Raw genomic sequence first — 72,089 nt, forward strand, 5'->3', positions numbered from 1 at the left:
AGCAAATGGAAATATCTCCACATGGCGAGCATCGTTGAGATGACCATATAGTATCCTTCCCATGGCCTGTACACAGAGTAGGGCTAATCAAGTGATGCCCATTACCGTAATAATGTCATTTAAATAGAGGGCTGCCGGCTGGTTTCTGTAAGGGAATCCTGGCTAAGTGTTTAGAACAGAGCCTGGGGACTTCCCTGGCGGTCCAATGGTTAACATTTCACCTTCCGATGCAGGGAATGCAAGTCTGATCCCTGATCGGGGAGCTAAGATCCTATCTGCCTTGTGGCCAAAACACCAAAAGGTAAAACAAAAACAATATTGTAACAAATTCAATAAAATGACTTTAAAATTGGCCCATATCAAAAAAAAAAAAAAGAAAGAAAGAACAGAGATTGCATATAGTAAGCCCACAGAGTAAATGTTGGTATTATTTTTACTGACATCATCACTGTTAGAACAAAAATTCCCAAATTGCATGGCTAACAGAGAAGTCATTCCTGGACTTCCCTGGTGGTCCAGGGGTTAAGAATCCACCTGCCAATGCAGGGGACGTGAATTCAGTCCCTGGTCCGGGAAAATCCCTTATGCCGGGGGGAGGCTAAGTCCATGCACCACAACTACTGAGCCCGAACTCTGGAGCCCTTGAGCTGCAACTGCTGAGTCCGCGTGCCCTGGAGCCTGTGCTCCACAGCAAGAGAAACTGCAACAATGAGAAGTCCACACACCGCAACTAGAGAAAGCCCGCAGGCAGCAACAAAGACCCAGCGTAGCCAAAAATAAGTAAATAAATGTCATTTCTGAGTGCATGTACTGTTCTTCCTAGTTGTAGAATGACTCTTATACCTCACATCTAGGTAAAGGCAAAAATCTGTGGATACCATAATAAATGGCTCTTGTTTTCCATGAGCATACACCACAAACCCAGACCTGGGTCCTGGGAGTAGGACATGGCAATAGGAGATGACAGCCTTGAATGTTACCCTTTCCTGGGCACACATTGCTCACTGCTGTTTGATGTACAGGCCTTGGGAAATGGTCCCAAATGCAACAAACGTGAGCCTTCTCCTGGTGGCAGGTGGCTTCACTGACCACGTCCACTGAGGCTGTGAGATGATGGGACTGTAATTAACACTTCAGGGGGTGAAGGTGGGGGTCTGGTGGGGCTGGTGAGCTGATGTGATCTGCAACGCAAGTCCCTTCTTTCCTTGAGCAGCAAAGTCATCTCTCCAATTTGAAAACATGTCAGAATAATCCTGCCCATCACAACACATATGGTTTCTGACCGCACATGAAAGATGGTCAGAGACATTTAGAGCTGGACTTCCTCCCACCAGACCTTAAAGTCTCTTCTCACCCACCCAACAGAAAACCATCTGTGTCTTAATTTCACATATTACCTTGATGGGTTTCTATTACTGACATAAATTAAAGCAAGCACAAGAACACTAATGGCCATTCCTCTTTATAGGTGCCTTTGCCTGCCTGCATGCCTGGCATCGTACCTGAGTTAGCTCCTCTGATGTTCTTCAATAACCTTTAAGGTGGTTACTGCTACTAAACCCCATAAACAGAAGAGTCGGGTACCAGGTCCAAGGTCACAAGGCTAGCATTTGACAGAGCTAGGATTTGAAACCAGATTTGTGTAAGTCCAGATCCCCAAGTGTTCTGACAGGCATAAACATCCTTGACTTGGAGAGGTGGAGACTCAAGGCGTGAAACTGGGGCTCAGAGATCCCCTCTCCATAACTATTCAACCAAGGATGCAGCCTCAGGTTTGATGCCCCAACATCTAAAGCTTGGGGGGACCATGACGAGCGGGGGAGGGGAAGAGCATCCCCACACCCCGGTGCTCCCAGCCCTCTCCAAGCCCCCCTCTGTAGCCACAACAGCCAATCAATACTGGCTTACATTTTATGAGACAAGGAGTTAACTTGTTCAATTACGGGGGAGACAGCTCTATTCTTTCGTAACAAGTAATCTGAGTAGGGAAATCGATCCTAAGAGGCCCCATGCACGCTGGCTAATTTTATATTATCCTTGGCCAATGGGCAAGCACAGAGTAATGGAGTTGTTGTTACAGTTCATTACGGGAGGGGGGGATCAATAGCGGGACCCTCGGAGGCTCAGCATCACAGCTGTGGCAGTCGGGGGAGGTGGGGTGGGGGACTCCACTTCCTTTTTGTGTTCCCAGTCCAGACGCTGCTGATTCCTGCCTCAACCTCTAAGAAAGAAATATGTCTCAGAATTGAAACTCAGAGACTCCTCACTCCCCAGGCCTCAAAGTCTTCCAATGCCAGACCACCACAGACATCCCAGATTGATGGCAAATGAAGAAGGCAAACCCCCATCATCACAAGGCCTGGCTGGTGACCACCACATCTTCCCTTTTGTCTATGCAAGTGGCTTTTGGACAGAACCCAGGTTTGGCCTGGCAATGAATTCTCCTTGGCATGTTGATGGCCCCAAACATTGATTCCTATTTTTTTCATCCTAAATGCACAGCCGACAGACAGATTGCTCTGTCCTCTGTGTGCTCAACAATCAGGAGATGCTGTCCCAACTCCCTTGGTTCCCTGGAGTAGGGGGAGTGGGGTGCAGTTTTAATTTCCCTGGGGGCAGTGACTTCAGTTCCAGGCTTACATCTGACATTTGGGTTGTTCCAATTTCCTCCCCTGCAACAGAAGTGGCTTGTACCAATTCAGCGTTTCATGAGCCTCGTCTTGTGTATGCTCCCAACAGTATTTCAGAAGCTGTGCTTACTGTGTGCGCAGCAGGCACTGTAGCAGCCTCTTCAGCTACACGATCAGGTGTATCATTAGACCTTTGGACTTAACTATGCTGCTGCTACTGCTAAGTCCATCAGTCATGTTCGACTCTGTGTAACCCCATAGACGGCAGCCCACCAGGCTCCGCCATCCCTGGGATTCTCCAGGCAAGAGTACTAGAGTGGGTTGCCATTGTTTGTCTCCACTTAACTATAGTATTAATTAATACCTATTCTGCTTGAACCCATTTTATATACACTGTCTTACGCCTCTTGCATTATCCCAATATACAGATAAGTAAACTGAGGCTCAGAGAGGAAACGCAATGTGCTCAGGTCACGTAGATAGTGAAGATCAGATCCTGGATTTGAGCTTGGTCTCTCTGATATGCCTGCAGCACTGAAAAATGCTCTGCATAGTGTTCTATGAGGGAGAAACCGTGTCGTTTTGTTCAAAGTCTCTCTCTTCTTATATGACTAGCCGAGTGCCTGGCATACTCATATAATGTGGCTGAATTTTTTAGATATTAAATCAACATGTTTTTATATGCTTCCCCATCACAACCACTAAACATGCTCCACCACACCATTACAGCCCCAAGGGAGTAGGGAAAACAAATGGGAAAAGACAGATATGAGAGACGAGGAATCCCTGACACGCAGGAAAGGGAATAGCAGTAGCCCTTCTGGCCCTGGGCAAGGTGAGCAGGAGCGGAGGACAGAAGTCGGGATACCAATGGTGACATATATTTAGGGCTATTTGTGCACTTGACCGGAGAAGGCAATGGCACCCCACTCCAGTGCTCTTGCCTGGCAAATGCCATGGACGAAGGAGCCTGGTAGGCTGCAGTCCATGGGATCGCTAAGAGTCGGACACGACTGAGCAACTTCACTTTCACTTTTCACTTTCATGCATTGGAGAAGGAAATGGCAACCCACTCCAGTGTTCTTGCCTGGAGAATCTCAGGGATGGCGGAGCCTAGTGGGCTGCCGTCTCTGGGGTCGCACAGAGTCAGACACGACTAAAGCGACTTAGCAGCAGCAGCAGTGTACTAGACACTTTACAGGTATTATAAGTGTTTATGTGTATGGGTGGGTGTTAGTTGCTCAGTCATGTCTGACTCTTTGTGACCCCATGGACTGTAGCCTACCAGGCTGCTCTGTCCGTGGGATTCTCTCAGCAAGAACAGTGAAGTGAGTAGCCATTCCCTTCTCCAGGGTATCTTCCCCACCCAGGGACTGAACCCGGGTATCCTGCCTTGCAGGCAGATTCTTTACTGTGAACCACCAAGGAAGCCCCATATAACTGTATGCATGTGTATTAATTAAGATATGTTAAAGTTCTATAAAAACATGTTGACAGAATGTGGTCCACTGGAGAAGGGTATGGCAAACCACTTCAGTATTCTTGCCTTGAAAACCCCATGAACAGTATGAAAAGGCAAAATGATAGGATACCAAAACAGGAACTCCCCGGGTCAGTAGGTGCCCAATATGCTACTGGAGATCAGTGGAGAAATAACTCCAGAAAGAATGAAGGGATGGAGCCAAAGCAAAAACAATATGCAGTTGTGGATGTGACTGGCGATAGAAGCAAGATCCGATGTTGTAAAACGCCATATTGCATAGGAACCTGGAATGTCAGGTCCTTGAATCAAGGCAAATTGGAAGTGGTCAAACAAGAGATGGCAAGGGTGAACATTGACATTCTAGGAATCAGCACACTAAAATGGACTGGAATGGGTAAGCTTAACTCAGATGACCATTATATCTACTACTGCGGGCAGGAATCCCTCAGAAGAAATGGAGTAGCCATCATGGTCTACAAAAGAGTCTGAAATGCAGTACTTGGAACAATCTCAAAAATGACAGAATGATCTCTGTTCATCTCCAAGGCAAACCATTCCATATCACAGTTATCCAAAACTATGCCCCAACCAGTAACGCTGACGAAGCTGAAGTTGAACGGTTTTATGAAGACCTACAAGACCTTTTAGAACTAATACCCAAAAAAGATGTCCTTTTCATTCTAGGGGACTGGAATGCAAAAGTAGGAAGTCAAGAAACACCTGGAGTAACAGGTAAATTTGGCCTTGGAATGCGGAATGAAGCAGGGCAAAGACTAATAGAGTTTTGCCAAGAAAATGCACTGGTCATAGCAAACACCCTCTTCCAACAACACAAGAAAAGACTCTACACATGGACATCACCAGATGGTCAACACCGAAATCAGATTGATTATATTCTTTGCAGCCCAAGATGGAGAAGCTCTGTACAGTCAACAAAAACAAGACCAGGAGCTGACTGTGGCTCAGATCATGAACTCCTTATTGCCAAATTCAGACTTAAATTGAAGAAAGTAGGGAAAACCGCTAGACCATTCAGGTATGACTTAAATCAAATCCCTTATGATTCTACAGTGGAAGTGAGAAATAGATTTAAGGGCCTAGATCTGATAGATAGAGTGCCTGATGAACTATGGAATGAGGTTTGTGACATTGTACAGGAGACAGGGATCAAGACCATCCCCATGGAAAAGAAATGCAAGAAAGCAAAATGGCTGTCTGGGGAGGCCTTACAAATAGCTGTGAAAAGAAGAGAGGCGAAAAGTCAAGGAGAAAAGGAAAGATATGAGTGTCTGAATGCAGAGTTCCAAAGAATAGCAAGAAGAGATAAGAAAGCCTTCTTCAGCGATCAATGCAAAGAAATAGAGGAAATCAACAGAATGGGAAAGACTAGAGATCTCTTCAAGAAAATCAGAGATACCAAGAGAACATTTCATGCAAAGATGGGCTTGATAAAGGACAGAAATGGTATGGACCTAACAGAAGCAGAAGATGGACCTAACAGAAGCAGAAGATGTGAAGAAGAGGTGGCAAGAATACACAGAAGAACTGTACAAAAAAGATCTTCACGACCCAGATAATCATGATGATGTGATCACTCATCTACAGCCAGACATCCTGGAATGTGAAGTCAAGTGGGCCTTGGAAATCATCGCTACGTACGAAGCTAGTGGAGGTGATGGAATTCCAGTTGAGCTGTTTCAAATCCTGAAAGATGATGCTGTGAAAGTGCTGCACTCAAGATGCCAGCAAATTTGGAAAACTCAGCAATGGCCACAGGACTGGAAAAAGTCAGTTTTCATTCCAATCCCAAAGAAAGGCAATGCCAAAGAATCCTCAAAGTACCGCACAATTGCACTCATCTCACATGCTAGCAAAGTAATGCTCAAAATTCTCCAAGCCAGACTTCAGCAATACATGAACTGTGAACTCCCTGGTATTCAAGCTGGTTTTAGAAAAGGCAGAGGAACTAGAGATCAAATTGCCAACATCCGCTGGATCATGGAAAAAGCAAGAGAGTTCCAGAAAAACATCTATTTCTGCTTATTGACTATGCCAAAGCCTTGACTCTGTGGATCACAATAAACTGTGGACAATTCTGAAAGAGATGGGAATACCAGACCACCTGACCTGCCTCTTGAGAAATCTGTATGCAGGTCAGGAAGCAACAGTTAGAACTGGACATGGAACAACAGACTGGTTCCAAATAGGAAAAGAAGTACGTCAAGGCTGTATATTGTCACCCTGCTTATTTAACTTCTATGCAGAGTACATCATGAGAAATGCTGGACTGGAAGAAACACAAGCTGGAATCAAGATTGCTGGGAGAAATATCAATCACCTCAGATATGCAGATGACACCACCCTTATGGCAGAAAGTGAAGAGGAACTAAAAAGCCTCTAGATGAAAGTGAAAGAGGAGAGTGAAAAAGCTGGCTTAAAGCTCAACATTCAGAAAACAAAGATCATGGAATCCGGTCCCATCACTTCATGGCAAATAGATGGGGAAACAGTGTCAGACTTTCTTTTGGGGGGCTCCAAAATCACTGCAGATAGTGACTGCAGCCATGAAATTAAAAGATGCTTACTCCTTGGAAGAAAAGTTATGAGCAACCTAGATAGTATATTGAAAAGTAGAGACATTACTTTGCCGACTAAGGTCCATCTAGTCAAGGCTATGGTTTTTCCAGTGGTCGTGTATGGATGTGAGAGTTGGACTGTGAAGAAGGCTGAGCACCGAAGAATTGATGTGTTTGAACTGTGGTGTTGGAGAAGACTCTTGAGAGTCCCTTGGACTGCAAGGAGATCCAACCAGTCCATTCTGAAGGAGATCAACCCTGGGATTTGGAAGGAATGATGCTAAAGCTGAAACTCCAGTACTTTGACCACCTCATGCGAAGAGTTGACTCATTGGAAAAGACTCTGATGCTGGGAGGGATTGAGGGCAGGAGGAGAAGGGGACAACAGAGGATGAGATGGCTGGATAGCATCACTGACTTGATGGACGTGAGTCTGAGTGAACTCCGGGAGTTGGTGATGGATAGGGAGGCCTGGCATGCTGCAATTCATGGGGTCGCAAAGAGTCAGACATGACTGAGTGACTGAACTGAACTGAAAGTTCTATGTACTTTATAGCTATTAACTAATTTAATCCTCACAACAAACTTTGAGATAATTACAGTTGTTATCCCATTTTGCAGATGAGGAAACTAAAGTACTAAAAGGTTAACGATCTTGTTGGATTAGGAGCCAGGCTCACTACTTCCAAATAGTGTTATCCACAATGTTATTCTGAAATTAAGAAAATAAAACAATAGGATATTCCCAGATTCCTCCCTCTAGGCTCAAATTCCAGAGATGAGGGTGTTGGGCTGAGGAGAAAGGTGAAACTGGGAGGGTTGGTGTTCCAATTCCCACTTGGAAATCAGAGGCCACTAAATAGGGGTGGCCCTGTTCCAATGCAAAGTAATGCAGTAGAATTATAATGAAAGCATGATGCTGTTAGAAAGAGACCTGAGTTAAATACTGAGTTCACTTATTTCCATTGGGCAGCATACGGATCCAGAATTTTCAGTGGGGGATGTGGAAACTGGCCAACACACCTTGCCACAGACTGAGTTGTATCTCCCAAAATGTATATGTTGAAGTCTTAACCCTGTACCTCAGAATGTGACTATATCTGGAGATAGGGTCTTTAAAGAGGTGATTCAATTAAAATGAGGTCATATGGTGGGTCCTTATCCAACATGACTGATGTCCTTACAAGAGGAGGAAATTTGAACACACCCAGAGACGCCAGGGATTCCCACACAAACAGAAAGGCCATGTGGGGACAGAGTGAGAAGGCGGCCAAGGAGAGAGGTCTCTGGAGAAACCAACCCCTCAGTGTTTTGCTAAGACTTCCAGCTTCCATAACTATGAGAAAATAAATCTCAGCCGTTTAAGCTGCCCAGTTTGTGGTGTTTGTTATGCAGCCTGAGCTGACTAATACAAATCCACAGGGAGGGGGCCAAGTTAGGAGCCCTCTCCTAACTGGGATGGTCTCCAAATGAATAACACAGGGACAGGGTAAGATGGACGGTGCGACGTGAAGCTCCACAGAGCAGCGCAGCCAAGACAGGGCTGACTGGGGCCACAAGAGTGGACCCAGGCCCTGACCAAGGTCAGGAAACAGGCCATGAGAACAGCTGCAGAAGCCAACAGGGCAGCCAGTCACCAGATATGGGGAGAGGGACAGAGTCAAGACCTAAGGCCCTGGGGTGATCTGCTCTCACTCTTCAGAAGAGTCCCATGGACACGGAGCGTGGGGGAAGGTGAGGCTCCTGACTGGGGTGGAGGTGGCTTCTCAAAAGGAAGACAAGTGTTCCCCACAAGAACTGAACACAATACTTTTAAATGACACCCCACATGAAACAGTTCACATCTTTGTCCTAGACTAGAGATCAGCAGGTGCTTCCCAGGTGGCTCAGAGGCAAAGAATCCACCTGCCAATGCAGGAGACGCAGGTTTGATCCCTGGGTCAGGAAGATCCTCTGGATCAGGAAATGGCAGCCCACTCCAGTATTCTTTCCTGGAGAATCCCATGGACAGAGGAGCCTGGCAGGCTACAGCCCATGGGGTCACAAAGAGTCAGACACAACTGAACACACACTCAGAGATCAGCAAACTGCGGCCCTCAGGCCCAATTAACCTATCTGTTTTTGTAAATAAAGTTTTATTGGACCACAGGCATGTTCATTTGTTAACACATTACCCATGACTGTTTCATGCCATGACAGCAGTACTGAGAAGTTACAACAGCAGCTGAGAATGTATGGCACCAAGGCCTGAAATATTTACTATCTGGTCCTTTGTAGAAAGCCTCTGCCAGCCTTGACCTAGAAACAATGTTTCTGCAATAAAGGTGGCATGCGGTGTGAAAGAGTCCGTCTCTTCAATCATTTGCTTATTCAGTCAGTCAACAAACATTTCACAAGGGACAGCCATGTGCCAAGACCCGTGCTCAGTACTTACGATTCAAGAATGAGCAGAGTCTAGGTTCCCTCACCAAAGTACTTATAGCCTTGTGGGGACACAGATCTTAAAGAAATCATCACACAAACGTGCCATGTTAAACTGAGCTGCATCCTGTACTGGAGAACTGGAAAAGCTATTAAACTGTACCTCCTGGCTCCCCCAGAAGCAGACCCTGAGATAAGGGTTCAAATGGAAAATGTTTATTTGAGGAATGTCCCAGAAAGTACCAGCAGGAGAGTGGGGAAGTGAGGCAAAGAAGGAAACGTTAGTCGCTCTGTCGTGTATGACTCTGTGTGACCCCGTGGACTGTAGCCTCTGTCCATGGGATTCTCCAGGCAAGAATACTGGGATGGGTAGCCAATTCCCTTCTCCAGGGGATCTACCCAGCCCGGGGATCAAACCCAGGTTTCCCATATTGCAAGCAGACTCTTTACTGTCTGAGACACCAGGGAAGCCTCAGAAAGGGAGGGACCCCACAAAAAGTCTGTAATTGAGTAGGTGACCCTGAGGTTCCTAGAGGGCCTCAGGGTCACTATAGGGGCTGCTCCTCAGAGTTATCCCATCCCAGGGGGAAAGGACTGAGGGATCAGGTCCCCAATCTGTCATTGGTGGAGGGCTGCTCCCTGGAGAACTGAGTCTCCTGTCCTTCCCACTCGCCCTCATCTGGTGGACTTGGAATCACAGTGATGCTTAAGCAGCTTGCCCTGTGCAGAGGTGAGTGTAGAGGGGATGAAGGTTTCCAGAGCTGACGGGGATGTTGAGGTAGGCCTGAAGTTAAAAGGGGCCTTGGGGAAGAGTATTTCTGCAGAGAGAGCCTGTGTCCCTTCCCAGGCACAACAAGCCCCTCCCTCCTTGTAGTCCCCAGCAACCCTTGTTGAATTGCAGCACCTAACTGGGGAGGTGTGATCAGCTTGGAGTAGATGGACCAATGCCACATCCATTTTCCTGTCACCAGAGCCAGTTCTGTGCCCAGAACTGGCACAGTAGGGCCTCAATGAATAAAGAACAAGCTTCCTCACAGCATTAATGAGATACCAAGGGATCAGGAAAATCCCCCTCTTGTCCAGTGCTTTCTACAGACAACTCCTCAGGGTATCAGGGTGACGTACTATAAAAGCCATGCCCACGTTTAGGGCAGAGAGAGGGGGCGGAGTTCAGCCTCAGGAAGGTCATAATTGCAGGGGACATGACCTAAGTATTGACTTTTCTCTGATCACTGGAGTTGCTCTGTGTATTAGGGCAGTGTTTCTCAAACAGAGGTCAGGGAACCCCGGGGGTGGGGGTGGTTCCTGAAACCCAGCCACTGTTTTCACTGTAATGCTAAAACATTTTAAAATTACTTTCTCATAGGTATACAAGGGAAGTTTCCCACAGATTACACAAGGTTGGGATGTTACAACACATTGAAGCAAAAGCAAATGAGAGTCTGTTTAGCCAGATAGTTAGGAGGTGCAAAAATGTAAAATTACATGACATGTCTCACTAAATTTGCTTTTCCATATGAGTATACAGTGAGTTCATTATTGTTACATTTAAATAGATCAATGAATAAATATCTCATTTTTAATTTCTTCATTGTAAAAATCAATAGATATATTTTACCTAAACAAAAGATCTTTGAGCTCCTCAATAATAACAATGTTTTCAAATGCAAAGGGGTCCCAAGATCAAAAGGTTTGAGAACAGCCATGTTCAGGAATTCCACACCCTGAGCATGGGGCAGAGCCCACATCACACTGAAGAAGCTGGACACCCACATTTCTAGCCAAACACAAATGTCTAGCCATATCCCTGGAGGGGTGCTCCTGATCCCAAATAGGGCACCGAGTAGACAGCTCTTCTGGTAGTGGAAGATCAAAGGTCATCTTACATCTAATTGTATGGACCAATATTATTACATTATTATTAGCTAAAGAACATACATGCTAAAGATTTCCTTAGTTTTGACCTTTTGACTCAGTTTTTACCTAGATGAATTTGCACGGAAAATGTTTGATGTGCTAAGGCCCATTTTCTTCCTAATGCCCACTGAAGTCACCCATAACTATTCTGTAAAAAACCTTTGGCGGACACCCAGTGAAGTCCTTTCCTGGTACATGAGACCCACAGTCTGGAGAAACGTGCCCCAGCATTCCTGGCTCCTCGGGGAGGCAGGCAGGGCAGGTGGGCATCATGGTTTCTGTCCGTGAGCCCTGATTGCCTCACCAGAAAAGCAAGGACGCTGAGTTTTCCCAAAGTGATGGAGACAATTCAGTGAAACAGTAAAAGCAGAGCGTCTGACCTGAATCCCGGTACCAGGTAGGGTCTAGAGATGAGTTTCTTTCCTCACAGGCGCCATGTTTCCAAGCAAGAGCAACTCTGGCTAAGCCCTGTCTCTCTCAGCACAATCCTAGCCTCAGGTCTCTGACACTCTAAGATCCCAGACTCACTTGGGAAGAAAAGGGAGATCCAAAGGGCAGCAAGAGGAGGAACTGAGGAAACTGAGTAGGGGGAGGAGGGAAACAGAGGAAGGAGGGAAAAGGAGAAAGGGGAGGAGATAAGGGGAGGAGGGGGAGGGGGGGAAGGCGGAGGACCAGGATCCTCAGCCAGCTGCCATCACTCCTCCCGGTCCCTCTCCACCCAACATCCCCTCAGACCTTGGCTCCCTCTCCAGAAATGTCCCACAGTTCACATTTAATTACTTCATAAAAAACTGGAAAGTAGAAGAGGAAGAGTTAAATGTTCTCCTAAAAGGAGGAAGCTGCAGCTAATCCCAATTAGGAGGAAGTCCCGGGCTATTGAAACGCTACAATCCAATTACATCAGGTAAAATGAATTACTCCGTTAATGCTGACTTATTATGAAGACACCTTCTTATTGCTCTCATTAATAATCTTTAGACATCATTTTAGCACATATTGGCTGCAATAACATTTCTATTAGCATCATGGTGGAGCAGGGCTGACAATTAAAATAAAAAATAAATCAACCCAAGGAGCGAACAAACGTAATTATAGTTCAGAAAGAGCTTTTATGTGTATTTGATTACTCGATGGAACAGCGCCTCCCTTCTTGCCTTGAATGTGTGTTAACCCCATCTATGCAGACTCCTGGGGTGGGGGAACAGGATAAGGGGGTGTTTCTGTGTGTGTGTGTGTGTGTGTGTGTAAAAGTGAGACAGAGACAGGTAAACGAGGAGATGGGGGAGATTATCAACCAGACAAAGGTTCACATCCCAACCCTGATTCTACGTCCCCCTGTGTAAGCTCCTTCCCCTCTCTGGGTCTCTGTTTCTCCATTCCTGAAATTGGAATTTTTGAAATCACGTGATTTGGGGGTAATATCTGCTGTAGTCTAAAGTTCAACAAAAATTTCCTGCTTGAAAGAACTAAAGATTCCTAAGCACTAAGAGCCAGACGTTGTTGTTGTTGCTTAGTCACTCAGTTGTATCTGATTTATTGCAACCACACGGACTGTAGCAAGCCAGGCTCCTCTGTCCATGGAATTTTCCAGGCAAGAATACAGGAGTGGATTGCCATTTCCTTCTCCAGAGGATCTTCCCGACCCAGGGATCAAACCTGTGTCTCCTGCATTGGCGGGCGTGTTCTTTACTGCTGAGGCAGCAGGGAAGCCCAAGAGCCGGGAGACAGAGGAAGAAAAGAAGAAATTGTTCTTTCTAGAACAGTTGCTATAAGCTGGAAGCTTGGTTTCTTCTAAAGCAGAAGCTCTCATCTTGGGGTGGGTTTGATGGTCATGACTAGGAAGTGGGGCAGGGTGGGGTGGGTAGTGCTACTGGAATCTTTTGGGTAGAGATCAGGGAGGCTGCCAAACATCCTACAATGCACAGGGCAGCCCCTTAGGACAAAGGATTATCTCACCCCGAGTGTCAAAAATCCTGAGGTTGAAAGACCCTGTTCTAGACTCCTCCTCAGACTGTGTATCTTTGCACACCCAGAATCAGATTTCCAGGGCAGCTGTAACAAATCAAATCTCTTTGGCCTCCCTGATGAGATGACCTTCTTCACCAAACATAAAATGAAAATTCAGCTGAGGATTAAAGTTTAACTTGAATATATTAACAATTAAATTCTCAAATAATTATATATATACACAGACACATGTTAACCTGTGTTCCTCAGTGCCCTTAGCTCCACCTCCTACTCAGACCTTTTCTCTCCTTCTAGAATGGACACACACTTGTAGTACCATACATATATGATATATACATGCTTTTGAGAGTCCCTTGAGAGTCCCTTGGACTGCAAGATCAAACCAGTCAGTTCTAAAGAAAATCAACCCTGAATATTTTCAGAACGACTGATGCTGAAGCTGAAGGTCCAATACTTGGGCCATCTGTTTCAAAGAGCTGACTCATTGGAAAAGACCCTGATGCTGGGAAAGATTGAGGGCAAAAGGAGAAGAGGTGGCAGAGGATGAGATGGTTGGATGGCAGCACTGACTCAATGGACATGAGTTTGAGCAAACGCCAGGAGACAGTGGAGGACAGGGAAGCCTGGCGTGCTGCCAACCATGGGGTCACAAAGAGTTAGATACAACTTAGTTACTGAACAGCAACAATACATACATACGTATACACACATGTGTAATGCCTCATATATTTACATGTGTGTGTATGTTAGTTGCTCAGTCATGTCCAATTTTGTGAGCCCTTGGACTGTAGTCCCCAGGCTCCTCTGTTCATGGAATTCTCCAGGCAACAATACTGGAGTGGGTAGCCATTCCCTTCTCCAGGGGAAGAACCCAACCCTGGGATCAAACCCAGGTTCTCCTGCATTGCAGGTGGATTCTTTACCATCTGAGCCACCAGGGAAACCCATATTTACATATACACATATATACCATATGTATGTGTATGTGTGTGTATAAATACTAATAACCCAGTGACTTTCTAAGGTAGTGTGAAAAAAGGGCTGCTGCTGCTGCTGCTAAGTCACTTCAGTCGTGTCTGACTCTGTGCTACCCCATAGACAGCAGCCCACCAGGCTCCGCCATCCCTGGTATTCTCCAGGCAGGAACACTGGAGTGGGTTGCCATTTCCTTCTCCAATGCATGAAAGTGAAAAGTGAAAGTGAAGTCACTCAGTCGTGTCCGACTCTTAGGACCCCATGGACTGCAGCCCACCAGGCTCCTCCGTCCATGGGATTTCCCAGGCAAGAGTACTGGAGTGAGTTGCCATTGCCTTTTGGGAATAAAGGGCTAAAGCACTCTAAAATAATTTCAGAGCAATTAAAAATGTTCAGCTGGAAGATCCTTGGGTAATTTGCCAATTTGGGATTCTGCCTGTGTCTTCTGGAGCCCTGGATTTGACAGAAGACCTTCAAGATTTCCTAAACATTTCTGTTAAAATTCTTTTTAAAGCATAGTTTTAGCTATTTTTAAGACTATAATTTTAGACATCCCTACAACTCTCAAGATATTGGACCAGATTTAATAGATCCAGGACCACCAAATCATTAACTAGTGCTGCCAGGCAAAAATCACTCTGGGATAGACCCTGAATTTCAGCTTCTCTTTCCAGCTCTGTACAATTGAAAAACACCAATAATTTGCAAATTGACCTATTAATAACTATTTTATCTGAGGGAATCTGGATATTCTAGAGACTCAAGAGTTGTGATTTTCAGCCATCATCCCTGATTTCAAATGGGGAAAGGAATTCATCAAAAGAAACATTATATTTTTTGACTGATTTTTAAAAATCAAGTGGCACGTTTTAACTTTGTATTAAGGCTTAGTTGTTATATAGCACTAACCACAAACATAATGGTTTCAATTATCATATTTACCACCTCAGAGTTACCATGGCTTCAAAGTCTGGATACAACATAGCTGGGTTCTATGCTCGTCCAAGTTGTTTTTAGGATTCAGTTCCTTGCAGTCATAGGACTGAAGGTTCTGTTTTCATCCTGGCTTTAAGCCAGGAGTTTCTCTCATGAGACCTAAGGTTGTCCAAAAAGAAAAAGTCCGATGCATTAAGGAACAAGGATGAGGAAGTCCCCAACCTCTGGCAGGTGAGCATTCCCTCCCTTCTTCCCGTAATTCAGCCCTTAAAAACAACAAAATCTTGTTTTGAAATCTACATTTTTCAGTTTAAATGCTCAGACTGTAGTTTTTTTATTTTTCCACAATAGTTTGCCTGATTTTCCCAAGTTAATCTGACTCAGCCACATACTATCTGTGTGAACTTTTTAAAACCTCTCTGGATTAGTGATCCACCACTGCATAACAAATCACCCCCAAACTTAGCAGTTGAGGGCCACAAACATGGATGATCTCACCCAGTTTCTGAGCAGCAGTGACTTAGCTAGGCGCTTCTACCTCAGTCTCTTCTGAGGTTGTAATCATGATACTGGCTGGGGTTGCCGTCATCTGAAGGCTTGACTGGGGCTGGGGTGGGTACTTCCAAGCTCATCCCCTTGGTTGAGAGCCGGAGACTTCAATCAGTTCCTTGTCAGGTGAGACTCATTGAAAGAGGACTACCTGTGACATGGCAGATGGCTTCTCTAAGGCAAAGGACCCAAGAGAGAAAGCAAGTGACATGTGAGAAATGGAGTGTGTCAGCTGCAAGCAAGCAAGACAGAAGCCACAGGGTCTTTTATAACCTAATCTCTGCAGTGACATACCATCACTTCTGCCCTCCTTTATTGGTCATACAGATCAAGCCCGGTGCAATGCGCAAGAAGCTTATAGAGCAGTGTGGCAGCCGCCAGGAGACAGGCAGTATTTGGGGCCTTCTTGGAGGCTGGCTACCACACAATCTGTGCCTCAATTTCCATCTTTGAAATGGGCTTAATGATGATGATCCAGTAAGTTAACATCGGCAAAGCATTTTAAATGGTTTCTGGTATATAATAAACACTGAATAAAATTAGCTAGTGGGGCTTCCCTGGTGGTTCAGTGGTAAAGAATCTGCCTTTCAATGCAGGAGATGCAAGTTTGATCCTTGATCCGGGAAGATCGCACACACCACGGAGCAACTAAGCTCTTGTACAGCAAGTATCAAGCCTGTGCTCTAGAGCCCAGGAGCTGCAACTACTGAGCCCACCTGCCTAGAGCTTGTGTTCTGCAGCAAAAGAAGCCATCACAATGAGAAGCCTGCATACCACAACTAGAGAGAGTAGTCCCCACTCACCACAACTAGAAAAAGTCTGTGCGGCAACAAAGACCCACAAAAGCCAAAAATAAATAAATAAATATAATTTCAAGACCGTTATTTTTATTATCATTATTAGTCTTATTCAGTTGGTAAGTTGCAGAGTACAGGCCCTAGAAGCTTGTAAAGAGCCTATGAAAATCAGTTTAGACAATAAAAATGACATGTACCCCCAAAATTAAAAAAAAACCTGCAAAATCATAACATATGTTAGACTTCTACTTCTGGCTTTGAGTTTGTAGCAGATGACCCTTCCATGAGAAGAGCTTTAAAAAATGGATAAACATTAAGTTCTGTTTGAAGGGTTCAAAGAAACAGCACGCAGCCAAGACATGAGGAACCATAATCCCAAAGAGAAGAGAAACACATTGAGGCAGAGCTCCGTCACATCGTCAGGCTCTACCGCTTTTCTGAGGCAGGGGATGGAGAAGCAGAGCCCCAGCCTCAAGTCATCTCAGCACCTGATTGGCCTAAGGTGATCTGCTTCTACTCTAACTGACTGCCAGAAGCTAAACTCCTTAAAGAAGAAACCAGCAGTCAGAACATCTACAATGTTTGATACACAATATCTGATTGTTCATCAGAAATTTGCCAGACATACCAGGAAGCTGGACCAAAACAATAAGGAAAACAATAAAACAGATTCCCAGGTAATCTAGATACTGGAGTTATCAGATATGGACTTGAAAAGGACTTTGATTCCTATGCTAAAGAAAATAAAATTGGAAATAGAGAATTTGACCAAAGAACTAGAATCTATATTTGAAAAATCATATAAGAACTCTACAGGGAGAAAATGCAATAGCAAAAATTAGGAACTTAATAAATGGATTTAACAGAAGATTAGATACTGCCAAAAAGAGGATTAATGGTCTGGAATGTATATGGGTAGAAAATACCCAATCTGAAAAGATCCAAAAATGGAGAGGAATAGAAAATAGAGAGAAAGAGGTATTTGGAAAGATAATGGCTGAAAATTTTGCAAGAATGCAGAAGATATCAAGAGATACATTGAAGATGTGCAGCAAATTGCAAACAGGTTAAATTCAAAGAAAAACACATATCATAAAATAAGTGTTGAAAACCAAAAATGAAGAGAAAAAAATCTTAAAACCAACTGGGATACACACACACACATAATGTTACCCAGTTAACTGCATCTCAACCAAACTCTTAGCCAAATATATTTAACTTATATTAAATGGAAAAATGAGCAGGTCATTTAAAATGTGTAACTTTATATGGCCAAGGGCATCACCAACTAGTACAAAGTCTGCACGCTGACAAGACTCACATCCAGGTCAGTGGACTCTGCGTCCAGTGCTCTCTCTGGTATTCCGTGCTGCCTTCTACAGGTCTCCTTGCCTCTCTGTTCCCCATCTCCTCATCTATCAGTTGTCTACCCCACAAGACTGTTGTGAAGATTAAATAAGATACTATACAAAAAAAAAATGCTGTGTGTGCTGTAATTCATGCTTTGAAGGTAAGGTTCTTCTCCTCCAGGAAACCCTCCCTGGTACAGCACCTCCGAGACCACTCTGAGGGTTCAGGACTCCTCCACGTGTTCCCATCATACTTGTTCTTACTGTCCCGGACTCTGCAGCTCTGTATTGAAATTGTCTTTACGCCACTACCTTCTCCCCTAACAGAGAGGGCCCGGTGACTGGTAGAGCCTTCAGTCTACATTCATAGTATCTAGAACATAATTAATTCTCAAATTAAATGTGGGCTGATCTAGTTACGGGGCTTCCCTGGAGGCTCAGATGGCAAAGAATCTGCCTGCAAGCAGGAGACCTGGGTTCAACCCCTGGATGTAGTGACTCTGATTGTTTTATAATTTTCTATCATTTCTGGGTGGTTAGTATGTGACACACTACACTAAGAGTTTGCAAACATTTTTCCATATAATTTCCTAGCAGCCTAAGGAAGACATCATTATGGTTATAACACCTATTTTATGGATGGAGGAACTGAGGCTTAGAGACGTAAGACTTCCAGAATCAGCTGGCCAGGAAAGTGAAGGAGCTGGGACTGGAGTCCATGACAGTTTGGACAGCCCTGTTCTTCCACCTGTCATGGACTAGCCCCCATGACCTTCCAGCAAAAGTAGGTATTGTTACTTCTTTACCTGGGGATGGGTCTCAAAAGCTGCTGAGGGCTATGCACAACTAGGGTGCCCCAGAGACGGACTGACTAGGCCTCTCCAGCAGCCGGCAGCTCTGACTACAGAGCTGCAAAGCAACTCAGAGCCCCAGGCACTCTGAACGAAGTTCCCTTTAACCATCCAAAGAAAGAGAAATCAAAAGCCTGTCTCTTGCTCCAAAGCTTGAGGTTAAAGAAAAAATTCTCCAGCCACAGGTAGTTAAGTGATTATAAACTGTAAAAATAAATCAGCCTGATATAATTGCTCCAAGGAAAAAGATGACCAACATATTTAAAATGTCCATGGTGCCCCCTTTCCCATCTCCATTTGGCATCGTCTAATTACCTTCACATTTCATTTCCATCAGCAAGATGACCTGTATTTCCTTCGAGAAGTGCCAGGGAGGGGCCTGGCTGAGGAGCAGGGGCCCTGGTGATAAATCAGGTTCGCCATTAGGAGAGAAGCGCTCATCTCGGCAGCTCTAAATGCAGGATTTATAAAGATGTCTCCGCCATCCAGCCCGATTGTGGACACCATAATAAATTCATGAGCGGGTGCCAGGGTAGCACACTTCATTATGTGCGAGGCTCCTGGCCATTAATCTAGCTGGTCGGCGGGCAGGATTCCTGAGAAAGGGAGACAAATTTATGCGGCCCAAACTTACTCATTCCATTATGGATTTAATCGGCCCAGGCTCCGGGCTGCACAGGGGTGAGGGGACCATTTTCTACACTTTGGATCAAGTGTCTGTAACTCCCCGTTGTGTCTTATTTCTTTCCACAAAGATGCCCTAATTTTATCCTTCACACTGCTCTCAGGGAAAAGTCTTAGAAAGACCTTCCTGGCTGCCACTTACTCCAGATAAAATATTTATACAATCAATTGACAGAGAGCATTTTCTCTTAAATGTTCTATTAACATGGAAATGTTCGTATGCAAAAAGGGGCCCCCAGAGCCTCTCCTGAGACACTTAACCCTTTATTTCACCACACAGAGAGCTGGCAAAGGGTGCAGAGGGTAAGAAAACATGGGTCACAAATTAAAGGCGCTGCCTTCCTCCCATTGTGTGTGGCACACATGAGGTGTGTGAATATGTACACTCATTCGTTTCTCCTCTGAGGGATTAAGAAATTCTTTGACTTCTCCTTGGAACCAAACTCTGGAAATTGTTTAGAAGCTGCCAGATCTACACTGCATTCCCCTAGTACCTAGTAACATAAAACTTTTCCATTTTCTAGTGCCTATGGTCTCCGGTGGCCTCAGCCTGCAGCGGGGTTTCAGTTCCCCACCAGAGAATGAGGTCGGGTCGTGGCGGTGAGAGCTGAATCCTAGTCGCTAGACCAGTGGTCAGTGATGAGGCTCTGGCTCTTTGGCTTTGCAGAAAAGAATTCCCCCAAAGACGCGAAATAATGAAGCATGTACAATGCTTGTTAGGAGGAAAAAGAGTATGGATAGACACACTGGTAGACTCAGAGAGAGTCACACCCTCATGGTAGTTTAAATCATTTCTATGGGGCATTTCTTTGGGGTTTTTTCTGGCCAATCGTTTTGATTTGCCCGGTTCTGAGTCCATATTTGGTCTATCTCAGGCTTCTCCCCTGTGTGTGAGCATCTCTCAGTCAAGATGGATTCCACTGAAGAGGCCTGCTCGTGCCTGCAATCACTCCTCTTTTGACCTCCAAGGAGTTTTCTTGTCTGCAAGGTCTCCTTGTCTTTGAGAATGAGAAATATGTGGTCTCTCATCTCCTGTCTGGGCAGGGTCCAGCTCCTCTCTCGATCATCCTGCTATTGATATTCTGGAGTTTCTGTCCACAGGGAATGAATTCCAGTGCTCACCCTGGGGAGGGCCCATCTACCTCCTGCCTCAGCTATAGCAAGGCCAGCAAGCACTTGCCATATGGGCCACCTCTTCTTCTTGCACACTGGACAGCATGTTTTTTTCTAGCTGAATCAAGACAAGACCTCAGAATCTTTCTTAACACAGGTAGAAAATGTCAATCAATCTTCACTCATAAGGATAACATTAACTGCATTCCTAATACAGTGATTGGGCTTCCCTCATGGTCTGCCTGCAATGCAGGAGATGCAGGTTCAGTCCCTGGGTTGGGAAGATCCCTGGAGGAGGGCACAGCAACCCGCTCCAGCATTCTTGCCTGGAGAATCCTATGGACAGAGGAGTCTGAAGGGCTACAGTCCAGAGGGTCGCAAAGAGTCAGACGCGACTGAAGCGAATGAGCACCCACAAAATACAGTGATCACATGAGCTGGCGCTGCACTTGGTGCTTTCCGTGTAGTGACTCGTTTAATCCCAACAACAACCCTACAAGGTTGGTACTATTAATATTATCCCCATGTTATGGACGAGGAGACTAGGGAACAGTGAGATAAACAAACAGGAACAGAAGCACACAGCCAGTTAGTGGGGCCTTCTTATCCTATGCAAACTCTGGAGTGCTACACTCAAGGCCTCCTGGGATTCACAGGACTCTCCCCAGAAACACACCGCTGATATTGCTGAACAGACTACATGAAAAGAGCCATCTAAAAGAAGAGGTAGAAGCCTCGTGGCCTGAGCCTGCTGGCACCAGCCCTCACATCAGCAGACCACAAAGGGGTGCACCAAGGCCCGGTCTTATGACATTTGGGATCCTTGGACCTGAGCTGTGCTTCTGATACCAAGGTGATAAGAGAAGTTGGGTCAAGTGCAAGATGCAATCAGAGCCCATCAACAAGATCACCAGCCCCTTCAACAAATCTGTACGTGGTCCTAGTCTGTGTCAGGCACTGTGTCAAGCTTGCACTTTGCCAGGGATGGGGACACAAGCATGAACAAGGCCCACTCTGCCAGGGATGGGGACACAAGCATGAACAAGGCCCACTCTTTGTCTTTGAGGAACTTACCATCTTCCAGACAGATGGCTGGCAACTAAGTGATAATTAAAACAGACAATGTAATAAGCTCTGTGAAACCTGGACAAGTGCTATGAGTACACAGAACAGGAATGAAAACATAGGAGCATAGCTTAAAGAGAGAAATGAGGGCATTTAAGAGGGCCTGCAAAGGTGAGCAGGACTTTGACCAGTATACTACACGATGTGTGCATGTGTGCCAAGTTGCTTCAGTCGTGTCCAACTCTTTGTGACCCCATGGACTGCAGCCACCAGGCTCCTCTGTCCATGGGATTCTCCAGGCAAGAATGCTGGAGTGGGTTGCCACGCCCTCCTCCAGGCGATCTTCCTGACCCAGGGATTGAATCTGTGTCTCCTGCTTGGCAGGTGGATTCTTTACCATTGCACCACCTGGGAAGACTTAGGGTAAGCCAGGGTAAAAATGGGTACATTAATGGGCCTTTCAGCTTGGATTAGGAATCCAAGTATCCTGGACCAGTATGCTGGTGAACAGTGAACTGGACAGAAATTTAATACTTCCTTGTGTGGGGAGAACTTTCCTGAGAAACAGGGGTGGGAGGAAGCCTATGTTGTGGAGAAGGGAAAGAGAATAAATGAATCCTGAAGATATGGAAGAAGAGCCAGACTTTGAAAACCCAGTGCACAAGAAGCAGATAATCATTACAGAGCACTCTTTGATACTCTCAAGAGCATATGATTTCCATGAAACTAGAACACCACACTCTAAGAAGACGATAAGACCAACAGAATGAGATGCAATAAATATAAAGGAGATCAAGGAGAACTATAAGGAAACTAAAAGTGCAATCACAAAATTAAAATCCAAATTTCAAACAGAAAAAAACGTGCAGAATTGATACATGACTATCAAGTCATGGACAGGCTAGAACTGAGCTAGAGAAATTCTCCAAGATGTAGAAGAGAAGAAAAATAGATGAAAATGATGAAAGGAAGATGATAAATGTGGAGAAAATACATTTTTCTTTCCTAAGAAACTCCTCAGCCCCACACGAAAATAGATTCCTGGCAGAAGCCTCCCTGAAGCTCGCCAGACTTGCCCAAACCCTGGGGGAGCCTTTGGTTCAAACTCAGGCTAGAGCACTTTCTTGGAAATTGAATAGTAAAACCTTAAGTATTTTTTCAAAAAAATGAAAAAAGTTAACTTTCCAAATCATAAAAGAAGAAAATAGGAAGAAGTAAAAAAAAGATAAAAACAAAAACTTTGGGGGCTTGCAGCTGAAGATCAATGATAGCATGTTTTAAAACGGAAGACAAGATAAAATGAAAGAAATGAGAACACGTTATGCTAGTTCTGAAGATAAATTCACACCTCCCCACCCTCAGCATTGCCTATCTAGGAGGGCTACAAATAGGGTGCTGATTATAATAATTACTCACGTGTTTGCATTTGTCTTGACATGCAGGCTCCTAGGTTCCAGAACTGTACCCTTCAGGTTGTCAAATGTTCTTGAACCCTCTAGGGGAGTCCCTCATGGACTCATTACCAAGTCCAACCAGCTGCCAGATTATATCCCCTGGTCTCCAAAGCTCCCTACCCGGGCACCCATAATATCCAGTTGACATTACTGCTAGGATTCACACAGGCGCTAGGGCACTCGAGTTGCCTGAGCTACATAGTGGGCGTGGCAATGATGGAAGAAGTTGTCTTCTCTCTTTTGAGCCACAAAGTGTTACACGGGCTCTGAGACCATGCTGTCTGAGGGGTTACACCCCCACAGAGCTGGTAATGATGTTAGTGCTCTCTTGCTCTTCCCATCTCTCTGTCTTCTAACCCTATCCCATTCCCTCCCTGTCCCTATCACACGAGACCCACAGTGGGCCAAGATGGAGAAATACATGAGTAAGAGGTCAATACCAAAATCAGATTATTTCTTTGCAGCCAAAGATGGAGAAGCTCTATACAATCAGCAAAAACAAGACCAGGAGCTGACTGTGGCACAGATCAGGAACTCCTTATTGCAAAATTCAAACTTAAACTGAAGAAAGAAGGGAAAACCACTAGACCATCCAGGCATGACCTAACTCAAATCCTTTACGATTTTACAGTGGAAGTGACAAATAGATTCAAGGGATTAGATCTGATAGACAGAGTGCCTGAAGAACTATGGATGAAGGTTCGTGACATTGTACAAGAGGCAGGGATCAAGACTATCCCCAAGAAAAAGAAGTGCAAAAAGACAAAATGGTTGTCTGAGGAGGCCTTACAAATAGCTGAGAAAGGAAAAGAAGCGAAAGGCAAAGGAGAACAGGAAAGAGATACCCATTTGAATGCGTAGTTCCAAAGAATAGCAAGGAGAGATAAGAAAGGCTTCCTCAGTGATCAATGCAAAGAAATAGAGGAAAACAATAGAATGAGAAAGACTAGATATCTCTTCAAGAAAATTAGAGATACCAAGGGAACATTTCATGCAAAGATGAGCACAATAAAGGACAGAAATGGTACGGACCTAACAGAAGCAGAAGATGTTAAGAAGAGGTGGCAAGAATACACAGAAGAACTATACAAAAAAGATCTTCATGACCCACATAACCACAATAGTGTGATCACTAACCTAGAGCCAGACATCCTGGAATGCAAAGGCAAGTGGTTCTTAGGAAGCATCACTACGAACAAGGCTAGTGAAGGTGATAGAATTCCAATTGAGCTATTTCAAATCCTAAAAGATTATGCTGTGAATATGGTACACTCAATATGCCAGCAGTGGCCATAGGACTGGAAAAGGTCAGTTTTTACTCCAATCCCAAAGAAAGGCAATGTCAAAGAATGCTCAAACTGCTGCACAATTGCACTCATCTCACATGCCAGCAAATTAATGCTCAAAATTCTCCAATCCAGTCTTCAACAGTACATGAATCGTGAACTTCCAGATGTTCAAGCTGGATTTAGAAAAGGCAGAGGAACCAGAGATCAAATTGCAAACATCTGTTGGATCATTGAAAAAGCAAGAGAGTTCAAAAAGCATCTACTTCTGCTTAATTGACTATGCCAAAGCTTTTAACTGTGTGGATCACAACAGACTTTGGAAAAATTTGAAAGAGATGGGAATACCAGACCACCTTACCTGCCTCCTAAGAAATCTGTATGCAGATCAAGAAGCAACAGTTAGAACCGGACATGGAAAAATAGATTGGTTCCAAATCGGGAAAGGAGTACGTCAAGGCTGTATATTGTCACCCTGCTTATTTAATTTACATGCAGATTACATCATACAAAATACCAAGCTGGATGAAGCACAAGATGGAATCAAGATTGCCAAGAGAAATATCAATAACCTCAGATATGCAGATGACACCACCCTTATGGCAGAAAGTGAAGAGGAACTAAAAAGCCTCTGGATGAAAGTGAAAGAGGAGAGTGAAAAAGCTGATTTAAAACTCAACATTCAGAAAGCTAAGATCATGGCATACAGTCCCATCACTTCATGGCAAATAGATGGGAAACAATGGAAACAGTAAAAGACTTTATTTTCTTGAGCTACAAAATCACTGCAGATGGTGACTGCAGCCTTAAAATTAAAAGACACTTGCTCTTTGGAAGAAAAGCTATGACCAACCTAGACAGCATATTAAAAAGCAGGGACATCACTTTGTCAACAAAGTCTGTCTAGTCAAAGCTATGGTTTTTCCAGTGGTCATGTATGGATGTGAAAGTTGGACTATAAAGAAAGCTGAGCACTGAAGAATTGGTGCTTTTGAACTGTGGTGTTGGAGAAGACTCTTGAGAGTGCCTTGGATTACAAGGAGATCCAGCCAGTCAATCCGAAAGGAAATCAGTCCTGAATATTCAACGGGACTGATGCTGAAGCTGCAGCTTCAATACTTTGGCCACCTGATGCAAAGAACTGACTCACTGGAAAAGACCCTGATGCTGGGGAAGATTGAAGGCAAGAGGAGAAGGGGATGACAGACGGATGACATGGCTGGATGGCATCACCAGCTCGATGGACGTGAGTTTGAGCAAGCTCTGAGAACTGGTGATGGACAGGGAAGCCTGGCATGCTGCAGTCCATGGGGTCGCAAAGAGTCAAACACAACTGAGCAACTGAACTGAGTATTCTTTTAAAGATGTTTTTATAAGGATCATTTTTAAAGTTTTTATTGAACTATTACTTCTGTTTACATTTTGGTTCTTTGGCTGTGAGGCATGTGGGATCTTAAATCCTCAAGCAGGGACTGAACCCACACTCCCCACATAGGAAGGTGAAATCTTAACTGCTGGGCCACCAGGGAAGCCCCGCCTGTAGGTAGTTTTCCATGAGTGATTCTCTTTTCCAGAAGGAACTGTGTCCCCAAGGCATCCCTCAGTCCCCTGAACGCACAACCTAGGGTTCAGGTGGGACCTGACCCAGTTAGAGCTAACCATGCTCCCACTGTATTTATGACTTTAAATCTCCTATTGAAAGATTCACAGATGGGAGAGATACCAAAATTTGACCACAGTCCACCTCCATGGATCATGACTAACAAGGTGATACTGACTTTAGAAAAGATGTTATAGAGAAAACAAGACGGATTCATATAAAAAAAAGAAAGCACATGATAACTTGTCTTTTACTTTGAATGAATGTCATTTTAATTTATCATGATAAAAATAAAATCTCCAATGATGATATAATAGACCTTTATGAAACCTCCAAAATAGTTTACTTGTTTCAGAAACACCAGGAGAAACTGACAGAGAAACAGTTGTGAGAGGCTTAACAAGGCTTCCCTGATAGCTCAGTTGGTAAAGAATCCACTTGCAATGCGGGAGATCCCGGTTAGATTCCTGGATCTGGAAGACCTGCTGGGGAAGGGATAGGCTACACACTCCAGTATTCTTGGGCTTCCCTGGTAGCTCAGCTGGTAAAGAATCCACCCGCAATGAGGGATACCTGAGTTTGCTCCCTGGGTTGGGAAGATTCCCTGGAGAAGGGAAAGGCTACCCACTCCAGTATTCTAGCCTGGAGAATTCCATGGACTGTATAGTCCATGGGGTCACAAAGAGTCGGACACAACTGGGCAACTTTCACTTTAACAAACTTCAGATGCCTTCAACACATCAAGAAAACCGAGAAAAAGTGAATAATAGAGTTAATAAGACTGGAAGTATATAGCCTAACCAATTGTGTTCCCTGTAAATACTTTTTCAAGTGTTAGTTGAACGTTTTCAAAAGCTCTCCACCTACTGCACTGTCAAGAGAACCTCAATCCAAAAAAAAAAAAAAAATGAAGTTAGTTTACAGGCCAAATTCCCTGATAGAAGTAAAATAAATGGAAACATTTCTAACAACCACAAAGAAAATAATAGAAACCTGGATAATAAATAAGTTGAAAAATTCTCATAAATAGTTATTGAGTCAAAAGGGAAATAAAAACTTTCGTTATGGACTATTTAGAAAATAGTAAAATGAGAACAAAACAACGCTTTGTTGAAGATTATGGAAGGCTGCCAATGCTACACTTAAAGAAAAGAAATGTAAAGCCATAAATTGTTTTATTATTAAACAAGAAAGAATGAAAATAAATGAATAATTCTTTGCTTTAAGAACATAGCAAATGAACAGCACAATAAACCTAAGGAAAGCTGGAGAAAAATTAAATAGATAAAAGACGAAAAATGATTGATTTGAGAAAGAGAAGCAGAGTCTAAATGTATAAGATGACTCATTAAAGCTGTAGAAAAACAGGCTTTACTCTGGCAAATTTAATAATACAATGGAAAGCAGGAAAAAAAAACAAAACGAGAAATGATGAAGGGAATGTAACAAGAGATAAGAGCTTTATAAAATGAAATAATGAAGTCCTTTCTAAGTATAAAAGCAAAGGGAAAAGCATAAAGGGAAAGAATTAATAGACTACATAAACAAGAAAAGTTCCTGTACCCTCAAGAAATTAACAAGCACAAGCATATGACAATCTAGGTAAAGCTATTTTAGAAGTATATAGTTAACAAATCACCTAAAATAATAAGAATATTATGAACACCTATTAGAAAATAGGAAAAGAATATGAATAGGAAACTCAGAATGGGCGTAAGAATTGAAAATGCCCAATACATATTTGAAAAAAAAATGCTTAATCTGAATAGTAATGAAAAGAATGAAAAAGAGAAACAGGACAGGTATTTGAAATATCATAGCCACAGCTGGTTAAAGTGTATTCATAAGCTTTGACTGTATTTCCAAAAATATATGCTGAGGAAAAAATTACAGAGTACAAATATGTGTATTTACAAAGCAATATATCCCAGTATTATTCATAGGAAAAAATAGAAGTAATTTAAATGTTTAACTAGAGGAAATTGGATAAATATGTTACATCTGTAGCATAGGATATTATACAGTGCTTAAAATTACATTTTTGAAAGCTTACGACATACAAAATCTTTCATGTTTTATTAAGCAAAATGGGGAACTCGCCTGACAAATAGATATGAAGTTTATAGACTGAAATGTTAAAAGAAACTTGAAATGCATGTGACTTTTATTTTTTATTTTGCTTTCTGGTTTCTCAAATCAATGTTCCAAAATTAACACATATTTATCTTTGAAATCAAGTTTAAAAGTAGTGACTATCTTTTACAAGTGTAAATGTTAAGTAAATTTCCCTGAAAAATTTCAATGAAATAAATGGTTTCTAGGAAAATATAATTGATCAAAATTGATTTAAGACATTTCAAAACTATCAAAAAATTGCCTGTCTTACTATGAATACTTTCACATTTCCAGGAGGGGTCAAATTAGTTCCACTAGTAATCATTCCAAAGTTAGAAAAAGAAAGTTTCCTGATAGATAGTATAACAAAATATAATGAAAATAGAACAGATATCTACATAGATACAAATATTTTTTAAATTTAAAAAAATGAACAAATAGGATGTTAAAATATAACAAACAAAATAAGATTCCAAAGTTTAGTTATCTCAGAAATTAAACAGAGTGTAACATGCTGAAGTTGAAGCTCCAATCGTTTGGCCACCTGATGTGAAGAGCTAACCGGTTGGAAAAGGCTCTGATGATGGGAAAGGTTGAGGGCAAGAGGAGAAGAGGGCAACAGAGGATGAGGTGGTTGAATGGTATCACTGACTCAATGGACATGAGTCTGAATGAACTCAGGGAGATGGTGAAGGACAGGGAGGCCTGGCATTTTGCAGTTCATGGGGTCACAAAGAGTCAGACACAACTTAGTAACTGAATGACAACAACAATAACAAGATGAAATTTTACATCAATAAATCAAAGGACACAATTGTCCAATCATTTCAATAGATAACAAAAGGGAATTTGATCAAATTCAGTATCCAGTTCTTAATAACCTGGAAGGAGTAGAGTATTTCTTTACTGTATTAAAGTCTGGGGTAGTAGATAAAAGCAAATGTCAGTACCAAATTTCATGGATATGAATCCTGGCTTCCTTTACTCACCAGAAACAAAGAGCATAATCCTGACTGTGCTGGAAGTTCTAGCCTCAGACTTTTTTTTTTTCAGTTGGCACGATGTCTATCTGGAATATTCAAAAGAAAACTATAAAAGACACTTTTGATGAAAAGGTACTTGGGACATGAGGAAAAAACAAAAATTCACTTTGCATTGCAAATCCCTTTCTACTGCTTGAGAACTTAAAAAAAATTGTTTATCATAAGCAGGCATTATCTGTTCAATTTTTTAAAAAAAGATGGAGCCAGAGTGGGGCACCTACAACATGTTTTCAAGACAAATATGTGGAATTTGGAAAATTTAAATTAGAGAGGGGAAAGCCATGATTTAGAATAAAAATTAGAATATATGAAATACTTATGGGTGAAATGATATGACATTGTGGAATTTTCTTCAGAATAATTCAGTGCGAAATTGTGTGTGGTTTGTGTGTATAACATGTGTGTAGAGTGGATAAGTATTGAGGGTGTACAGGTAAAACAAAACTGGTCCTGTTTGAACATTTTTAAAGTTTGGATATGGGTATACATAAATTCACTATACTAGTTTCTATAAAAAGTTAAAAACAAATATGAGTTTAGAGAAAACCTAATAGTATATATAGTTCCAACTTAGTAACTGTAAAAATAATTTGTCTCGATTTATTCACAATGTTATTTCTATTTGGCATAGTGAAACTTAGTTGCTTAAATTACAATGTACTATTTACATTTTAAAAATAAACATTTTGAAAAGTAATCTAAAACAACAAACTGAAAAATTATTAAAACCAATTAAAATCCTGTAGGGTAGCTGAATTCATAATGAAATGTACAAAATAAAATGTACTCTTAAATAACAGCAAAACCCAGTTCGAAAAAAGTAATGATACAGTGATCCCAGATGAAAAACAACAATATACATAAAATATTTAGGAACAATGTTCATGGTAATATATAGAACTCTCTATAAAAATATTTATGGAAATACATAAAATAATTTGTAAAGAAATTGAATAAGATGCCATTTTTCTGGATGGGAAAATGAAATATTGAATGAATGTCAATTATTCTAAATTTAGTAATAAGTTCATACAATTCAAACCAAACCCCACTGAGTTTCATCTGGGAAGGCAAGGAGAGGAAATACTACTTGATGTAATGAGTCAAAAGGCTTTTTGGGAAAACAGATAAAAAATTATTCAGAACATTTGTCGGGGGCAGTAAGAAGCAACAGGGATTGATTTACTTGACAATGTATTAAAATGTATCACAGATATAATAATTAAAACAGTAGAATATGTCTCAGTCAGCATACACTCAGTTCTGCTGTAGTAATAAACAAGCCCAAAGTATAAGTGTCTTACAAAGATTTTCATCTTGTTTCTGATGCATGTTTGCTAGAGGTTGATTGAGGGCTCTCCTCTACGTCTCTGTACTCCAGCTGATGGAATCAGTGGAGGAGCACAGAGTTCTGGAATATTCCACTGGCAAGTAAATGTTCCAACCCAGAAAGCCCCACCTAATATCTGCTTATATTTCATTGGTCAGAACAAGTCACATGACCCCATGCAACCCTAAGGAATATAGTTGCCAGGTTGTGCAATCTAATCATGCTCCTGGTAGCTAGCAAGCCAGACATGCTGGTAAATAGCATTAATAATTACTACAGATACTGGCAGAAAAATGCAGAGGCGCAACTAACCCACAAACTCTATGAAGTAGAAGAATACAGTATGTGATGGCAACATGTCAGGAAAATAAGACTCAGATAAGAAAAACCACTGGGAAAGCTGGTAAATATTTGAAGTAAAAAAGCTAGTCTCTTACCTGGCCCCCTAAATAAACCTCAGACGAGAAATCTACCTCCCAAATATGAACAGACAGAGGAAATTCTACACATATATCTTTATATTTAATCATATCTATATAATTAAAATAAAAGCCTCTCTGTATATATGTGATTGTATGTATACCAATCATATTTATGTATGATTCAGTTCAGTTCAGTCGCTCAGTCATGTCCGACTCTTTGCAACCCCATGAATCGCAGCACGCCAGGCCTCCCTGTCCATCACCAACTCCAGAAAAAGAAATGGCTGACTTACAAGCAATGAGATAAATTACTAAGGAAAAACGATTTGGCCAAACACATTATAAATTGTTAACATAAACATACATACATACATACATACATGAAAGTTTGATGACATACTGAGGGAAATATTTATAACAAATATAAAAATTTTAATAAAGGTTAATATAATCTGAAAAATTTAAACAAATGAACAGAAAAAAATTTCCCAAAGAAAAATGGATAAAAGACATGAACAAATATTTCACACAAGAAAAATATACAAACAACTGAAATCATTTTTAAAAATTCAACCTAACAAATACAAATTTTAAAACAAGACAGTATGCCTTTGCTTAAAAAATGATTTTACTATTTTTTCTGAAAATTCAGAGAAACTGGCCTTCATATTCCTTCCTGATAGAAGTGTAATCAGAGTCATTTGTCTGAAAGAAATCTTATTAAAATGTATCAAGCATCTTAATTTTCATAATCTTTGAACCATTCAGTTCAGTTCGGTCGCTCAGTCGTGTCCGACTCTTTGCGACCTCATGAATCGCAGCACGCCAGGCCTCCCTGTCCATCACCAACTCCCGGAGTTCACTCAGACTCACGTCCATCGAGTCAGTGATGCCATCCAGCCATCTCATCCTCTGTCATCCCCTTCTCCTCCTGCCCCCAATCCCTCCCAGCATCAAACTCTTTTCCATTGAGTCAACTCTTCACATTTCAGCTTTAGCATCATTCCTTCCAAAGAAATCCCAGGGCTGATCTTCAGAATGGACTGGTTGGATCTCCTTGCAGTCCAAAGGACTCTCAAGAGTCTTCTCCAACACCCCAGTTCAAAAGCATCAATTCTTTGGTGCTCAGCTTTCCTCACAGTTCAACTCTTCAGGGGGGCACTCTGCAGAAAGAGAGAGACAGTGGAACTTCCCTCAGCAAAGCAGAGGGGTCCCGAGGAGAGATGAGCCTGCTGTCCGCCAACCCAGCCCCTCTGCAAGCTAGAGTCAATCAAACACGACAGGGGTTCCGTCGGAGCAGTTCCGCTGTATTTCCACAAACTCTTTGTTTATATAGGCAAGCAGGGGGTTTTGCGAGGGACTTTCCATAGTTGCACCAATCACGTTAAAGGTCAAATTGTAATATGCCATAGTTGCACCAATCACGTTAAAGGTCAAATCGTCATGTGCCTTCATTATAACAGACGTCTAGGGTGATCAGCGCTGTCCACGTGCACGGAAATCAAGAGAGCCAATCAAAAACTTTAACACAGACCACGCCCCTATCTCTTCCGCCAGGCGCCACCTTAGTTTCCAAAGGCAAAGCTAACCGGTCTTTTTTGAGGTTTCCCATTTAGGGCCCCACAAACTCTCACATCCGTACATGAGCACAGGAAAAACCATAGCCTTGACTAGACAGACCTTAGTCGGCAAAGTAATGTCTCTGCTTTTCAATATGCTATCTAGGTTGGTCATAACTTTTCTTCGAAGGAGTAAGCATCTTTTCATTTCATGGCTGCCGTCACCATCTGCTGTGATTTTGGAGCCCAAAAGATAAAGTCTGACACTGTTTCCACTCTTTCCCCATCTATTTCCCATGAAGTGATGGGACCAGATGCCATGATCTTCGTTTTCTAAATGTTGAGCTTTAAGTCAACCTTTTCACTCTCCTCTTTCACTTTCATCCAGAGACTTTTTAGTTCCTCTTCACTTTCTGCCATAAGGGTGGTATCATCTGCATATCTGAGGTTATTGATATTATGTTAGTGTTATTTTTTTTTAAGTGATGAGTCATCATGAATTTAATTTTAGGAAAATTAATTAGGAAAATTAATTTAGGGGAAGAATACATATGGTAGAATAAAAGTATAAAAAGATCTATCAGAACATCCACATAGCTATTTCTGGAATATTGGCAATGTTTTTTCTCTTTATTTATTCTTATTGGCTATAATAAGCATGTATTACTGTAACAATCAGGAAAATACATTTTTAAGCAAGGAGGATGTTTTAAAATATCTCTTTCTGTTTAGCTTAACAAGATTCTAAATATTTTTAAGTGTCATTATATGTATTTGCCCTTAACTGTGATGACTGAGGATGAGAAAGATGGTAAAGTGCAAGGAAGGTAACTTTTTTTCCCAAGAGCCGCCCCTCCTGCCTTCCTATGCCTGTGGCAGACATCACAAATCAATCCCCGCCTGCTAGACTTAGATGCTCAGCAAGCATGAGCCCTCTGGAGAGCCACTACCTGTCAATCACTTCAAGTGATTTCACCTCTCAGATGTTGAAAAAAGAGCTCCAAAGTGCTAATCAAAACAAGAATTCCCATTCCAGATCTGCTGTCAGCTCAAGAAAGTTGGTCCCCAATCTAAGCCTCAGAACCCATCTCTATAAAGTGAAGATTATGGAAGACTGAACCAGCTCTGGGAAGTTCTGACCAGCTATTTCTTCTAACATCATCATCTTGCTCATCATCCCAAATCCTGCCTTTCCCAAAGCAATCTTATGGCAAATCATTGTGTCTGTGAGCAGTTCCTTGAGCTGCCCAGTACCCAGTGATGGTCAACAGTCTCTCGGCCCTGTAGATCTGGATTTCTTCACAGTGGCACTGTTGACGCTTTGGACTAGATAATTCTCTGTCTGGGGGCCAGTCTTAGGAATCATAGAATTTTTAGCAGCATCCTTGGCCTACTGCACAGAGTAGACCCCAGGAGCACACCCATAGTCATGACCATCTGTAACAGTAGTCCCCAAACATTTTGGCAACAGGAACTGATTTCACTAAAGACAATTTTTCCACAGACTGGGGATGCGGGGTGGAGGGACGATTTCAGGATGATTCAAGCACCTTACATTTATTGTGCACTTTATTTCTATTATTGTTAAATCAGCTCTACCTCGGATCATCAGGCATTAGATCCTAAAGGTTGGGGACTCCTAAGCTAAAACATCTTCAGACACTGTCAATGTCCCCTGGGGGGCAAAGTAACCTCTGGTAAGCACCTCGGTTGAAGATACTTCTCCTCTGGTGGACGATAGCAGTTCCTGTAGATTATGGGGTTTGCTGAACGTCATCCCCTCAGCAAAACCGGGGATGGAAAAGAGATGTGAGAACACTTCCCTTCTGTGGTCCAGATCCTTCTTTGAGGAAAAGACCATGTCTCTGAGGGCCTGGAGTATAGACCCGGGAATGCAGCCCCACTCTGCTTACTTTGCACACAGCGCAGCTGCCAGGAGGACTGGGGCTTTCCACGGAGGGTGTAAATCACCATTCTGGGCTGGATGGGCACTCAGCATAATGGAGTGATTGACAGGTGGATATTTACACTCAGCTGACAAAATAGGCAAATCAATCAGCGGATGGCAGTGCAGAAAGAGGGCTGCGGGAGGAATTACAGTCTCCAGGACCACCACGGCCACTCCCTGTGGATACCATGGAAGATTCTGTAAGTTTTCTTGCAAATTCCTGCCTTGAGTAGTTAATAAGACTACCTTTCGGCTTCAGGGCTTTCTCGGGTGTCCTCTTTCATGGGCAAAGCAGCCATTGCCCCCATCTCCAGATGAGGAAACTGAGACCCAGAGAGGTAAGGAAACGAGACCAGCCACTGGTGACTAAATTGGGCTTGCTGACTGATGCTCAAAGGATTTAGTTCTTCAGATTAAACAAGGGGAAAAAATACTCCCCGTTTTTGTCAGCGCCCAGATGATTTCTAACTTTCAGTTCATCATTTTGGGCTGAGAGGGATGTAACTCAATTAAAGACAGAAACATTAAATGCACAGTAAAACCATCACAGAGGGAGGATTTATAGGGGTATTGATTAAAACCATCAGTAAAGTATTTACCTTAATCAATAGGAAAAGGTGATTTAAATGTTTAGGTGTCTCCTGTACTTGTCGGCCAAGGCTTCCTTAAAAGCATGCACTTTATGTGACACACCCGTCTGTTTCCCTCATCGTGTGCCCCTTGGCAAAGCTCATTGCCACAACCAAAGTCCCTCTTTTCACACCGCTGCCATTGTTTTTGACCCTTGTTGCAGAGACAGAGTTTGGGATGCAAGATATTTAAGAATCAACACCTATGAAGGGAATGAGAGGACCAGGCACAGTAAGAAAATGAGCTGTGGGACTTCGCGGGTGGCATGGTGAATAAGAATCTGCCTGCCAGTGCAGCGGACACGGGTTCAATCCTTGGCCTGGGAAGATCCCACATGCCCCAGAGCAGCCAAGCCTGTGCGCCAAAACTTCTGAGCCCTTGCTCTAGAGTCCGTGCTCCACAAGAGAAGCCACCTCAGTGAGAAACACACACACCACAGCTAGAGAGCAGCCCCTGCTTGCTGCAACTAGAGAAAGCTTGCACGTAGCAACAAACACCCAGTGCAATCAAAAACAAAAATAAGTAAATAAAATTTTTAAAAAAGACTTAGCAGGTGAAAACTCCTAAAACAATTTTAAAAAAAAAGAAGATGAACTGTGATGCAGCCTGACAAAGATCCAGGCAACCAAGCAGGGTCTCTGGAGTGAGAACTGCCCCTCAGGAGGTATCAGACCTCGGTACCCCTACCTTTGTTAGTTGCCAGAAACCCCATGACCTTGGGTGAGGAGCGTCTGCAACTCAAGCAGACCCCAAAGAAGCTGACAGCTGGAGGCTGCCTGCTGATATCACTTCCCATAACTGGGCAGAGAGGTCTAAGCAGCACATTTCTAAGCCCACAACCACCCCTCAAGGTATCAGGAGAGGGTATCTAGGCACCATATGTTAAACTTGATCTCTGGGAGTCTTTGTTCACAAGAGATTGTAAATCAAGGGCCATTTGAAACCAAGGTTGACTTTATTTTTCCTTAAACACTGAATCCCAACAGGACTCTGTGGTGGCATGGTTGAGGTGTAGAAATTTCTAGTCATTTATATTGTAAAAGACACTTGGCCAGGAGGGAGTTAGGTCACTTGAATTCTAGCCCCAAATAGTACTTTCTTTTTGGGTGACCTTTCTTGGGTCTCTTTCCTCTTCTGGATCTCAGTCTTCATCTCTTAAAGAAATATGCTGCCTTAGAAGAATGTTTCCCAATTTTCCCCATCATTAGGATGCTCCTGGAGAGCATTTATTAAAATCTGGGTTTCTGAAGCCTAACTGAAATCTCCAGGGAAGTAGCCAAGGAATCTGTTTTCCGCAGAGCCCCAGATGAGCCTTCTGATCAGTTGACTATGAAAGCTGAGTAGGGTCCTCAAGGTCAGACCTGTGGCATCAGACTCACCTGGAGAAGTCTGTGCAGCAGTGACTCTCCAGCTCCGGAATGGAAGACTCTGATTCAAATTCAGCGTTTAAATATAAACAGAAATACCCCAGCCATCTCGGCGGCTGCTCTTGGTTTAGGGGGCAGTCCTGCACCTAAGCCAGGAAGATGGTGACCACAAAGAAGATGAAAAAGCCACCGGAGTCAGTCAACTCTAGGCTCCAACTGCTTATGGAAAGTGGAAAGTCCATGCTGGGGTACAAGCAGACTGTGAAAATGATCAGACAGGACAAAGTGAAACTGGTCATCATCGTCACCTGCCCAGTCTTGAGGAAATCTGAAGCAGTGTGTTATGCCATGTTGGCCAAAACTGGTCCACGCTTACAGTGGCAATATTACTGGATTGGGCACATAATGTGGATAATACTATAGAGTATGCACGCCGGCTATCATTGATCCAGGTGATTCTGATATCATTGGAAACATGCCCGAGCAGACTGGTGAAAGTAAATCTTGTACAATGTTTCTGTGACCAGAACTTAAAAAAAATATATATATATATATATATATATATATATATATATGAATGATGATACTTAACAGAATAGACTGATTGCATGAAAAGCCTTAATTCTTCACCCTGATTGTCCCCATGCCTTTTTTCCTGTGACTTTAGAGGTCTTTCCAAAAAGGCAGAGTATATTTCTCTCCCCCCATGTGATATGTTCGGCGAATAGAAGTGACTGTGTATTCATTCTTGTCCTTGGCCTCCAGAGGCTTTGCATGTTTCTACTTACTTCAATGCACTCCTGTCACCACCACAAGAAGTTCAGGCCTGGCCTAGTCCACCAGTCCCAGAGACCCGTGAAGCAGAGCTGCCCAGCTATAAGGTGTTCCAGCCAAGCCCAGCCTAGACCAGACCCCCGAGTGTCAGCCTTGATGAGCCAGCCTCCAGCTGAGCTCCTGACTAATGAGAAAGCAACTCTTGTGGTACACCACTGAAGTGATGTGACTGTCCTACAGCATTAATGTCGTCCCAATGAACTGATACAATTAATACAATAGTAGCTAATAGTTATTGAGCTCTTGCTAATTGCCAGCCACTGTGTCGATTGTTCTACACATTTTAATTGTTTTAAGTCACAAAGGAACCATAAGACTTGACTACTATTATCATCCCATTTTACAGATTAAGCAATTGAGGCACAGATTACTGAAATAGCTTGCCCAAGGTCAGATGTCTAGTCTGTGCTGAGCTCCGGGAATCTCAGAAAACCCGAAATGTGGGAGATGGAGAATTGGAAGGTCAGTGGAAGGAATGAGAAAAAGACACTGAAGGAAGAGAGAAAGTTGAGAAATGTTTTATTATGTTATGGGTCTGAGTACAGAGAGGAAAAGGGATTATTGTTGTGATTATAATTATAGCACAGTCTGAGAAAAACGGACCATTTGCGAAGTCCTTCCTTTACAATAAATGAAAGTAAAAGTTTCTCCGTTATGTCCGACTCTTTGTGACCCCATGGACTGTAGCCTGTCAGGCTGCTCTGTCCATGGAATTCTCCAGCAAGGATACTGGAGTGGGTAGCCATTCTCTTCTCCAGAGGATCTTCCTCACCTAGGGATTGAACCCGGCTCTCCCACATTGCAGGCAGATTTGCAAATTCTTCACCATCTGAGCCACCAGTGGGGATAATAATAGGATCACTATATAAAAACTGAGTTAATTCATACAAAGTGCTTAGAACAGTACTTAGCATGGGGTAGGAGTCTGTATAAGGCTATGTAAGTATTAGCTTTGTTTGTGTTCATGGGGTCCCATTCTCCACTCCTCTTGACTCCCTTTCCTTTTTTCTGGCACCTAGGTAATAGGCCCAAAGGGTTAGGATAGGCTCTATGCACTGGCAAAATGGGAACATGACTTAGGGGAAGGAAGCTCAAGAGGTCAGCAGACAGGACACGTCAAACATTAAGCTGGGGAGCAGAGACTGTAGGTACACCGTCCTCCCATAGCCAGGGTGGGGCTTAGACAGTTCCCCTCCTCAGATCTCAATGGTCTGCACCTCTCACCCCCCCATGTCCATCCCTCTTCCTGGCTTCCCTTTGCCCCCTCAACCTGAGGTCTCCCCTTCACTGCCCCTCTGGCTTTTCAGGAGACCCTCTTGGTGTTGTCTTGCTCTCTCCTCTCTTTAAATCCATTCTATTTGGAATTCTATTTAATGGAAGCCACATCTAATCCTTTTGGGAAGCAGGGCCTAGACACCATAAATAAACACATTTGGGTTAACTGGGGAGCAGGCCAGGGAGAAGGCAGAATTATAGAATATTTTTTAAGTGGATGCAGCTTTATTTCTCTTAAGTATTTACAGGGACTCTTTGGGCTCTGCCATTCTATGAATCTAACTGCTGACAAATTCTTTCTAAGTTGAGGTCCTGCTGGGACTGCTTTGTGAACTAAATTAGAGGACAGGCTTCCAGACTAATTGTAGGTCAGCGGTTGTATTCATTACAAAGGAATCTCCGATATTCATCGTTAAGTAGGTTGAAGCAGGGTCTGCCTCACTCCTCATCCTGTTCACATGGGGCATGGCTCAAGCAAGCCCGACTTCATAGGCTCAGCTAAGGGCCTGACCTGGGACTCTTAATGCAGACATGGCATCTGGGGCTATAGTCAATGCCTTTCAAGGGTGCTCTCTGCTCATGTCCTGTTTTAAAGAACTGCCCACCAATGCATGATGAGGAGGCAGTGGGGAAGTGGGGAGACTGCAGTCATATTTGTATCACATGACTCACCCCTCTTCATTCATTCAACATTGAGCACCTACAAGTCACCAGTCACAGAAGACTGCTGGGCACGGGCATCCAGCACTAACCGAAATAAACAAAAGGACAAGTAAAAGCAAGGATTCAAGAAGATGATCTCAGGAGTTCCCTGGTGGTCCCGTGGCTAAGATTCTGTGCTCCCAAGCCTGGGGCCCCGGGTTCAATCCCTGGTCAGGGAACTAGATCCCACGTGACACAGACTCAGTGCAGCCAAATAAATAAGTATTTTAAGAAAAAAGGATGATCTCAGATAGTAGAAAATGCCATGTGGCTTCCCTGGTGGCTCAGCCAGTGAAGAATCTGCCTGCAGCGTAGGAGACCTCGGTTCAGTCCCTGGGTTGAGAAGATCCCCCGGAGAAGCGAATGGCAACCCACTCCAGCACTCTTGCCTGGAGAATTCCATGGACAGAGGAGCCTGGTGGGCTACAGTCCATGGGGCCGCCAAGAGTCAGACTCGACTGAGCGACTAATGCATGGAGAAAACAAAGCAGGGCAAAGAGATTGGAAGTGGCTGCAGGCTAGGTGGCGGCAGCCATGGGCATCCACTAAGACAATGATGACTTGGACTTGGATGGTGGGGGTGATTGAAACGGGGAGCAGTGACTTGACCAATATTTTGATTGTAGTGTGCTGGGCTTGATGATGGGTTGGATGAGAGGTGGGGGTAAGAAGGATAAATGTTGACTCTGAAGTTTTCATCCTGGATACCAGTATGGTTGATGGTGCCATTGACCAAACTGGGGAAGGAAAAAAAAAAACAAGCTTAATGGGCTGTTACAGGCTGAATTGTATTCTCTCCAAATTCATATTAAAATCTTACCACCGCCACCCCCCCCCAGTATTTAAAATGTATCCTTGTTTGGAGATGAGTCTTTGAAGAGAAAGCTAAGTTAAAATGAGGTCATGATGGTGGTCCCCACTCTGTTATGACTGGTGTTCTTGTAAGAAGAGAGGATTATGGCACAGATGCTTCAGAGGAAAGACCATGGAAAGACAGGGAGAAGATGGCCATCTATAGACCAGGGAGAGAGGCCTCAGGAGACACCAACCCTGTGGACACCTTGATCTCAGACTTCCGGTCTCCAGAACCATGAGAAAATAAATGTTAATTAAGCCGCTCAGCCATTGCTAATATGTGACAACAGCCCTGACACAATACTGCACAGGAGAACTAAGATTCCCAACATGGGGGGTGACTCCAGAGGCTGGGATGAATCGATCACTAGTCTGTCCCAGGAATGTAAGGTTAAGACACACGTTATGGGGCTGGTGCCTGATATGGACAGCCATGTAAGCAAGGGCAGCGATGTTCCAGCGAAGGTACAAAAACACACAGAAATGTGGACAAAGGCAGCAGGGGAGGCACTCGTTAGGGGCAAGAGGGAAAAGAGGCTCAGAGAGCTGCAGAGACGAGACGCTGAGCAGCTGCCAGCGACAGTGCTGCCAGGGTGTGAGATGGCTTCCGCTCTCATTCCTGACCCACACAAGCCCACTTCTCCTTCCTGCTGGGGGCTCCATGGAAACCCGGTTGTATGATGGCCCCTCCCAGTATTCACACCCTTCGCTGTGTAATTTGTAGTGCCCTCCCACTCTGGGTGGGGTGTTCTGTCCCCGCTTTGACTCTGGACTCAGACATGCTTATCGGGACAGTAGCTCATGACAGAGTAGAAGCCTGAGAAGGCACTGGAGCTTTTCCATGGCTGTTGGTCCTCAGCCTTCCCTGTAAGAATGTGCCAAGTCACTTCAGTTGTGTCCAACTCTGCTCGACCCTCTTGCCTGTAGCCCACCAGGCTCCTCTGTCCATGGGACTTCTCAGGCAAGAATACTGGAGTGGGTTGCCATTTCCTTCTCCAGGGGATCTTCCTGACCCTGGGATCAAGCCCACGTCTCCTGCATTGGCAGGAGGGTTCTTTACCACTAGGGCCATCACTGCGAGACCATGTCCAAGCTATTCTCTTGGGGTATAAGGCACATGGGATGCAGCTGGTTCACCCCAGGTTGCCCACTCAAGGCCATTCTAGATCGATTGCCTTTCAACTGACCCCGACATATAAGTGAGCTGAGCAGAGAACACCCCTGCTAAAGGTCACCTAAATCAACAATCCAGAGACTCATCTGCCAAAATCATGCTTTTGTTTGAAAATAAATAACGTTTCATCTGTTTTGTTATGGAGTGTTACCACGGTGATGGATGACTGATACAAGTTCCATAAAATGCTTTCATGTCTATTTTTTTGTTTAAGTTAGTATAAACCAAGCAATCTCTGTCCAGATCAATAGGGACCATATAGAGATGAAACTGTATTTCACAGCATACTGGTATCTGCGGATAGACCAGCAGCACTGGAAGGTTCTGAGTTGCCTGCTGTGCCTCAAACTGGAAAGAAGAAAAAAAAAAAAGAAAACACTCAGAGTGGAGTGGAAAGAGCCTTCTATTCATAGCCCTCAAGGGAAAAGAAATATTTAAATATTGTATGAACTTTCTCTTCTCTCTCATCATTTAAACAACAATAAATGTAAGATATCAATTTAGATTATGGTCCTTTTATGACATTATAATCAAGTGCCAAGTGGTGAAAGATTTATGAAGAGGTATTATAAAGGCAATAATGAGGATTAATGGGCAGTGGGTGGAACCACTTGGAAGTGAGGGGAAGTATCAGCCAAGATGCCCCAAAGCAAAAGAGGGGTGTCATGGAGGTCGTGAAGGTTAAAGGGATGAAGTTAATGAAAGGAAGGAGCATAGCCCCGAGTGAGTGTCAAGATAGTGGGGCAGTGGATTACCTTGCAAGGTGTGTGATCTTAGGCAAATCTTAGACAAAGCTTACCAACTCTAAGTCTTGGTTTTCTGGTCTCTAAAATGGGTATGAGACCCACTGTATATACTTCCTGAGGTCAGGTTTTTATCTCATCTTAGAAAATCACCTACTGCGCTGTTTTTTCTGTTATTGCTGTTGGGAAGACTGTTATATTTATTATTACCCATATTTTTTTTTATTACCCAGGGTTTACCTGGTGGCTCAGCTGGTCTGCCTGCAATGCAGGAGACCCTGGTTCAATTCCTGCATCGGGAAGATCTGCTGGAGAAGGGATAGGCTACCCACTCCAGTATCCTTGGGCTTCCCTGGTGCTCAGCTGGTAAAGAATCTGCCTGCAATGCAGGAGACCTGGGTTCAGTTCCTAGGTTAGGAAGATCCCCTGGAGAAGGGGACAGCTAACCACTCCAGTATTCTGGCCTGGGGAATTCTTTGGACTGTATAGTCCATGGGGTCCCAAAGAGTGACTGAGTGACTTTCATTTTCACTTTATTATTACCTACATTTGAAATTCTTGGAATCCCTGGAGATACTCAAAGGGTGATTGTTTTCATTCAGGTGGAATCTGTGATGGTTCCTCCAGGCTGATCCATAATCAAACGGTCTATTTATAGTGTGATTTGTGGAACCCCATACCACAACCCCAGACTAGTCCTTGGAAGCGTGTGAGTGAATCATAGTTGATGTCATATGAACTCAAACCCTCGGGCTCTAAAGAGGACCAGAGACTCCAGCCCCACACAGTTACTCCTTCCAAGCCTATGCTGGAGTTGCCTAAACTTCAGGCGTCTCGAGTTCCTTACCTGTCAAATGAGGATAAAGTCGCACGTCCTATAGTGACAGTGAAGGTCAAGTGTGGTGAAACGTGAAGGGACACTGAAATCCAATTTTAAAATTCAAGGCAGGGACTTGCCTGGCAGTCCAGTGATGAAGACACTGGGCTTCCAACACAGGCGGTACAGGTTCGATCCCTGGTCAGGGGTCAGGGATCCCCCATTCCTCAAGGCCAAAACCCCAAAACATAAAAACAGAAGCAATATTGTGACAAATTCAATAAAGACTTCAAAAATGGTCCACATTTTTAAAAAATCTTAAAAAAATAAAAATACAAAATAAAATAAAATAGAAAGCAGTATTCCTTGATGATATTTTGGTGAGTAAATACAATATATTCCCAGAAAAGACCACAAGCACTGGAGTCAGAGTGCTTGGGCTTGAATTTTATCTTCATCACCTGTAAGTCCTTGCATCAGTGACTTAACCTCTCTCAGACTCAGTTTTCTCATCTGTAAAATGGGAATAATACTAGTGTCCACTTCACAATGACTGCCTAAAGCTTGAATGAGGCAGTGCTGGTAAAATTATTGCCCAAGCTCAATATCACCTATGAACTCAATAATCATGAGCTATTACTGAGGCTTGTTTAAAACCTCAGCAGCCATACGTGCTTTTTCAGAAAAACCAGAGGAGGTCCAGAGCACGGTGATCTTGGACTAGTCTGAGAAGGAGGATGTGTATACAAAGTAGGAGAAGAGACGCCCCCAAAAAATAATTCACACCCACACATGACACATAAAATATTCTCTCTCCCTGGCATGTGGCATCAGTTAAGTGAGATGAGTTAGAAAAGCAGAGAATGTCTAGTTCTAATACTCATCTCACACGCTAGTAAAGTAATGCTCAAAATTCTCCAAGACAGGCTTCAGCAATATGTGAACTGTGAACTTCCTGATGTTCAAGCTGGTTTTAGAAAAGGCAGAGGAACCAGAGATCAAATTGCCAACATCTGCTGGATCATGGAAAAAGCAAGAGAGTTCCAGAAAAACATCTACTTCTGCTTTATTGACTATGCCAAAGCCTTTGACTCTGTGGATCACAATAAACTGTGGAAAATTCTGAAAGAGATGGGAATACCAGACCATCTGGCTTGCCTCTTGAGAAATCTGTATGCAGGTCAGGAAGCAACAGTTAGAACTGGACATGGAACAACAGACTGGTTCCAAATAGGAAAAGGAGTACATCAAGGCTGCATATTGTCACCCTGCTTATTTAACTTCTATGCAGAGTACATCATGAGAAACGCTGGGCTGGAAGAAACACAAGCTGGAATCAAGATTTCCGGGAGAAATATCAATCACCTCAGATATGCAGATGACACCACCCTTATGGCAGAAAGTGAAGAGGAACTAAAGAGCCTCTGGATGAAAGTGAAAGAGAAGAGTGAAAAAGTTGGCTTAAAACTCAACATTCATAAAATGAAGATCATGGCATCTGGTCCCACCACTTCATGGGAAATAGATGGGAAAACAGTGGAAACAGTGCCAGACTTTATCTTTTTGGGCTCCAAAATCACTGCAGATGGTGATTACAGCCATGAAATTAAAAGACACTTACTCCTTGGAAGGAAAGTTATGACCAAACTAGATAGCATATTGAAAAGCAGAGACATTACTTTGCCAACAAAGGTCCATTTTCCAGTGGTCATGTATGGATGCGAGAGGTGGACTGTGAAGAAAGCTGAGCACTGAAGAATTGATGCTTTTGAAGTGTGGTGTTGGAGAAGACTCTTGAGAGTCCCTTGGACTGCAAGGAGATCCAACCAGTCCATTCTAAAGGAGATCAGCCTTGGGTGTTCTTTGGAAGGAATGATGCTAAAGCTGAAACTTCAGTACTTTGGCCACCTCATGTGAAGAGTTGACTCATTGGAAAAGACTGATGCTGGGAGGGATTGGGGGCAGGAGGAGAAGGGGATGACAGAGGATGAGATGGCTGGATGGCATCACCGATTCGATGGACATGAGGTTGAGTGAACTCCAGGAGATGGTGATGGACAGGGAGGCCTGGCGTGCTGCGATTCATGGGGTCGCAAAGAGTCGGACACAACTGAGCCACTGAAATGAACTGAACTGAACTGAACAATCAGAATACCTACTAAAAGATCACTCAAGAGTAACAAAGTATTATCTTAACATCACAATATAAGTCAGTGGGAAATTAGGGGCTTCCTTGGTGGCTGAAACGGTTAAGAATCCACCTGCAATGCAGGAGACACGGGTTTGATCCCTGGGTGGGAAAAATCCCCTGGAGGAGGAAATGGCAACCCACGCCAGTATTCTTACCTGGAGAATCTCATGGACAGAGGAGCCTGGTGGGCTCCAGTTCATAGGGTCACAAAAAAGTTGGACACAACTGAAGTGACTTAGCACGCATGCACTGGAGGCTCAGAAATTAAGGATCTGCCTACAATGCAGGAGACCTGGGTTCAATCCTTGGGTCAGGAAGATCTTCTGGAGGATGGCAACCCACTCCAGTATTCTTGTCTGGAGAATTCCAAGGACAGAGGAACCTGGTGGGCTACAGTCCGTAGTATTGCACCCCATACAGTTCAGCTCAGTCACTCAGTCGTGTCTGACTCTTTGTGACCCCATGGATTGCAGCTTGCCAGTCTTCCCTGGACACCACCAACTCTTGGAGCTTGCTCAAACTAATGTCCATCAAGTTGGTGATGCCATCCAACCATCCTCTGTCATCCCCTTTTCCTCCCACCTTCTATCTTTCCCAGCATCAGGGTCTTTTCCAATGAGTCAGTTCTTTGAATCAGGTGACCAAAGTATTGGAGCTTCAGCTTCAGCATCAGTCCTTCCAATGAATATTCAGGACTGATTTCCTTTAGGATTGACTGGTTGGATCTTCTTGCAGTCCAAGGGACTCTCAAGAGTCTTCTCCAACACCACACTTCAAAAGCATCAATTCTTCAGCGCTCAACTTTCTTTATGGTCCAACTCTCCCATCCTTACATGATTACTGGAAAAACCATAGCTTTTTTGGCAAAGTGATGTCTCTGCTTTTTAATATGCTGTCTAGGTTGGTCATAGCTTTTCTTCCAAGGAGCGAGTGTCTTTTCATTTCAAGGCTGCAGTCACCATCTGCAGTGATTTTGGAGCCCAAGAAATAGTCTATCACTGTTTCCATTGTTTCCCCATCTATTTGCCATTAAGTGATGGGACCAGATGCCGTGATCTTAGTTTTTTGAATGTTGAGTTTTAAGCCAGCTTTTTCACTCTCCTCTTTCACTTTCATCAAGAGGCTCTTTAGTTCCTCTTAGCTTTCTGCCATAATGGTGGTGTCATCTGCATATCTGAGTTTATTGATATTTGTCCCGGCAATCTTGATTCCAGCTTGTGCTTCATTCAGCCTGGCACTTTGCATGATGTACTCCTCATATAAGTTAAATAATTAGCATGATAATATACAGCCTTAACACAGTGGGAAATTAATTCCACCCAATTTTCCGGACCATTTCTAATGTCAAAAGTGGGGTGGTCCTCAAATTAGAAGTGCAGGATTAGCATATGCATACTACTATACATAAAATAGATAAGCAACAAGGATTTACTGTATAGCACAGGGAATTATATTCAATATCATAGACTAACCTATAATGGGATATAATCTGAAAACAAAAAGACCGAATCACTCTGCTATTCACCTGAAACTAACACAGTATTGTAAATCAACTATACTTCAATAAGAAATGAGGTGCCCTGGCAAGTTCTGAAGCAGCGGTTCCTAAAGAAGGAACCAGCAGCAAACTCTCAGGTCCAACCCCAATCCTATGGCATCAGAAATCTCAGGGGTGGGATTCGGCAATCTGTGTCTCATCGAGCCCTGCAGGGCATCTGGCTGAGGGCTCCTCTGAGGATGACAGCCCGGGGAAAGGGGATGGATGCAACTGACAGACGTGGCCATCCTTATCCTCGGCACTCAGACCTCCTTTATCACCCACACCCCCTTCTCCCTCTCCTCCCTTGTCACACCAACAAGTTATCATCTCTTCTTCAAAACTGATCACTGGTCAGCTTGGAGTATCAGTTTCTACATCAAGTCCTCTGGGAAAAGTGGATTCGCCAAGAGTTGCAGGCATCCCCTCCCCCACCCCTCCAAGAAATTGTCTCTCTGCTGTCTTCCTACTAAGCCTGAGGCTTTACGATACTGCTCTAGCTGTGTTGCTGAATCATAGTGAATCATTACAATAAACACTCACTTGGAATATTTATTCTACAAATACTTTATGCGGATCATTTCATTTACTTTTCACAACAACGTGGTTGCCATTGTCTAAAGAGGATGCTACCTATGTGGTGGGTGTTGTCATTACCATCCCCTTTGATAAATGCAGAAATTGGAGTAAAAAAGGAAAACTAGTATTGGGATAACATCGCTAGTAAGCAGCTGGGAGCTTGTCAAGCCCAGAGTCCAAGGTCTACCCTCTTGCCCATCAAGCATTATGGCCTCCCGAGCAAGAGATACTTAGCTACTGGTGAATCAGGAAAAGCAGTGATTTCCTGGTGCAAGACAAAGGATGCAAGTTCTGGCTGTTACTTATCAGATGTGTTTCTTGGACAGAAACCTTCAGCCGTTAACACTCAGTTTGCCCATCTGCAAACTGGGACTACTAATTCCCATTGAGCTTTCCTCCAAGGGTCGCTGCAGAAGCATCTCAAGAGGTGATACATTTGAAGGTAGTTTACAAGCTGGAGAACACCAGGTGAATGTAAGGGATTGTGACTTTCGTGGGATGCCCAAGACTGAGGCTGAATGAGCATCTTGGATAAAGGTGACGTACATACAGCTCATGGCCATAATTACTTCCACAGAATGAGAGAAGCAAATAACACTGGTTTCCAATTTTTAAAGTCACACTCACCCAGCTGCAATCCACTAGGCTGCTCTCCAACTCCCCAACTAGAACTGTTTAACAACATGGCTCATTTTCCCAGGGGTAAGTCTGAGGATCTTGTTTTGTATTTTTCACTTACAAAAGACAAATCCAGGGACTTCCTGGTGGTCCCGTAGTTGAGAATCCGCCAGTGCAGAGGACGAGGGATCGATCCCTTGTCCGGGAAGATCCCACATGCGCTGCAGAGGAACTAAACTCCTGAGTGCTCCGCAGGGCAGAGCAGAGCCTCCCGCCGCTGAGTGGGGGGCCTGCAGCAGCTCACAGCAGCCAGCTAGAAGGATGGGGACCAAGGCAGCGGGGCTCCACGACAGCACAGTCACTAGATAGGGGCGGACGTGCTTCCTGCCTCTCTGGAAGGTGGCATCGAGCAGGATAAACAGAGTCTGTTTTTCCTTATTGCTCTGTCACTGTTATCCAGGAACAAACATACCCTCAGATACCCTCTCAGTATCTTCCCAAAGCCCCTATCAATGATTTTATCTCCTCTTCGGGATTTCCTGCCTTTTTTTGCCAGCGTGTGTGTGCACTCATGTGTGCGTGCACATATGTTTTCCCTTAAGAGATCATGACCATTCAGCAGCATTTTCCAAAGTGTAAAACGTGTCAGCTACTGGGGTATGTGAGATCATTTGGGGTGGCACACATGTGACACCTTTTTATCTTCATATTTTGTGTCTATTTTTACATGGATTGGGGAAAATGCACAATATATTGGTGTTACAATAATCACATTTATTGAGTGCTTACTATGTCCCAGGCAATATTCAGAGGACTTTCCATACACTCACTTATTTAGTCCTTGAAACAACTCTATGCAGAAGGTACTCTTATTAGCCCCATTTTACAGATAAAGAACAGAGGCTCAGAGAGGTCAAGTAACTTGCTCAAGGTCACACAGTGATCAAGTGGTGAAGCCAGGAAGCCAACCAAGGCAGTCAGGCTCCAGAATCAAGCTCTTAACCATGACACCAAACCTGAGATTTCACAGATGTCATGATAGTGCTATCAAGTCTGCTTTTATGGTTAAACTACAGAAAATTACTATAAAAGGAATATTACATAAACAATAGGAAAGATGGTGTGGGGAGGTGTTCAAACTACTATAGGTGGTGAGCGGCCTTTGGGAAATACTGAAACACTATACAAGTTGGTGTGAAACATAAATTCATGGGTCCCTAGAGGGTGCACCATGACCTTTTTCATCCCCTCTAAATGGGGTTTCTGACAAGAGTTGCTGCTCATCTATATTATCCTTTCCGGGAATTTAGAAAAAGGTACTCCTTTTGGGATAATGAATTTGAAAGGTGCCACTTTCTCTAGAAAGGCCCAGCCCTGAACCAAAATGACCAGCTTAGCAGAGAGGGAGCTGATTTTGGCCGCTCGATATCCTCCTCCGAAGCTCATGTGCATTCGTGCGTGTTAAGTCGCTTCAGTCGTGTCCGACTCTTTGCGAAGCTATGGACTACAGCCCACCAAGCTCCTTTGTCCATGGAATTCTCCAGGCAAGAATACTGGACTGAGTTGCCATGCTCTCCTCCAGATCTTCCCAACCCAGGGATCAAACCTGTGTCTCTTAAGTCTCCTGATTTGGCAAGTGGGTTCTTCACCACTAGCACCACATGGGTAGGTCCAGTAAATACCTTCAACATGGCCTGGGAGAGACCTTCAGCCAAGGTATCCAGTTTGGCCATGTCAGGATTCCTCACCCATCAAAATTGTCAGATCCTAAATATTTATTGTTTTAAGCCACTAAGATTGGGGGTGAATATACTAAAATCATTGATTCAAAAGCTTTAGGGGGTGAATTTTATGGTATGCAAATTAAGAGAACTGTACATTTTAACATGATTAAGATGGTGAATTTTGTGTTGTGTGAATTTTATCACAAAAAATAAGGAAAGAAATGCATTGAGAAATATGAGTAGAAGCTTCCCACCATCCACAAAGTGGATCTTCATTCCTCCCTTGTTGAGTATGAACTGGACTTGGTGTCTTGGTTTCAAAGAATGGAGTATTAAAAAAGAAAAATACTAACTTTACAGTGGAGAAACCTGTCAGATACCACCTTCATCAAGCAGTTGAAGGTTAATGTCCCAGATGAAAAAATAATGTTGACATCGTATGCATCATGTTATAGAAAGGTAATTTACCTCTGTGATATTCTTACTTCAAACCCACAGCCCCAGTCTAATCATGAGAAAACACCAGACAAATCAAAGGCGAAGGACATTCAACAAACCTGATCTGTACTTCTCAAAACCATCAAGTAGCTCAAAACAAGGAAAGTCTGAGAAACTATAGCAGATTGGTGACTTGACAACTAAATGTAATACAGTCTCCTATTTTCCACACCAGTAGGGAAAGGGTGAAAGTCAAATAAAGCCTGGAGTTTAGTTAATAGGAATGTACTGATGTTAGTTTCTGAGTTGTGACAAATATACTGTGATTCTTAAGATGCTAACACAAGGGGAAGTTGGATAAAGAGTCTACAGGAAGGGTCTACTTTCTTTGCAACTTTTCTGTTAATCTGTTGGGTTGGCCAAAGAGTTCATTCAAGTTTATCCATAAGATATTATGGAACTAGAACCCAAATGAACTGTTTGGCCAACTCAGATAAAATTATTGCAAAATAGTCTTTTGCATTATTCCAAAATTATTCCTAAAAAGTCTTTTAAAAGGGGAAAAAACATAACTTTATTAAACTTTTCTCCATTTAAGTCATAGTTTATATATATATATATATATGTATATATATATATATATATATATCAAGTGAGTGAAGTCACTCAGTCGTGTCCGACTCTTTGCAACCCCGTGGACTGTAGCCCACACCAGGCTCCTCTGTCCATGGGATTCTCCAGGCAAGAATACTGGAGTGGGTTGCCATTTCCTTCTCCAGGGGATCTTCCCAACCCAGGGATCGAACCCAGGTCTCCTGCATTGCAGGCAGATGCTTTAACCTCTGAGCCACCAGGGAAGCCCCTATAGAGAGATATATATATATATATATATATATATATATATATATATATATATAAATTCTACATTGTTGTATATGTATGTATAATGTATGAATATATAATCTTTTACTTTTCATAACATGTATGGGTAATCAGTCCTCATTTGGAATTCAGTGGGAAAAAGGTGAGTTAATTTTTTATTTATCCTCAGTTACCATACATTGCCCTCATCTAGTTGGGCAAGACCCACTTCATTGTATTTATTTGGTTATCTGATTATTCTCATTAATATCCACTGGCCTCCACTCCCAAAGACAATCCTAAACTGCATCTTCATGACTGCATGTGCCCTTACAAAATATGTATTCTTGGCGTGGATGTATACTTAATTTACATAACTGGCATCACATTGCATATTCTCATCATATTTCTTATTTTCTCCCGTAACACCATGCATTGAAATCCGAGACCCACAGCTGTGTGTTCACTAAGGCTGTTGCTTCCATCTCTCAGATCTCTATGGCTGCTGCTGCTGCTGCTAAGTTGCATCAGTCGTGTCCGACTCTGTGCAACCCCAGAGACGGCAGCCCACCAGGCTCCCCTGTCCCTGGGATTCTTCAGGCAAGAACACTGGAGTGGGATGCCATTTCCTTCTCCAATGCATGGAAGTGAAAAGTGAAAGTGAAGTCGCTCAGTCGTGTCCGACTCTTAGCGACCCCATGGACTGCAGCCCACCAGGCTCTTCGTCCATGGGATTTTCCAGGCGCGAGTACTATGGCAGGCATTTTCAATTTACCAGAATGTCTCCAAGTCTCCACTACAAGAAAATACAATGTCACAGATTTACTCTCGATTGCTGTTTACAAAGACCTGTGTGGGAATCTGGGAATTTCCACGAGGTGTATACACAGGGTCGGAACAACTGAGCCTTGGGTTATACATATACTTAGGTTGACCAAGTGTCACCATATTGCTTTCAGAATGGCCACAAAACATAGCAAGAGGCTCTCTGTGACCCCATCCCTGTCCCTATATCCATAATGTTTTCAATGCTTAGTGCCCCATAGATCAAAATCTGGTCTTGAGTTGAGGAATAACAGGGATGGCAAAAGGAAATAGCATGCTAATATTTGTTAAGATACATTGAACCCTTGCTTTGGACCACATACTCTTCTAAAGTCTTATGTGTGTTTGGTGGAGGACATGGGGACGTATAATTAATTCTTGTAACAGTCATTCTAGGTAAGTACTACTGTGTGTGCTGCGCGCTCAGTCACTCAGTCCTGTCCTGGTGTTTGCGATCCCATGGGACTGTAGCCCGCCAGGCTCCGCTGTCCATGGGATTTCCCAGGCAACAATACTGGAGCGGGTTGTCAGTTCCTCCTCCAAGGGATCTTCATGACCCAGGGATCAAACCCATACCTCCTGTGTCTCCTGCACTGGCAGGCGGATTCTTCACCACTGAGCCACCTGAGGAGCCCAAGTACTATTCCTATTTCCATTTTACAGAAGAGGAAATGGAGGCTCAGAGAAGTAAGGTGATTTGCCCAGGCTCAACCAGCTAGAACCACAGTGCTCTAAAGCTCCAGACAGCCCGCTGGCCACCCCTTTCTCTGCTTTCGCACCTCAGCCCTGAGAGTCTGTGTGTATCTAGTGCCAGCCCAACTTGCTCGCCAGCCTGGCCAAATGGGCTTCGGATCCCTAATCAGCTTTCGTCTTAATTCTGAGGCTTAATGAAAACATAAACCACACTTAGAATAGTACTAGTAACTCAGTACGTCCTGAATCCAATTAATGCACCTTTTCTGCCCCAAAGAGGTCCTAAAGTAGTTAGCAGTTGCTCTGATATCTCCAAGATGAGTGCGTGCTTCCCATCTTTGACCCAATTTATGGTGGTAAAGAACATGTCTGCCAATACAGGAGACATAAGGGACACAGGTTCGATCCCTGGGTGGGAAAGATCCCCTGGAGGACAGCGTGGTAACTCACTCCAGTACCCTTGCCTGGAGAACCCCATGGACAGAGGAGCCTGGCGGGCTACAGTTCATAGGGTTGCAAAGAGTTGGCCACGACTGAAACAGCTTAGCATAACACTAAGAAGCTGGGCCACTGGAAGAAGTTGTTGTCCAAATAACAGGGGTGGGAACCTTGCCCAGGGGGCCACTGTTACACCACGTGCCGGTCAATGGTGCTGCGTTAGGAGGTGTAATCAACACGCAGCAGCAGACCTGACCAATTAGGCTTATCGGCTGACAGAGAGAGGCAGGAAGCCTCTTTTCCTCCTGCTTGTTTTCCTGCCCTGTGCAAGAAGTCAGTTCCCATTTTTTATCTCTGGGTTCCCACCAAGCCATCTTGGTGGGGAGGGAGTTCTGACACAAAACAGGTTTAAGCTATCTCATTCCCCTTGAGCCCAGGGTCAGGCCAGAATGCCCTTATGGCCAGGCTTGCAATTGGATGCCAAAAAAAAAAAAGAAGATACAAAATCCAAGAGCTTCTTGGCAGAGAGACCTGGCCTGACCATGCCCTCTTTCATCTCTATCCCCCTCATCCACCCTCCAGACCTGAGAAGTTTCCCACTGGCCAAATCCAACTGTCTCTCCTGCCCCATCCCCCACTTCCCCAGGTAGAAAGTGGTTGGGGTGGCAGAGAACTAGCTCCAGTTGGGGTGAGTTTAAAATATCAGTTTCACAGCAAAAAGGCAGGCCCTGTCAGTAGTACATTTTAACATTTAACTGAGGCTAATTGTACACTGCAAAATAGTGTATTTATCAGCTGCATCTGGCTTTGCCCCTGCTCTCGCCTTCCAAAGAGATAAATTACTAGCGCAGATAAGGAGCCAGCTTTCAGGGTGATCAAATGAACACCAGGAGTTCTCGAGATAGGAACGGTTTGTGAAACCCAGCTCCTGCCCACTTGAGCAAGCCAACCAAGAGGGTGCTCTCTGCCAAGAATGTAACGGCCACATGGGCTGCTGGTCTTTCTGCCCTCCCTCCACCCCCACACATTACATGGTGGGGTAAGGGAATTTGCTTTTAAAGGATCTTTTGCAGTCTCTCCTCATAACTCGTCATGCCTGCTGCTTGTTGTGGTCTGTGGTGTTGATCCACGGTCAAGGACAGGCTGGTCGCCACCAGTCTCAGCCCGAGGTCCGCGAAACAAGATGGCGGCCTCCAGGGCGGCGAGTGTGCGGCACTACCCCGCGGCGTTGCGCGGTCTCCCGGTACCTCAGTCAGGCCCTCATGGCAGCCTTCTGGAGCAGCCACGTGGCTTCCCCAGCCCATGATTCAGAACCAGTCTGCAGGGGTTGAAGATTCCAGTCAGCAAATTGTATTTAATGGTGTATAACTTTGAGGCTCCAAACGAAAGATTTATAGAGACAGAAATTAGAGTCTTAAGAAAACTTGCCCCACCCCTAGGGGACCAGAAAGGTTTTTTCGATCTCTGTATAGTACTGCCAGCCTGTGTTTAGGATAAACCTGCATGAAATGTCTCAAGCGTTGGAGTATCTCATACTTCCCCTTTGAGACGCTACCCTAATTGAAGCACAGCCTCCATCAGTCAGGGCTATTATAGTGATGTTTGTCCTAAATCTTTTTCTTTTTTTAAATTTAAGTCATCTAGTTACTCTTAATTCAGCCTTGTCCCTGGGTGTAAATAGTCCCCATCCTTCCTCGCCGTGTATCCCTGTAGAGATCATAGCCTCTCTCTGCACCTCACCCCACCCCAATCACCACTTAGCCAAACTACATACATATATATTTAGCTCTTTTAATCTTTTTTCTCATAAGGTTCTAATTTTACATTTTCCAGGGTATTTTGGATTTGGCAGAATAGCCTTCGTCTGTGAAGAGTAGAACTTAATTATCAAAAGCTGAACTGGAGTGAGCAATCCATCACGGGTGACACATGCTTGCCTGTGTTCATTTGAAAAACATTTTTTTGTAGCTCTTGGAAGAGGGGGGAAAAGTAAAAGCTGTCAGAACAACAACAAAAAAAAAAGTAAGAAAGAAAAAAGGAAAAGACACACACACACACACACACACACACAAATCCACCCTGTGTTCATCATCCTGTAACACAACCACATAACATATCAGAATATCACAATTTGGGGGCTTAGGAACCAAGCTTCTCTCTTGCCTTTCTTTTCTTCTTTTCATTTTGTTTCAAACTGGATCTAAACTGTCTCCTAGCCTGTGAAAGTTAGTCATGTAAAGTGCCTCCTATGGTAAACATCATCTTTTTGACAAGGTTCGCATTACAGTTAAGACCCTTCTGAGTAGTTCCCAACTGTCATGTTCCACTGTTTTCCTTAAGAGGCAGGGTTTTTTAACAGCCAGATAAATGCTCTCTGTGGCCCAGCCCAGTGGCACAGCGACACCCAGTGGCCATGTAAGATCATGGCCCCAAGGTGGGGCCACGTAGGGCTTGACTCAAGGAGGGCCTGCCTGGGAGAGCTTCCCAGGGTGAATCTGGCACTATCTTGCCACCTGAATGCTGGCAAGATTTGCCACAGAGGATCCAGTTTTGAAACGGGGACTTTGCCCTGTATGGATTTAAATGAGATACAGTGATGGAGGTACGGTAAGAACAGCTGGTTCTTACTGAGACGATTCCCAAGTCCGCATGAGGAACTCCCTTCAGCCTTATTTACACTTCCCCCGAGAGAGGTGATAGCTCCCGTCAGTCACCCAGGGTTTCCCAAAACCTTTGGACAATGGGCTCAAACATTTCCTTTTTGAGGGGGAGAGATGGTTTTTGTCAATTGCTTTCTATTCTAGCCAGGTGTGTAAACAGTCGACTGATGGAATAAACATGTTAACAACAAATACAGCCAGCAGATCCTCACCCCACAATCAGCTGGTCCAGGGCCACTTCCATCCATTACACAGGGACGTAAGCACAGCAAGATAAGGTGACGAGCTTCCTCCTGCAGGGAGCTCTGTGAATGCTTGCAACAGTGGATGAAGCTTCAGCCTATATTTTCCAGAAATGTAGATTTGTGAGTTCCCTCTTCTAAGCTATTCCAGCTTCCTTCAAAACACACAAATTTAAATCACTTTGTCCAAATTAGAGGGGTTTTTGTTTTCTGTTTTAGTTTGTTAAACTTATTGGGCATAACCAAAGACCTTCCACTCCAGCCTGTTAGGACTCACCTACCAATGGCTGTTTCCACTCTGAGCTGATGGGGTCCCCTGGCTGTACCCCCAATGCCAGGTGCAGAAATGGGAGGGCAGCTCGTTTATAATGGGCACGATCCAGAGAAACATTAACTCCCAAAGACTGACCCTCTTGTTCAACAGACACTCAGAGAAGAGGCACAATGGTGATAAAGAACTTCTTGAGAGACTAGGTCAGAATCTTCCTCTGTGTTTCAAATGAACCTATCTATGAAACAGAAACAAGATCGTGGACATAGGAAATAGACTAGAGGTGGTCACGAGGGAAGGAGAGGGATGGGTTGGGAGTTTGGGATTAGCAGATGCAAACTGGTATACATAGGCTGGACAAGCTCCTACTGTGTAGCACAGGGAACTATATTCAATATCTTGTGATAAACCATAATGGAAAAGAATATGAAAAAGAACATATATATATATACACATATGTATAACTGAGTCCTTTTTCTGTACAGCAGTAATTAACTCAACGTTTTAATTCAACTGTGCTTCAGTTCATTTCCTGTGTTTAATCTGTTGCGTATCTTTTACACAGAACACACCCACTGGTTCTCAAGAGTCACCTCTCACATCCTAAAGCATAAGCGACTAGAAAAGAAACTAATGAAAATGATGATCAAAATACACCGTATTTTATTGAGTATGTACTTTCTGCCAGCTACTACTTAAGCATTTTACATTTATTGACTTGTTTAACTTTCACAATTATTCTACAGAGTGGTACTATTATCCCCACTGATGCAAAGATTTAGATAGTTGAAGCCCCAAAAGTTTCATTCTTTAGCTGATGGTCACCCACTCACTCTCGGGCCTCCCAGTTAAAGAACTACTGGTGAAGAACCTGCCCACCAATGCAGGAGACATAAGAGAAGTGGGTTTCATCCCTGGGTCAGGAAAATCCCCTGGAGAACATGGAAACCCACTCCAGTATTCTTGCTTGGAGAATCCCATGGACAAAGGAGCCTGGCAGGCTACAGTCCATGGGGTCACAAAGAGTCAGACACAGGTTCCACTTGAGATCAATTCAAGAGGGGTCTGGAGGTGGTGGCCCTCATTGTATGGACATCCTTATCTCCCTCCCCATTAATTCACCTTCATGATTCACCTTCTGCTCCCCAGACCCATCTTTCATAATCCCACAGGCTACGTAGTACTTTTCATGCTAGTGTCCTTTCTTACAGCATTTTTCCCTTCTCTAACTTTCTCCATCTATGATGCCATCAATCTATGTTACATACAGCTGCCTCCTGTTTCTTTGCAAAGCACACCCCGGATCTTTCCATTTTATTTTCCAAAGGCTTTGGTGGTTCCCCAATGCTTACAGAACAGTCCTAGATCCTAGAACCAACCCTAATTTTTCATTCCTTTCCAATCCACTCCAAGCACCTTATTCTCAAGTTAAACCTCACACAAACTATTCTGCCTTTGTGTCTTTGCTTGTACTTTTCCCTCATCAGGGTGTTGCACTGTACAACTCCAAGGGGCCCTCTTTCATAAGAGGCAATGTGGCTAGCACCCACTGGAGTTGATCAGTATACAACCTACACAGCTATACCTGACCACCTGGCCATCTGGATCATATATGTTACCAGACACATTTCCTTCAATCCAAAGCATGATTTCTCTATTTGCAAATGATATAACAAATAGGGGGCTGCTATCCAAAATAAATAAACAGCTCATATGACTCAATGTAAAAAGTCATCCCAATTGAAAAATAGGCAGAAGACCTGAATAGACATTTTTCTGAAGAAGACATACATACAGCCAACAGGAGCATGAAAAGATGTTCCGCATAGCTAAGTATTAGAGAAATGCAAATCAAAACTAGTGAGGTACCACCTCACACCTGTCAAAATGGCTATCATCAGAAAGACAACAAATAACAAATGTTGGCAAGGATGTGGAGACAAGGGAACCCTAGTTCACTGTTAGTGGGAATGTAAAGTGGTGTAGTATAGAGGCTCCTTTAAAAAACTAAAAATAGAGTTACCACATGATGCAGCAATTCCACTTCAAGCTATATACCCAAAGAAAATGAAAACCAAATTTGAAAAGATACATGTACTGCAATGCTCATAGCAGCATTATTTACAATAGCCAAGATACAGAAGCAACCTAAGTGTCCATCAACAGATGAGTGGATAAAGATGTGGTACACACATACAATGGAATATTACTCAGCCACTTAAAAAGAACAGAATGTTGCCATTTGCAGCAACATGGATGAACCTGGAGGGTATTATGCTTCGTGAAGTAAGTTAGAGAAAGAAAAATACTGTATGTTACGATTCATAGAATATAAAAAATGAAACAAATTACTGAATATAACAAAACAGAAACAAACTTACAGATATAGGGACAAATCATGTTATCTGTAGTAACAGACGAAAGATAAGAAGTACAAACTACTATGTATATAATTAATAAGCTACAAGGGTATATTGTCCAGCATAGACAACACGGTCAACATTTAAAATAACTTTAAATGGAGTATAATCTGTAAAAATATTGAATCTCCATCTTGTATGCACGTGTGCGTGCTCAGTTGCTTCAGTCAGGTCCAACTCTTTGCGACTCTACAGACTGCAGCCCACCAGGCTCCTCCGTGGGATTCTACAGACAAGAATACTGGAGTGGGTTACCATCCCTTCCTCCAAGGGATCTTTCCGACTCAAGGATCGAACCCAAGTCTCCCGCATTGCAAGTGGATTCTTTACCATCTGAGCCACCAGGGAAGCCCAGGGCAGTCCTGAGCCATTGACTTTTCAAATCAGACCATCTGTGCTGTAGAGAACTGTCCTGTACACTGAACAACGTTCAGTTACACCCCTGATACCCCATGCTCCTTGATGTGGCAACTGAAAAAGTTTCCAGCCATTGCCATGCATCCGTTTGAAGGCAAAATCATCTCTGGTTGAGAGCTGCTGCTCTAACATCCTCCCCCAGTTTGAAGCTTTACCCTCCAAGCCACATACTCCACAAAGCTGAGAGTGGATTTGCTTGCCCAGGAATGTCCCCTGAACTGTGCCCTCGGCTCCACACTGAAGGCCCTGAGTCCTTTCTTTTCCATCCCTATTTCCACCCAGCACGTAATCTCCTTTGGATCATGTTTTTCAATGGCATATGCCTCAAGGACTTACATACAATAGAAGCTCAGCAAACATCTATCAAATGACTGAAGGCATTGGACAAAAATAGTTTGCCTCGCATCCCTCCCAGTAGGAAAGCAAGTTTCAAACATGCCTTGTGTCAGCTGCCATACCGGTCGCATAAAAGAACAGCCTGTTGCTTGGTTAGCTGCAATAGAAACCTAATATTTCACCTGAAACCCTGATTTATGTGTAACCACTCTACTCCTTACTAAAAGAGAGCTTGTTTTAGCAAATGGGTCCAGATTTAGTCCATTAGCTTAAAATAAGTGCAAAACTCTAGGGTTTGGTGAAATCACACAATAAAATATCATTAAGCACTACAGCCTGTCAAAGCAGACAGCAGGTTTGAGTTGAAAGTCAGAAGACCGTCTGAAGTAAAGCAAAATGCACGGTGGATGAGGTTGGGGGGCAGCTGGCTTTCATTTGGGGGAGGTCGTCAGAGGACTCTTGTGTCTGTGATGTAAATGAAGAACAGAGGCCCCGACAATTTAACTGTCATCGGCAGAAATGCTTCGACGGGCATGGCCACGAGCCCTGGCCCTTCGCCCCATCTGGGCAGCTCCTGGTCTGCATTTATGAGATGGGACCGCGGAGCCGGAAGATGAAAGAACCGGGTCAGGCTCCTGGGAGCTGGAAAGGTTCCTGCCAACATGCCAGGCTGAGGCCTGATTGGCAGCTGGTGTCCCAGAGGCAAAATGGGGGCCACCGCCACTTCTGAGGGACCCTGAGTGTGCAGATCAGAATCTCCAGACAGAGGAAGCTGGAGCCCATTCACTGGTGCTCCCGGGTGTGGGAGCTAGGGGTAGCCATTGGCCTGTCTCTCCTGCCTCCTTCCTGTCTCCGTTTGTCTCTCCATCTCTCCTACACTCTCTCTGCCTCTATTTCATCCTCTCTTTCTCTCTCTGTAGATTGTCTCTGTCTCTCCATTCCTCCATCTTGGCCCCTGTCTCAGCTTCTCTGAGTCCATCCTTGTGTATCTCTACTTCTCTCCATTTCTTTTTTCAATAACTTTATTTATTCATTTGTTGGCTGTGCTGGGTCTTCACTGCCAAGCAGGCTTTGCCCTAGTTGGGGCGAGCAGGGACTGCTCACAGCGCGCGGCCTTCCCACTGCGGTGGCTTCTCTTGTTGAGGAGCGTGGGCTCTCAGCACTCGGGCTTCGGTAGTTGCAGCTCGAGGGCTCAGCAATTGTGGTTCCCGGGCTCTGGAGCACAAGCTCAATAGTTGTGGCTTAGTTGTACCGTGGCACACAGGACCTTCCTGGATCAAGGATCAAACCCGCGTCTCCTGCTCTGGCAGGTGGATTCTTTACCACTGAGCCACCAGGGAAGCCCTGTTTCTCTCCACTTTGTCCCCTCCTCCATGTCTCTTGGATTCTGTGTCTCTTCATCTTCCTGTCTCTCTTTACTTCTCTCTCTGTCTCTTGCCTGCTTCTCTCTGTGTCCTTCTTAGCCTCATGCTCTTGTAACTTCTCTCTCCTTCCTGTCTCTGTCTCTTTTTCTCTCTTACCCCAGAAAAGCAACCCCAAATGAACAATTTCCCTTGGGATTCCCCCCAACATGTTCCCCAAGGTACTTAGCAGCACAGGGCAAGCAAACCTCCAGCTCAAGGATTGCAATATTTGGAGGTTGGCAGTCATGATCTACGGCCTCCCTCTACCTGATGACTTCACTCTGTGCATCTTCTTCCCTTACCAGTGAATATGTGCAGACAATAGTAATATCTTCCCTGCCAGAGTCTAGAACAAAGTCATCAAATACCCTTGGGGTCGCCTACTCCTCAAGTCTCTATCCTCGCCTCCAGCAGACAACACCAATCACTATTCCCTATGTAGCTCCTTCTGAAGAAGCTGCTCCAACCAAGATCAGAAGAGACACAGGAGACAGAATGACATGCCATCCCAGACGTAGATGGTAAAGGGCTCAAACTCATTTGGAAGTAGCCCCGCCAAGGCCACCATGGAATGACAACAATGGCAGCCAGCGTGACCATTGGACATAGAGCTACATGTGGTGCCTCAAGCAGTCTTCATGGTCTGTTATTAATCCTCTCCCCACAGATTTAAAACCTGAGGCTCAGAGAGAAAATATATATCTCCCAATTTCACCGAGATAGCAAGTCACCAAGCCATGACACACACCCAGGGCTGTCTGATGGGGATGTTTTTCCTTTCATTTCAGCAAGAAGACTAATCGATTCCATTTATGAAGCACACACCACATGCCAGTCCCTGTGTTCAGCTTTTTACATGTATCATCTTCCTTCCAATTCATAATCCCATAAGGTAGCTACTATGCCTAGCGCCTCCCATGGAGCAGATGAGGATAAACTAAAGTTCAGAGAGGTTAATTCACAGGCCCAAGGTCACACAGCCAGTGAAGCAGCAGACCCAGGGTAATGGGCGGCAAGCAAATTAATAGATTCCAACTGGCATCTCTAAATTTATATTTCCGCCTCCACCGAGGTCCCTACCACTGCAAGTAATCCTGAAAATTCGTCATGAAGCTTTCAAAACAATTTATGCAAACAAACCTCAAGTGGGGCTATTTGTATTGGCAGCCCATTTCACTTAACCACCCACAACAAGGAACAGATGGCCGGAGCGCTGGAATTGCCTGCAAAGAAAAACAGGCGGGGCAAAAGCATCAGAAGCTGCCTTCCTTCCCCCACGCCTGCCCAGCTCTGTGACGGTTACAGGCTTTTTCTTGTTTATGTCTTTGATTCTGTTGTTATTTTATGTACTTGTGAAACCGACCCAGCATTGCACGAGACAAGTTTGTTCAAAGACCATTTGCCAACCATCTTTGGTTACCAGGAGCCTAGCTTTTGACACTGAACTTGGAGTACTTTCCTGATTGAGCATTCTGGAAAGAGGCACAGCAGGAAGTAGAAACAGCAGGCAGATGCTGGATTCGAGACTGGCGAAAACTTTAAGACAAACATTTACCTACCTTTTTTTTTCACCTGGGTTTCCACTGGGCATTTGCCACTCTGAGGACAAGTCATACACTGGGAGGCAGATCCTGGATTCATTTGTCCCTCACCAGCTGTGTTGATGCTGCACAAGTTGTCTAAACTCTCTGAGGCCTCTGTGAACTCATGAAACACCTCCTTGGCAGGGTTTTGTGATATTTAAGTGATCTTTGAAAGATGCATGTGTATGAGTGATTTGTCATGTTAAAATGGTTTTCAACCTGAATTGTCTTAACCGATAACAGTCATGTGGCTGTCTCCATCACAGACCCATTAATCAACCAATAAATATAGATAAGCATGTATTATTTTCAAGATACCATGGTAGATATTTTCCTGGTGGTCCAGTAGCTAAGAATCCTCCTGCCAATGCAGAGGACACAGGTTCAATCCCTGGTCTAGGAAGATTCCACATGCTGTGGAGCAGCCAAGCCCATGGGCCACCACAAGAGAAGCCACTGCAATGAGAAGCCAGCACACCATAATTTGTAGCCCTCATTCATCACAACTAGAGAAAACCTGCGTGCAATAACAAAGACCCAGCAGAGCCAAAAATAAATAAAATTTTTAAATCAAAAAGTTACTATTAAAAAAAGATACTATGTAATGGGTCTAAAAAAGATTGAAAGAAAATAAAGTCATGGTCCCCATTCCAGAGGGAATATTTCTAGGACTGTGGCCGATGATACTTTCCGCAGATGGCTGTAACAATACCTCCCACCCCAAACACTCTGACAGTGTGCTTTGACATTCCTTTCACTGAGAGATGGGGTTTGTTTCTCCCCCCTGAATCTGAGCAGGCTTGGGGCTTAAAGTGGTGATATGTGACACCCTAGCTAGCTCATAATAGGCAATAGCTTCCGCCTGGTTCCCTGGGTCATGTGCCTTTGGAACCCTGAGCTTCATGTAAGAAGTCCGAAGCTGCCATGACGAGAGGAAGCTCAGTCCACATGGAGAGGCCGTGTGCAAGTGTTCCAGCCAATAGTCAGCATCAAATGCCAGACATATGAGTCAAGAGATTTCCATGTGATTCCAGCCCCAGCCAACAAGTCACTTCTACCCTTACAGTCTTCCCAGAAGAGACCCCAGACATCTTGGTACAGAGATACACCATCTCAGTTCTATCCTTTCCTAATTCCTGATGACAAAACTCCATAAACATCATATGATGATTGCATTTGCTGCTAATTTGAAGGATAATTGCAGCCATAGATTATTAGAACAAGAAGAAAATGAGATAGACACATGAAAAGTGCATTTAAAATATACAGGAGTTGAGAGGAGGGAAGAAATGTGTGGGCTGGAGGTCAGGAAATATTTTTGAGGCAGTAAAGCAAAAGCTAAGCCTTAATTAAATGGGCATTATTTGGATAGGGAGGGCATAAGGTGAAAAGAGTTCACTTATTAATAAAAGAACCCATAACTCAATATGCCTATAGTGATTATAGTAATAACAATTATAGTAATAGCTAATGATGTGGGTGATAATTTTAAATACTTACCAATTATTGTTTTTCCCTGGTATTTCCTGTTACCCCATGACCCCTTCGTAACTTTTCAGCAGCTCCACCATATGGCATCCATTGCCTCCAAGAAAAGATGGGAAAGCAAAAGCAGAGAAAAGGTATTTGGGAGCCGAGTGCCTAGGTCCCGGAATCTCCTTAGTAATGACTTGACAGAGGGGAGCTCTGTTTCCTGTGGGACAGTAGACGAAAGAGATGTGTCGACCAATTGGCAAGACTATTGTGACTAATTTTAAATCCTTCTCTGGAGGTGATTTCTAAGTGTCAGAGCTGCAGGGACAAGTAGATTATTTAAATGAAAGTCCAGATGATGTCGAAGAGGAACCTTAAATCCTAGGAGGAAAACGGATTATGACAGATTAGAGTCTTCTTCCACCTTTGGAAAGCGCCCCCCCTCGCTTAACATACTGAAAAGCCATCTCTGCCCTGGAGTGCCCCCCACCCCGCCACTCTGCCTTAGCCAACAGAAAAGCAGATACGCATACTGTTCAATGCCACATACGATCTTGGAGCGGTGGGCACATTTTCTGCTAATGTCCTAATGTCTCTTTGATCCTCTTCTTCATCCAGATGTTATGAGCTAAGGAAGCTGCAGCTATAATACGACTAAGGCAAGAAGCATTTCCCAGCCAAGACGTCACATACTCCCAACACCCTTAACAGCCATGGTGAGGACAAGCACATAAGCAAGCTTGGGAATGGAGAAAGAAGCAGTGTCCCAGTTCAGGGAATTACAACTGTTCCTGCGGATTTTGTTTGCAACTTTAACACCAAACAGTAATTAATTCCCTGAAAGATCGCAGATGTTAATCCCCTAGGAAATCTTAATTAACCCTTATTAGGATTATACTGGAGAAGGCAATGACACCCCACTCCAGTGTTCTAGCCTGGAGAATCCCAGGAATGGGGGAGCCTGGTGGGCTGCATCTATGGGGTCGCACAGAGTCGGACACTACTGAAGCAACTTAGCAGCAGCAGCAGGATTACACTAGTTCTGAAACTTGGGAGGAAATGGACACATCCAAGTAATGCTTAATTGTGAATGTGTATCTTTCACACAAAGGGCTCACTACTGTTTCATTCATCCAACTATCAACTATCCATCCAACTAACCATACATCTGTCCAACCACCCAACCATTTATTCATCCATCCATCCAAATATCCATCTGTCCAGCCAAACAACCAACCATTTGTCCATCCATCCACTCATTTAACAATAAGCAACATTCTAAATTACATTTCAGTAGAGATTGGGGGAAAGTTGCACATTATATAATCACACAAGTGTATAATTACAAACTGATATACAAAAGGAAGATACATGTGGACATAAGAGAAATTAGAAGGAAATTTGGTCTAGTATGGAGGATGTTACTAGTATTCACTTTCCCTGGGAACTCAGGAGATTAATTTCCCAGCCCACTGGGGTCATGTGATCAGTTCTGGCCAAATATATGGGTATAAATGATCAATTGAAACACGTCTCCATGATTCTCCAGCCTTATTCCTCCTGGAGGCAAATGTGTTGAGGAAGTGGAGCCACAAGATGGAAATAACTTGGAGTTACACACGAAGGAGCAAGGCTCTGCAGAGTTGTTTGAATTTGCAAATGATCTGATATGACAGAGAAATAAACTTTAGCTATGATGGCCCATTGAGATTTTAAGGTTGGTTGTTACTGCAGCATAACCTAGCCTAGCCTGACTAACATCCTTATGGCGGGACAAGCCAGGTGGTCAAGAAAGACTTCCCAAGGGAGTGGTAACTCATTTGAAATGTCCAGGAAGTAGGCATTAACTCTACAAGAGAAGGCAGGTCTGCCTCATGGAGTCATCCACAGTCTCTCTCCTGGTCTTCTATGACCCAGGGCCAGTCTCTGCCCTGGCTGCTGCTGCCGCTGCTGCTAAGTCACTTCAGTCGTGTCCAACTCTGTGCAACCCCATAGATGGCAGCCCACCAGGCTCCCCCGTCCCTGGGATTCTCCAGGCTAGAATACTGAGTTGGTTGCCATTTCCTTCGCCAATGCATGAAAGTGAAAAGTGAAAGTGCAGTCGCTCAGTCGTGTCCAACTCTTAGCGACCCCACGGACTGCAGCCCACCAGGCTCCTCCATCCATGGGATTTTCCAGCCAAGAGTACTGGAGTGGGGTGCCATTGCCTTCTCTGCTGCACTGGCTAATGCCATGTAAGAGAGCACAACACACAGAGATGGGCCCTTCCTGGTCCCAAAGGCTAACAAAATAAGTCTGTGGTGGGGGCTGCGGGTGTTTGGAAAAGGAAGACCCTCATTCTCCAATGAGACCCAATGTGACCACCAGCAAGACATTAAAACTTGAAGCTTTCGGGTTGGGGCTGGGGGCGGGGGGAGGGCAATGGGGAAAGAAGTGGCATGGCTGCTGCCGTGCAAAACATTGGATAGATCCACGCTGCCTGGATTCAAATCCTGATTCATCACTAACTAGCTGGGTGACCCTGGGCAAGCTCCTCCACCTCTCTGTCCTTAGTTTCCTCACCTGTAAGACAGGGATAATAACAGTAGTTACCATCTAGAGGTTGTTTGTTTGTTTGTTTTAGCTTACTTGGTTACTTGAGTTAATGTTTGGAAAGGAATCAGAATGGTACCTTGTACAGAGTAAGTGCTTTGTGCAAATCTGATAAATAACATAGCAGAGAGAGAACAGAGGGCAAGCCAGTCCACCAGCCTGGGGCTCCATGGCCCTTTCTCCAGCCCAGAAATATAGTCCAGAGGGTGAGCTGGCTCGGTGACTCTGGCCACTGTTCCATTACCTGCTGAGGTCCTAAGAACAGACTCCATTTAGATCAGTAAGTATTTCTTACTCTGTGGGGGAACTGAGGAGACAAGAAGGAAGTAGTCCTCCCACCTATAAGAAAACGATCTTTAGCATAGAATAACATTAAAAAGGACCTTAGGGAAATCCCTGAAGGTCCAGTGGTTCAGACTCTGCACTGCCACTGCAGGAGGCACTGATTTGATCCCTAGTCAGGGAACTAAGATCCCTCATGCCAGGCAGAGAGACCAAAAATTGCGGGGTAGGGGGGAAGAACTTTAATTTCAGCTAGTAGGGCATGAATTTGAGCAAATTCCAGGAGACAGTGGAGAACAGAGGAGCCTGGTGTGCTGCAGTCCCTGGGGTCACAAAGAGTCGGACACAACTTAAGTGACTGAAGAACAGGAGAGCATTCCCTTTTCAAGTTTCAGTTCTTTCTGAACTATTTCCATCAGGCATCTTCTCTGTGCTTGCACACGTCCAGTGACAGGGAACTCACTACTTAATGGGCCAGCCATTCTTCACTTGGGCACCAGTTTTGCCTATTGATTTCTGCCCCTTGGGTTTAATTCTGCCTTCCAAAGGCTTATAGAAGGAGGGCACTCTGTCTCACTCCACTAGCAAGGAGAGAGTGCTCAGAGAGGTAGCCAGGGGCCAACGCTGGGAGGAGAGGCCATATTGAAAGCCTTGAATACTAGTCTCATATAATGGGAGGCACGGGGACATTGGAGGAAACAGCAATCTCATCAGCTTTCTGTTCTAAATGGATCTCTGTCTGTGGCTGTGCGAAGGAGGGACTGCAGGGAGCAAGGGTGAAAGCAGGGGGCCAGGCGCTCAATTACTGCTCATTAATTAATATTGAACACCTTGGAAAGACTTGCCTGCAGCCATGCCAGTGATAAAAAGACTTCTTGGTGGGGCTCCCAAAGCCACTGAGTTACTTTTCTCAAATCACTCTGTGCTCTAATTATCTGCTCACTTGTCTGCACTCCCCCAGGACAGAGTTCCCCAGACGCAAGGGCTCATTCACCACTGTAGCTCATCAGGATAGTACTGGTAGATGGTAGTTTCCGGAACAACTCAACACTAGTTATTCAGTTGTTGGTGTCACTGACATCAAGACCATAAGGGCAGAGGGTGGGATGTATGGACAGAGCAACATGGAAACATACATTACCACATGTAAAATAGATAGCCAATGGGAATTTGCTGTACGACTCAAACTGGGGCTCTGTGACAACATAGGGTCTTCCCGGGTGACTCAGAGGTAAATGATGGACCTGCAAAGCAAAAGATACTGGAGACTCAGGTTGATCCCTGGGTCGGGAAGATCCCCTGGAGGAGGGTGTGGCAACCCACTCCAGTATTCTTGCCTGGAGAATTCCATGGACAGAGGAGCCTGGCGGGCTACAGTCAGTTTTGTTCACAATTAGGAGGGTTAATTTTGTGTGTCAACTTGATTGGGCCATGGGGTGCCCAAATATTTGGTCAAACATTGAATCTGGATGTATCTGTGAGGGTGTTTCTGATAGGAGTAAAGCAAATTGGGGCTTCCCTGGTGGCTCAGACAGTAATGAATCCACCTGCAGTGTGGGAGACCTGGGTTCGATCCCTGGGTCAGAAAGATTCCCTGGAGAAGGGATGGCTACCCACTCCAGTGTTCTTGCCTGGAGAATCCCATGGATAGAGGAGCCTGATGGGCTACAGTCCATGGGTTTCAAATGGTTGTATAGCATCACCGACTCAATCGACATGAGTTTGAGCAAACTCTGGGAGATAGTGAAGGGCAGGGAAGCCTGGCACGCTGCAGTTCATGTGGTAGCAAAGATCCGGACACAATTTAGCAACACAACAATAACAACAAAGCTGATTGCCCTTCCTAATCTGGTTGAACCTCATCAGATCCACTGAAGGTCTGAATAGAACAAAAAGGCTGACCATCCCATGAGTAAGGGGGACTCCCTGCTGCCTCACTACCTTCAGGCTGGGGCGTTGGTTCTTCCAGTCTTTGGGCCTTAACTGGCTTTGGGCTTTCGTCTCTTCCTGGGTCTCCAGCCTGCTGGCCTTCAGATTGGAACTTACATCATGAGCTGTCCTGGGTCTCCAGCTTATTAACTGTAACCTTGGCAGGTTGTCAGCACCACCCCTCTTATCACATGAGCCAATTCCTTATAACACGTCTGTTTATATGTGTATTTTATTGGTTCTATTTCTCTGAAGAACCCTGACTAATACAACAACTCTATCCTAGGACCTAGCCTGATACTTGGCACTTAGCACTCAGTTAATGCTGATGGAATGTGGGACCAAATTTAGATGTTTCTGAGGCTCTGAGCCTTGTAGGGATCGTGGAGTCCCCAAGTCTCCATATGTGGTTCAAATTAATAACAGGAATAAGGCAGAAAATACAAAATGTGCTCAATTTTTTTTTGAAAAGCTTATTCCGCAATTTTCTAATTATGAGATTCAGGAAAAGTCTTTAGAAGCTGAACCTCGGAATAGGGGGAGCTCCCCTGTGTGCTGGTGTCCAAACACACAACCTACAGTTGCATGATCTTGCACTGATTGAACACGTGAATGTGAGAATGAATGAAGAGGACTTTCTGGGCAGTCCAGTGGTTAAGTCTTTGCCTTTTGGTGGAGGAAGTACATGTTGAGCCTCTGATCATCAGGGGCTGACATCCCACATGCCTCGGGGGCCAAAAGGCCAAAATAGAAAACAAAAGCAATATTGTGACAAATTCAGTACAGACTTTTAAAATGGTCCACATCAAAAAAAGAAAAAAAGAAAAGAAATGAATGGAGAGCATGCAAGTGTCTGGGGTAATAAAGAGAAACTGACCCATAAATCGCACTTTATTATTCTTTCACCTCTCTTAATTCAGCATTAGCCTGATTCCAGTGGCGTTGTTTATTTTCTTGAGGTGCTGGTTACTTGATACTTATCGTATCATTCCTGTGATACAGCAGCTTAAACTAATTAGCTTCTGAGTACAAATCCTTCCCAGCTCACAGTCCAACCTGGAAATTCTGAGGCTCCCCACTCTGGGAAGGATGGTCCCCAGTGACACTTAGAAATAGCAGAGATCTGCCTCCTTCTTGCTGCCCCAATCAGGCCACGTCAGCTTTGCCATCTCCTCATTCTGGCTCCACCACCATGAAATGACCCACATTTCTCTTGGGAAGTTATCTCTCATGCCTGCGGTGGAGCCAGAGAAAGAACCCAGGTATTCACTGCAGGCTGTGCACCCCACAGGTCACTTGCTCTGTACCAGCCACCATCTGATGACTTTTCTTTAAAGACCCAGGGCTGATAATGGCTCTTATCTTCATTCTACCCTTTGGGCCATTCATTGTCACAGATGACAGAAATCGCAGGCCACTCAGCCATTCTTGGCTGTTAAAAAGAAAAAGATGGAGCAAAACCCAGCCCAATTATCTGTCTTTAGAATCAGCTCAGTCAGTTCAGTCGCTCAGTCGTGTCCGACTCTTTGTGACCCCATGGACTGCAGAACGCCAGGCTTCCCTGTCCATCATTAACTCCCGGAGCTTGCTCAGACTCATGTCCATCAAGTCGGTGATGCCATCCAACCATCTCATCCTCTGTGTCCCCTTCTCCTCTCTCTGAGAATCATCAGCTCAGAGAAAGGCAAATAGACACTCTTCCCAGTTGGGCTGATGTGTGCATGCTCAGTCGCTTCAGTCAAGTCTTACTCTTTGCGACCCTGTGGACTATAGCCCGCCAGGGTGTCCGTGGGATTCTCCAGGCAAGAATACCGGAGTGGGTTGCCGTGCCTTCCTCGGGCTGATGTGTACAAGACCAGAGTCTGTGAAAGGGGTAAGGTTTCCGCTGGTGATTATGATTTTTGTTACTTGGGTCTTTTCCTAGGATGTTCTGAGTACTTTCTGTGCATCAGACTCTCTGTGGAGCCACTTAACCTTTTGCCCTCCATGAGGCAGATGATGCTGGGTAGTGATTAAGTAAGAGTTATCCTGGCTCAGATTTCAGCATTTACTCATTGAGCAATCTCTGTAAGTTACTTAACTTCTCTAAGCCTCAGTTTCTCTATCTGCAAAATGGGGATAATAATAAATGGTGTTCTGTTCCACGGGGCTGGTTTGAGGATTAAATCACTTCATTCCCACCACAGTGATTAAAACCAGGCCTATTTATTCATTTGTTATTTAAATGTTTTCATTTTATAACAAATTTAGTACCTTTTTCATATTTAATAATGCATTTTGCTTAAAAGTCTATACTGTCTGATAATAACAGTTTGATTTAGTTTTTTTTTTTTTGGAAGGGCTACCTTTTTACATTCTTTTAATTTTGTGTCTTTATAATATAAAACATGTCTTATGTTAAAACAAAAATAAAACAAAGTCAGGTCTGACCCTTGGAAAGAACTCAGTGTATCTAAGCTCCTATTGTCCCATTTTTATACATAAGCAAGTGGGAGAGGCTCAGAGAGGGTGGGCCAATTTCTCAAGGTCACAAAGCTATGATGTGAAAGAATCCAGAGTCCATCCCAGGCCTGCCTGATTTCAGATGCTCAGCTCATAACTGCTGCTCTTCCAGGGTTTAACAAATCCAGAGGGAGACTTGCCTTGGGTCATTCAAGTTCTGCTAGATCAAAAGTGAATAACAGACCTAACGTGGCACAGCATTAGACCCTTCTGACAGGACGTTTTCTGCAAGACTATTTGCTGGAAGAATTCACTCTTGACTTTCAAACACCTTTCTCCAGGTGTTTCTGTCTGCTTCTTCACTTGGCATGGGATGTAAGCCCCAATCTCTACTTGTTGTCCCCTTTTCAATAGAAAGTTATACATGATGTCTTTCAAAATCTTTAGTCACCGGGAATCCCACACATGTTCAGGCTGGAGGAGACCCAGCCATAGCCCCTCACTCACTCATGAGGAAACGGAGGCACAGAGAAGGCAAGGGACTTGGATAAGGTCCCCCAGCCTCATAACAGCCTCATAACAGGCGGACTGGGGCTAGAACCCAGGACGCTGGCCTGAGTCCACACGGGTTCTCAGTGCTGAGAGGCCGAGACACGTTGACCACCTAATTTCATCCTCGAGGTTCCCCAGGACTGTGGCAAGCGCTGCAGAGCCAGGAGCCTAAAACATCAGGCAGAGGGAGTCAGGTTCACCTTTCAGACATTCATTCTCACAATAAATTCAGAGCCACCAGGAACCACCTCTTGCCAGAGACACACCACAGCAAGAATAAAGATCTCTCACTTGAGTGAATCAGCTGGGCTCAGTCGCTTCAAGCTGTAGCTCAGCTTCAGATCTGCTCTCCTGTGCTCATGCTGAGGCCCCAGCCATAGGGGAACGACTCCCTGGAAAGACTGATGATGGCCAAGTGACAGATGGCCAAGTGCTGCCACTTAAGACTTTGGCTTAAACTGGCTCACAGGCATTCTTATCCCCGTCTCACAGGCTACAGCAAGTCACATGACCAAGGCCAAAGTCAAGGACGGATGCATCATCCCTCTAATGGGGAGAGCTAAAAACACACACACGCACACACACTAGCAGCTGGGGAATTAGCTCAAGTGGTAGAGCGCTCGCTTAGCATGTGAGAGGTAGTGGGATCGATGCCCACATTCTCCACAGCTCAATTTTTATAAAGGGGGATTGGCTATCGTGGCCCCTTTGCCCCAACAGTATCACTTGCCAAAGGATGTAGGTACAGAGAGGGATTAAGAAGTGGACACACAAGTCAATCTACCACAGAGGGCAAGAGAAGAGAGAATCCAGGAGTCACAGATGCTGACATTAAGCAACTATGAGTACAACTCCTTTATCCCGTCCTTTATCAGCTCTGAACCCTGAGCAAGCCGCGGAGCCTCTATTTTCCCCTCCTTAGAATGGACAAAATAATAGTATTTACCTGATAGAGCACTCGAGGTACTTATCAGGGAGGGATTAAATGACATCAGTTCAGTTCAGTTCAGTCTCTTAGTCGTGTCCGACTCTTTGCGACCCCATGAATTGCAGCACGCCAGGCCTCCCTGTCCATCACCAACTCCCGGAGTTCACTCAGACTCACGTCCATCGAG

The 72,089-nt window shown here is 44.1% G+C and overlaps 1 non-coding gene and 1 pseudogene across 1 annotated transcript; both read left to right on the forward strand.

Moving 5' to 3' along the window:
• On the forward strand, positions 36,228-36,591 carry LOC106503090 (annotated as a pseudogene).
• On the forward strand, positions 71,568-71,640 carry TRNAA-AGC. The gene has a single exon. It is a non-coding gene; the product is annotated as a tRNA-Ala (tRNA).

This window comes from Capra hircus, chromosome 18 (genome assembly GCF_001704415.2).
Source record: "Capra hircus breed San Clemente chromosome 18, ASM170441v1, whole genome shotgun sequence".
Taxonomy (NCBI): Eukaryota; Metazoa; Chordata; class Mammalia; order Artiodactyla; family Bovidae; genus Capra; species Capra hircus.